We start from the raw sequence: 72,089 nt of genomic DNA on the forward strand, positions 1-72,089 counted from the left end.
TGTTTCCTGTGAAGTCAGCGTGCTCCGCTACTCAGTCCTTGGACAAAGACAAAGGCACTGAATACCATCTCAATGGTCCAGGAACTTCCATAACTTCGAAGGAAACCTTCCTCTCCTTTGGCAACATTCACTTTCAAACTACCTTCAAACTTCCTGCTGATCGGAGATCACTTGGAAAAACTGAGAGAGAGCGCTCCAGCTCACAGAACACTCTGAGAAGGACCCTTACGCATTCTTTTATACTCAACACAAAGCAACTCATGCAAATATAAATTCCATCGAAATTTAGATGCGTTTAAGACTAGTAACCCTGTTTAAGGTGATATTGTTCTTTGCTGGCTCTCTGTAGTAATGTTTGTGAAATGCCATTCTGAACCCTTCCTTTCTCTTCTTTCTCCTTTCCTATTTCGTTACCTGTCGTTATTCTGTATATACATGTTTTCTTTATCTAGTCGTATGTATTCGTAGTATCAATTATTAAAACCATTGTATCCATGTTTAATCGTCATTGTTACTGCTCACAAGACACAAGTCACTTTAATGTTCAGATCTAGCTACAGCTCTCATGAGTATCTTTGAATACTTTAACTAATATCCCAATAGCTCGGAAAGTTTATTCTTTGTGGCCAGAAGAGTAACCTTCCCAGAGATTTGGTAGAAAGAATAAAAGCTTTGAGAGTTGATAAGAGATTGTACTGATCGTTTATTAAAAGAACGGATCAGATGAGTTTTGAATTAATTCTTTAAAGGTTATTCTGTAATGATTTAATATATATTCGTTAATTGCAATCCATTGTGGTTAACCAAATTTATATTGCTTAAATACCTAGGTTAGGTATGTTTTTAAGATTTATTGTTTTATCATAACCAGTTATGATAAACATGAATATTTAAATATTAATCCCCATAATTCCCTATTGAGCTAATTTAATTTATTAATATATGTGGTCCAGTCACTACACACCTGTATTCGTTATTATTTTTATGGAATGTGTGCATATACATGTAAATACATGTAAACACACACACACACACACACACACACACACACACACACACACACACACACATTATAGGGCAGTCAATAAATTAAAGGGTTAGTTCACCCAAAAATGTTTTTTTTGGGTGAACTAAAACAATTTTTTGGGGTGAACTAACCCTTTAATTTATTGACTGCCCTAATATGTGTGTGTGTGATTTCATTAATTACTCACCCTCATGTCGTTGGACACCTGTAAGACCTTCGTTCATCTTCAGAACACAAATGAAGATATTTTTGTTGAAAGCTGACGGCTGAGAAAGGCTTCAGAAAGGCCTCCATTGGCATTCAGTAAATTCCCACTCACACGACCCATAAAGGCACTAAAGACGTCGTTACAAAGTCCATCTCACTACAGTGGCTGTACAATAACTTTAATATAGTTTTTGTGCACAAAAAAATCTAAATAATGACTTTATCCGCCAAGTTAATGTCTTCCGTGTAGGTCTGCGTCATATTCTCGCGCATGCGTAGAGTTCACGTCAATAACTTGGTGGATAAAGTTGTTATTTTTATTTTTGTGTGCACAATAACTATTTTCTACATTCTCTGTGCATTAACAGATCCTCACGCGCTTACTGTACAACACCACAATTGCGCTCTTCAGAAACAATCAGAGAATACGACAGAGCTCGTGTTTTAAAGCAAAGCAAACACTGAAATGAACAATTCACTAAAAACGCCCTGTGAATCTCTATTCTCTCTGGTGTATCAGCCTGGCCTCACATTAGCACTGTTTGGATTAATTAGATTACTGGATCTCTGAACACTTTCCCATAGTTTAATGGCTTAAACTCACAAACACAGAATAGCAGTTCAGGTTCAGAAATGCAGAATCAGGTTAAATATTTAGAATGGAAATTTCCTCCTACCTGGGTTACAGGTGCAGATGCTCTGTGATTGTGATACACTCCTGACTTCTATGATCGACTGCGTGATGCAAATCACGTTAATGTCGCAACTTCACATACTTCTGTAATTTGCGTTAATTGCATTAAAGGCCCCATCCACAGACCCGAAACTGCAAGCCCGTTGTACATGACACTCCAGCCGGTGGATGAGTCATCCGTGGAGACAACAGCATGCCTGGACACTTGTTCTAGAAGCACTCCTGCCCGTATAAATGAAAGGTCCGACCACGGCTGAAGGTTTGGCGGCATCTCGGCATCACTGAGACACGGAGGGACCCGCTGTGCCACGCCCAACTTGGGACTCTGTCGTGTAGCCAGCATTGAAGCGGTTTCATTTGGAGCAATCTGAGCGGCGTTACTGCAGCTGTGGATGCCATATGCCCTAGAAGCCTCTAAAAATGTTTCAGTGGGACCACTGTCTTGTATTTGAATGAATTCAAGCAGTTCAACACCGACTGGACGCGTTTCTCAGTGAGGTGCGCTGTTAGGCAGACCAAATCCAGCTCCATCCTGAGAAAAGAGATCCTCTGCGTGGGGCAGAGTTTGCTCTTTTCCCAATTGACCCAAAGCCCCAACTGGCTGAGGTGAATAAATACCATTTCCTTGTGTTTGCACAACTGCTCTGGCGACTAGGAAAGGATCAGCCAGTTGTCGAGATAGTTGAGGATGCGAACACCACACTCTCTTATGGGAGCAATGGCCACCTCCACGACTTTCGTGAAGACACAGTGTGACAGGGACAGCCCAAAGGGTAGGACTTTGTACTGATATGCTCGTCCGTCGAATGCAAAATGTAGGAATGGTCTGTGCCAAGGGAGAATCAAGACATGAAAGTATGCGTGCGTCCTTCAGGTCGATCGCTGCAAACCAACTTAGGGACGGATGCACCTGAAGATGTGTTTCTGCATTAGCATTCTGAATTGCAGCCTGTGAAGGGACCGGTTCAAGAATAGCAGATCCAAGATTGTCCGTAACCCGTCGCTTTTCTTGGGTACAATGAGGTACGGGCTGTAAAAGCTGATCTTCAAATCGGCTGAAGGGACCGTTTTGATTGCCTCCTTCGCCAGTAGGACTGCGATCTCTGCCTGGAGCACAGGGGCACCCTCCTTCAACACAGAGGTGAAGTGAACGCCCCTGAACTTGGGGGGCCTCTGGGCAAACAGAATCGCATAGCCGAGTTTGATGGTACGGATAAGCCAGCGTGACAGGCTGGGAAGCGCTAGCCAGTCCCCCAGCGACCAAACTAGCTAGACCAACGGCATCACAGACGTACCCGCAGCAGGGCAGCGAAGTGGCATGCAGGGACCTGGCTTGGGCGGCATGGAAGCGGGGGAGGAAATGGTGCTGCAGCCACTTCCTGTAGAGCAGTCTCCTCCATCTCTTGGCGGTCCGTCTCAGCGGCCTGAGTGGGCTGGACGTCCTTCCCACGGCTGGCTCCACGCCTACGTCCAGGTGGAGGCTGCTGCTGGGCTAAGGGTGGGAGCGGGAGTAGAGGCGGCAGTGGTGTACAGACATCCTTGGTGGTGGGCGGACATTTCGTCGCCCTGAGGGCGAGGTCCTTTGCTTTCCGGAGCTCCCGGAAGAGCTCTGGGCCAGAACTACCCTCGTGCATGTCCATGAGTGCCTGAGCCTGGTTCACCTTGAGCAATTTTGTTTCCAGTGTCCTTTGACAGCTCTTAGGTCTTGGCCATAGTGGAGTGGGGAGACTGACTGTTTGAGGTTGTGGACCAGTGTCTTTTATACTGATAAAGAGTTCAAACAGGTGCCATTAACACAGGTAATGAGTGGAGGACTGTTACAGGTATGCGAGAGCCAGAAATCTTGCTTTTTTGTAGGTGACCAGATACTTATTTTCCACCGTAATTTGCAAATAAATTCAGACAATTGATTTGCTGGATTTTTTCTCTCATTCTGTGTCTCATAGTTGAAGTGTAATTATGATGAAAATTACAGGCCTCTCTCATTTTTTAAAAGGGAGAACTTGCACAATTGGCGGCTGACTAAATACTTTTTTGCCCCACTGAATGTGACTTCTCAATATCAATGCAATATCAAAAAGAAGAGGGGAGAGTGGATATCATTCTGGGGTTGGAATTGTTTGTCAGAATGATCATTTTTACCCACTTGATAAAATGACTCCCGGTCCCAAAGTGCTCAAGGGCTTTTAGCATATGTCTACTCTATTTGATCAAAGGCCTTTTGGGCATCGACTGAAATGATTGCACCTGAGGCTTCCATACCATAATGAATTTAATTAATTATATTGTATATTAAAGAAATGGACAAGATATAAATGACCAGGTATAAGGTCTGGTTGTATTGTTGAGAGATGTTTTCCAAGCCTGTTTGTTAACACTTTTATTGTCATCTTCTGATCAAAGTTACAAAGTGATATTTAGGTCTATAATTGGCCGGGTTAGTCACATCTTTTCCCTTCTTTAATAGAACACACATATTGGCTTTATAATGAATTAGGCAGTCTGACCATTTTCATATCATCACACCATTTTAAGTCATTCTCACTAGTTTTAAAGAGAAGGCTTTATATAATTCACATCCAAAGCCATCTTGACCTGTTGCTTTGCCAAATGGAAAACACTTGATGGCCTCTAAAATGTCTTTTGCAAATTTATCTAAGCAGGAAAGATTCAAATAAAAATCCTCTTGACTGATAATGCATCTTGAGAAATAAAGATCAGGATAAAAATCCCTGAAAGATGCATTAATTTCTTCTGGATTGGTTACAGTCTCGTCTGTTTTAGACTTAATTTGGTAAATTGTTTGCTTTGCTTGCTCACCCCTTAACTGCCTCACTAATAACATTTATGGCTTATAACCTAATTCAGTGTTTTGGTTTTGGTTTTGGTTTAAGTAAGAGATTCTGAATTATTTTGCCTAAAATCTAATTATTTTCATATTTCAAATTCAGTATTTAATTGTAATCTTGTAATCTGGAATTTCTATATTCCTTTTCTAATGATGTGAGTAAATCTACAATTATAAAAAAAAAAAAAGCCTGCTGTTACTGTGTTTCTTCATAGCATATTCAAAATAATAACCTATGGTCTGATATCAACCCCTAAAAATTAGTAATGTCAGTTGGGTGTTGTACCTCCAAATATCTAACATGTTCCTATCCTCAATCTATTAAGAATCTGTACTGAGGTTATATTAGGAGGTAGCTTTGAGGATGATCTGTCTAAAAACGGGTCCAAATAACTTAATAATTTAACATTGTAATATGTATAGAAAACCAAGCCTTCCTGGAATCAGGATATATCTGCCATTAGAATCGGTATTCATTGAATCAGGCTGAAATGAAATCTGGCTTTACTGCTGAAAGGAGCTAGCCTAGAAAGGAGCCTGATATACCTGTGATATCCAATTCACCCTCAGTTTATGTTCTTGTCTCTATGTGTTTCCTGAAGAAATAAGATATCTGCTTTCGAGGACTTGAGATAGGTAAACACTTTGCCTCTTTTAATGGGGTGGCCAAACCCTTTAATGTCATTCCAAGATGCCAAAGTTCTAAGGTAGGGTTTCTCTATTAGTTTGGTCATTCCCTTTCATGTATCTCTTTTACCACAAGATAAAAACCACCATAACCAGTCCAGAAAAAAACACCCTTCAAACCACAAACTTTTTCCGCCCATCCCGTCCCAGTGTTTCAAATGACTTCCCAAACAAAGCATTATGGCTCCCCCTAGTGACTAGAGCACCAGATACTTGAAGCAGAGTCTTATATATCTATATCTTATATATTTATATCTTATATATTTATATCTTATATATATATATATATATATATATATATATATATATATATATATATATATATATATATATATATATATATATATATATATATATATATATATATATATATATATATATTAGTCTTTAACTCCATAGTCCCAGCGACTTTCCTCAGTTCTTTGTAGCCTATTTAACGTTGTGTCCATGGGAGATTTGCAAAGCTTAGAGGGGAAGCACAGAGCATTGTTCCATAACCTCAGCCGTGTAATCTGGAAAAAGCAGCACTTGAAACTTTAGGGTAAAGTGTAGTGCTGTGGCTGTCTAGCTAAACTTTAAGCCTATTTAAAAGTATTTTAGAGACTATTAGATGACAATTTAATCGACTTGGATGGATGTGGAGGAGTTGGCAAACACGTCTACCTCCTACATTGCTCTATATAGTGTACAGTAACTTTATATGATGACGAATATACATAACAAAATCAAAATGGAGCCATTATGGCATTGATGAAGACATGCGTTGCCTATATATTTTATTCTATCCCAGTTTTAAAAAAACGTAACCTCTCGCGCAAGACTGCATGGACCATCCCTCAGAACAATGCTTTAGTTTGCGTTGTGTCTCAAGACCACGCCCACAACAAGGGACATATCATGAATATTCATGTTTACTCCACCCACTGGAACAGTTTTCCACATGAACTGAACACGGGGTTGAGACTTTGGGGGTGTGGCGTGTGAAACCAATAAAATGTGTGTTTCCTCACGGACAGTGTGTGAGAGCTGTCAGATCTGCACTGTTCAGCTGTTGTGTGTTTGTGTCTCTCTGCGTGCAGTAAAATGGCAGAATCCAGAATTTCAGTGGATCAAGATGAGTTGAAGTGTCCACTGTGTTTGGATCTCCTGAAGGATCCAGTGACCATTACCTGTGGACACAGTTACTGTAAGACGTGTATTGCAAACTGCTGGGATCAGGAGGGCAAGAAGAGAGTCTACAGCTGTCCTCAGTGCAGACAGACCTTCAGTCCAAGACTGGCTTTAGGTAAGGACACCATTTTGGCTAAAATGGTGAAGAAAATTAAGAAGACTAAACTTCCAATTGATTGTTGCGCTGGAGCTGAAGCTGGAGCTGGAGATGTGGAGTGTGATGTCTGCACTGGAAGAAAATACAAAGCCATCAAGTCCTGTCTGGTGTGTCAAGAATCTTTCTGTCAAACTCATTTTGACCGTCATGAGAAATATCACTCTCGTAAACCACACAAAGTGATTGATGCCATTGGACGACTGCAGGACTTGATCTGCCATAAACATAATAAAGAGCTAGAGATGTACTGCATCACTGATCAACAGTGCATCTGTGTGATGTGTAAGGAGAGCGATCATAAAAACCACAAAACTGTATCAGCTGCAGCTCAGAGGAAAGAGACACAGGTATGAACTGAGAGCAATTGATCACAGAAATTAAAGTGTTGTCTTCATTTACTCACAGTAATGCTGATAAAAACCGGGTTGACTTAATTTCTTCTGTAAAATATATTTTAAAGAATGTCTGGTTTATTTTAGTTAGTAACGATTAGGAACCGGTTGAAAATCGATAATGTGAGACAATTTAAGTCGGTAATTGAGTTTTAAACAGACTCACTTTACAGGCACGATAGCAACGAGCAAGTTGTAGCTAGTGTTACGGACTGTGGAAGAACAGTGAAAGAAACTAATTATTTCAGTTCATTCATGGAGGTTATGGATCGAGCGCAGTCGGCACCCGTCAAACACATGGCGAGGGCAAGCGCGTTCACGTTACGGCATTTTGACTTTCCTTAGACTAATAATCACCACAGTGAGATGCTCCAGTCACATCCGTCTGCATGTAAAAGATAATAGGACAAACCACACTGACCGGCGGATTTGCAGCCCCACTCGCGGCGCCGAGGGCGATTGCCATGGAGATCTCAAGCGCAGTGTTTTCACAGAAAAAGACATTAAGATATTAAATTAATTCCAGGCCCTTCATCATCAAGCAAAAGAGCATCTCGAGGATGTGTTCCGGAGACTGAAGGAGAAATCTTCTGATATCTTCAGAGAAATCTGAGGTATTTATTTTACTCTCTTTCTCTAAATGTGTAGCCTACATGGATTCCCCCACCCCATAATAATTCGTAATTCGTTGATTAGGCTATGGCATAGGCCTATATATATATATATATATATATATATATATATATATATATATATATATATATATATATATATATATATATATATATATATATATATATAGTGTGTGTGTGTGTGTGTGTGTGTGTGTGTGTGTGTGTGTGTGTGTGTGTGTGTGTGTGTGTGTGTGTGTGTGTGTGTGTGTGTTTCTAACTCATGCAAGTTTAGCCTAATGATACAATGATTAAAATCTTGCCTTTATACCGATGTGAACCCCTCACTGTAGCCGGCGCGCTCTGCACTTCGCCGCCGATGGCGTTTGTGTTCTGGAGCATTGAGACAGGACTGACATTCCTCAGAGGAACTTTATTCTCTACAGTTTCAAAGAGAGCACAAGTTCAGGATTACATCTTCGATCAGAATCAGCATAACATAAACGGCCATAAAATGACTGAACTAAAAAATGAAGGGTTGGGCTAGCCTACAGAAAAATATTTGTCAGTCTTTAACCTGTTACACTATTTTACTTAAACTTGACCTAGTCTTTTTATTTCTGCTCTTCCTCTGCAGGACGAGGGTGAAGAAGCTGAAACAACACTTTAAGAAAACCACTGGAAGATCTCCTTGAAAAGCCCGATCTCACGAAAATGCGTATAGGCCTAAATATAGTACGAGTGTGCAATCTCGTGGAATGAATACAGCAAAATGAGTTTTGGCGTGCATATGATACGCACTTTATGGCATTATGCGCACGAACTGCGTCTCATGCACGCCAAAACTCATTTTGCTGTATAGGCTACATTCCATGAGATTGCACACTCGTACTATTGATACGCATTACCATATGATCGTGTAGCCTTGTGGGGACTTTTTAAAGGATTGTTGTAAAATTTCAATTGAATTTATTATGTGACAACAAATAGGCTAAATATTTAAATTTTACAAATATATGCATCATTTTGTCTGAGAAATAAAAGGACACTTGTTTTATAATTTGTCTTGAATCTCATTTAGTTAAAAAAAAAAATCGGTACAAATGTTTCAAGCTCCAAAAAGAAGACAAAAGCATAAACGCTAAACAACTCCAGTGCAAATAAGTACTAAGAACTTGATTATAATTAAAACTGCAGTGTGCTATTAAGTTCAATACAGGGGGATAGCCATCATTTCAGAAGTGAGGGGGACAGAATATCAGTTGTTGTTTTTTTCTGACCTTTGTCTAACTGACAGTTTTATTTAATTATATTTTCAAGCCTTTAATTGGCTTAATATGTTATTTTTGATCCCAAATGACATTTGCTGAAATGTAAATGGGTTCAACTATAAGCATTAATAAGCATATATATATATATATATATATATATATATATATATATATATATATATATATATATATATATATATATATATATATATATATATATAAGCAGCATTTATCTGAAATAGACAGCTTTTACAACATTGTACTGCCATAAAATCATTAAGAATTATTATTATTATTATTATTATTATTATTATTATTATTATTATTATTATTATTATTATTGGAAATAGCTTTAAGAAATCAATAGGCCTATTTATTCAGCAAGGATGCATTTATTTGATCAAGTGACAGTAAAGACATTTATAATGTTGCGAAAGCTTTATATTTCAGGTAAATACTGTTCTTTTGAACTTTCTATTAATTAAATAATCCTGGGGGAAAAATTGGACGCAACTATTTTCAACATTGATAATAATCATTACTGTTTTTTTAATCATCATATCAGAATGATTTCTGAAGGATCATGTGACAATGAAGACTGGCGTAATAGCAAACAAAAAAGGTATTTAAATTGTAAAAATATTTCACAATATTGCTGTTTTTATATTCCGTCAACAGAGGCAGAGCGAACACTTTGCATTTTATCAACAGTTGTAGAATCGATTCAGCAACAAACTATCTGTGAACTGAAATTATAGAAACACTTACGTGGATACGAACGAATTCTCAAATTCAGCAAGCTAAAATGCCATCTTTATTCTAATTTGAAGGGTTTTGATAATTAGTACATATAGGTTTTCTGAAAATAAAAGACTTTAAAAGGCAATGCAAGCAAAACAGCAAAACATTTATTGTGCAACACAATTCGCATACCATGGCACATGCCAACTCATTTACAAATATTATTAATATTACTGCACGTTTTAGATTTTTTTTTTTTTTTTTGCTGTCTACTCATCGCGGCCTCATGTGAAAATGACGTGAAAATGACCATGACCAGGGAGTGACTGATTGTGCCCTGCGTGCAACTTCATTAGGCCTATTAGAGTAGCCTATAATTTAGTTTATCATAAATGCTATAGTCAGTAAAATTGACCATTACGATATTATGAAATTACCTATGATAGCCTAAATAAAAAAAATAAACACTTTACAGTTAAATTGCAGTATTTATTATTGACTTTAGGATGGCTGCTCATCAAATTCAGATAGCTTCGATTACTGTAAAACACATCTTTATATTTTCCAGGAGAAATTTAAGTTTAAATTTAAATTTAAGTCATTTTAAGTCATAAAATAATCATAAGAATACATTTTGTGTGTTGAATAAACAGATCACTCAAGTAATTTAAACCATAATCCAAACATTTCTCTATTAAAATAATCTTGCCTCTAATTATAATCAATTCGTTAATCTAAATTTGATAGGTAAAAAATATATACAAAACACAGTTTCCCCAGATTGCTAGCCAATGAAATTGAGATAATTTTTTGGGTAGTAGGTGAAAAATTGCAGGTTAAAAGAAAATTAAGAGCACCCGCTTTCTTAAAGACATTATGAGGAATTAAAAAAAAAAATTAATCAGGGTAACCAATACACTTTTTTGATCCAATTAATCTTGAAAGTTTTAGACTATTTATATTTACATAATCCAATATTTCAAATCCTCCTTCAGATTTCTTGCCAGCTAATGTAGATTTTTTAAAATGGTGGTGTTTATTTTTCCAACCAAAATTTACCAGCAACCTTTTCATTTTTTTGCAGGTGGGATCATGAAAAAAACAAAGAAAGGCCAGGGAAACTGAACTGATGATAATAGCTCCACAATCAAAAACAAAAACACTGCCTCACTCCTAGTGATAGAAAACCTTCTAGAAGTATTTGTAATATAATTTAACTATGAATACCTTCATAACACATTTTAATAGTTTGAATGAATTTACTAGCTACCAAATAAATTTAAACCATAAAACCTGCCCCTTTAAAAATTAAAAGTCACTCACTCCTTTCACCAACGGCCACGCCTTCTTTCTGGTGACTCTCAGACAGATCTTTGATATGTAGCCCGTTATCTTTCAGATATTGGTTGTCTTTGGCATCTCTCAAACAGCCAAGACATTCTTCAAAGTATCTTCTGTTGAGTCTCACAATAAGTCATACAGGTTTGGAACGACATGAGGGTGAGTCTCATGACAGAATCAAAACTTTAGGGTGAAGTACTCATATAAAACTAGACACTGATGAAATACTGCTGAGATTTCAGTTTCATATTCATTCATAATCTCATTTAAGAAAACTATAAATCTGTGGTTTGAACCTAATTTAAGGCAAGATCTTTAACCCTTTGTGTGATAATAAAAAATAATAGTTTTACGTGTCATTTCCTGTCATTGGTTTGTCCTCCAGAAAGAGCTGAAGAAGATGCAGATGAAGATCCGTAAAATAATCCAGCAGAAACAAAAAAATCAAGGAGAGACTGTGGAGTCTATTAAGGTGAGTCTGAAGAAGAAGAGAAGTTTGAGACGTGTCAGTTTGTGTCTGTCAGTCCCGCTGAAGCCACTGTGTGATTGTGGTGTGTGTCCTAACAGCGCTCTGCACAGACAGCAGTGGAGGACACTGAGAGGAGCTTTACTGAGCTCATCCGCTCCATTGAGAGAAGCTGCTCTGAGTTCACACAGCTGATCAAAGATCAGGAAGAGGCTTTAGCGAGTCAAATTGAAGAACAAATAGAGACCCTGGAGCAGGAGATCAGTGATCTGAGGAGGAGAGATGCTGAGCTGGAGCAGCTTTTACACACACACCATCACATCCATTTCCTGCAGGTAACAGATCTAGAAGAACAGGATCATGGTGGACTTGAGCAAGATCTGCTATGACAGAAAAACATCTCATGAGAGCAGAATGAGCTGCTGAGTCAGATTCAGTCTAGTGTTATTATCATAATCATCAGTAAGACTCTAATCTTAATTTAAAGGGTTAGTTCACCCAAAAATGAAAATTCTGTCATTACTTACCCTAATGTTGTTCGACCCCCGTAAGACCTCCGTTCATCTTCAGAACACAAATGAAGATATTAGTGTTGAAATCCGATGGCTCAGAAAGGCCTTCGTTGACACCAATGTCATTTCTGCTCTAAAGACCCATAAAGGCACTAAAGGCGTCGCTACAAAGCCCATCTCACTACAGCGGCTCTACAATCATTTTATGAAGTGACAAGAATAGTTTCTGTGTGCAAAATAACGAAAAAATGACATATAGTGATGGGCCAATTTCAAAAAACAAAGTTTCAAACATTCATGAATCAGCGTATTGATTCATGATTCGGATCACGTGTCAAACTGCCAAACTGCTGAAATCACGTGACATTGGCGATCCGCATCATTAAATATGAAATATCTTCTGTGTTCCGAAGATGAACGGAGGTCTTACGGGTGTCGAGCGACATTAATTAATGGGAGAATTTTAATTTTGGGGTGAACTAACCTTTTAATGCTATCAATTTCCACCCAACAAATAGAATGCACTATTACTAGACTGTGTAAATCCAGCCTGATCTGCTGGCGATTTGATTTCGCCCAGCAACTCAGTCTGGAAACCTGTTTATATATTTCTACTGTGTCTGTTAGACTTTTTTTTTTTATCACGCCTCTTGTGGTCTGATTGGTTGAAGGACCATCCAATTGTGTACATAGTCATTTGAATAATGCTTGTTGATCACGCCTCTTGTGCAGTAGAAAATACAGAGCACACTCCCCAGACCAACGTTCAGTCTTAAATTGAGCTTGGTCTGGTGATAGCCAGACAACGCTATTACGCATCTTCTAAATATGTACGTAAACTGTGTCCCAATGTAAAGGCCGCATTTGAAGTGCGAGTGCGTTTTAGCGGCACGATGAAGGCTTTTCCAATGTGAAGGCAGCACCCTCTGAAGGCCGTATTTAAATAAGGTATGATACCTCCGTAATTCGAAAGCGACTTCAAAATGCTCCTTCCGTTTCTCAGGCCAACAGATGGGCCCTTTGCATCCTACCTATCCCAGAATTCATAGCACACCAGTGACAACAGGATTTGTATAGACTGGTCTGCATTAACATTACATGATTGCAGGATTAAATTTCCCAGTGAGACGACAATTTCCCAAGACGACAGCGGTCGGTAACTCTGGTGTACTTCAGACAGGAGTGAGCAGTCTGACAATATCCCGGCCACTCCCAACACAACAGCGCAACCGCGTTTGAACTTAAAACATCCTGTATTGGTGCCATTCATACAGTTCCCAGTTCCCTGCCCTGAGCAACCTGGCAAGATAAAAGTTTCTTAAAAACTGCCTAATGTTAATCAATGAATTATAGGCTACTCTATCTGCTGAGAGAACTTTCTTGTGGTGCCCCCCTCAGCACTTGGACCCCAACGCACAGCGTGTGATGGGAGCGGCGGCACTGCATGTTCAGATATTCACACAACAAAATATTCTATGGGTCATAACATTTTTGTGGAAATTATCTAAAACCCTGGCATTGGCTGGCAACTTATGATAACTCCGGTGAGAAATTAACCTAGGGGTAATTAACAGATGGTTACCGAGTAAATCTTTCTTTGGGATGCGTTTTCATGAAAATCGAACGTAAAGAGTTTTATCTCTAAAAACAGATTAGCTTATAACGCTTGTCTATGGGGCACAGGGTAGTAAAATTAAATCGCTAGTTAACACCACTAACAAGGCTCAAAATAGCCTCAAACTAACATGGTAGCATAATGAGGGTCCCTACATGCAAACCGAAGCATTGAGATTTTTGTAAGAGTACAAACAGTTTAATAAGAAGATACTTTATAAACATAGTGCCTTACGTGTTCACGGACAGCAGCCATTTTGGAAAACAGTGTCGACGAATCGATCCACGAGCGCTTTTCTAAGTGAGCTGGTTGATATGAATTAAGTTTGTGAAATGTAATAACATAGACATTTTTATTTTCATTTATTTATTTTCTCTGTTGCGTTCAGTGTTTTCTTCCGGAAACAACGAACCATATGAGATTCCAAGTCACAGTTCATCACTTAGAACAGTGCTTGTAGCTCGACGAGTCGTGACTGTATTCCAAGATGGCGCCTGTCTGTAAACGCGTAATGCGTAATTTATAAAGTATCTTCTTATTAAACTGTTTGTACACTTACAAAGTTCTCAATGCTTCGGTTAGCATGTAGGGACCCTCATTATGCTACCGTGTTAGTGTGAGGCTATTTTGAGCCTTGTTAGTGGTATTAACTAGTGATTTAATTTTCATACCCGGTGCCCCATAGACTAGTGTTATAAGCTAATCTGTTTTTAAAACTCTTTACATTCCTTTTCTAATGAAAACGCATCCCAGAGAACGATCTAGTCTGTACACCTAGGTTCATTTCTCACTGGAGTTGTCTTTTAAAAAAACACACAAAAACACACACAAAAAAATATTCTAGCTGTTTGCTGAGTCTATTTACATAAAATAGGCTGAAACAACACAAATCATTAGTGTTTTACTTAATTGCCATTTTACTCAATTTTATTATGTTAAATGAAATAAAATTTGTAAAATCCTAAGTTAACCTAACCGTTTGTGTTGGGACTACATTAATCATTTGTTGCACTGACTTAACTGGGCAAGTTACATTCTTGTCTTTACTCAATTTTTTTTTTTTTTTTTTTTTTTTTTGGTGAAACACTTTTACAGCAGAGAAATCAATTATATACATCAGTAAATTTAAGTAAATAAATTAATTAGATTGAGTAACTGAATTGGTACATTTACAAATAAAATTGAGTAGGAAAAACTTTTTAAAACCCTTATTTATGAGTAATATTAACTTTTATAGAATAACTTTAATATTAACTTTAATTTCCTCTTAACCTTTGTAAAATAGGCCTACTCCACACAACCACACTTATAGATGACATTGGCCTTTATTTTAGATGTGTAACATTACATCATATATTACTGTTTTGACATTATAGGCTATACAATACTGCCAACCTTTAAACTCACATAACAACCTTTTAGAAGTAAAAATTAAACATTTAAAAGTAATTAAAATGTAATCAAGCTGGTTCTTGAGCCTGGACTCACACTCTGCAGGTGTACTTTGAAGCATTGTTTTAATCGAGTAAATTTAGTCAATTTCTTCAGTGTGTGTTAAATATAAATGATCGTGGTTTGAATTAAGTAATATTTGTGGTTCTTGAAACAGATCGATTAAATTCTCCATTCTCAAATATTTTGTTAGAAATTTCATAAAAAATGTATTATATTTAAAATAAATAATTGGTTATTCGAATACTAAATTCTAGTGAAAGAAAATTAAATATAATTAAAATTTAAATATAACTACATTTTAGAAAAAATTAACTGTTAAATTGTTTGTCAATTATTTTGGTACGTTTAATTCAAAACATCAAGTAAATTATATTTATAGATTTTATTATGTTAATAAAGTTAATGTGTTTGTGTTATTTACTGAGCCAAAAAATCATTCAGTTGCTTAGTAAATAACACAATAAACATTAACTTTATTAACTTAATAAAACTTAATAAATAACTTAATAATATAGTTCCATGCAGTGACTTATTAAATAACACAATAAACATTAACTTTATTGACTTAATACAACTTAATAAATAACTTAATAATATAGTTCCATGCAGTGGCTTATTAAATAACACAATAAACATTAACTTTATTGACTTAATACAACTTAATAAATAACTTAATAATATAGTTCCATGCAGTGGCTTATTAAATAATACAATAAACATTAACTTTATTGACTTAATACAACTTAATAAATAACTTAATAATATAGTTCCATGCAGTGGCTTATTAAATAATACAATAAACATTAACTTTATTGACTTAATACAACTTAATCAATAACTTAATAATATAGTTCTTTGCTAAGAACTAGTTCGCATGCTTTGCATCAGGAGAGTAAATGTTTAAATTAAGTGCTGTTTAGTGTGTTTTCAGTAAAGGGAAAGACCTGTTAAAGCTTGATGTTATATTAAACATTTAAAGTGTTATGTTGTGTGTTATATTTGATGTGTTATATTTGTGTGTTATATCTGTGATGTTATATTTAACATTTAAAAGTTGTGTTATGTTGTGTTATATTTGATGTGTTATATAATATTTGTGTGTTATATCTGTGATGTTATATTTAACATTTAAAAGTTGTGTTATGTTGTGTCGATTCATGAGGTTACCGTTATTGTGGAGTGTAGACCTTGTGGTTATGTTGTGCTGCTCTCAATGAGCTGTAACTGTGCTGAGTGTCAGATGTATTATGTATTACATATTATGTATTACAGAAATGTATACGTGATCATTACTTGCTACAAATGTTAAACAAGTGTTGTGTTGACTATTGGTTTTTAATAAAATAAATTAGTTTGAGTTCCCACAGTCTAAATATGGTCATCAGTTCTACCCCTCTTTACTATATTTAGTTGGAATGACATGATTTTCTTTAGTAGTCTTGACTTAATTAATTTAAGTTCATACAATGAGATTACAACAAATAATTTATAAACCAGTTAGATTTTGTTGGAAAAACAATTGAATTTTGTGGAAAAGTTTTCAAGTTTTTCAAACTTACAAAATACCTGCATGTAATTACTTATGTAATTAATTTCTGTAGTTAGGGGCCAAGCCCCGAAGGGGCTGTAGATATCTTCATCAATAATCAATATACCAAGACCAACTCCATAGCGCCACCACCAGTCCAAAAATTCAACATTTTTCCTCTCTTCATTTTAATCACATTCAACCTCTTACATTAAGGCGCCGCCCATTACAGTAACTGCCATTTTAAAAAGTACAGTATTCAGTTTTTTTGCTACTCCTCCTTCAAATTTTGTCCAATTTTGTCCAAACTTGGCAGAGAGAATCTTTGGACTGAGCCGCACAGAAATGACTGAACAGATTTTTTTTCATTCTGGAAAAAAAAGTTATGGTGTCTCGAACTTAACGAGGTCGACCCAAATTTGGTTTAGAGGCTGTATCTCGGCCAAACTTTGATCAATCGGAACGAAAATACGCTTCATCAGACCCATGATTTGAAGGTCCATGCCAAAGTTGGGAACAGCGCCACCTAGGTATCATGAGATATGAAAAATGTATCAGCATGAAAAATGGCTGTTTTTGCTCATAACTTCTTTAGGGTTTGTCAGAATAATTTTGGTGTCTATGGATTTCTCGTGTCATGACGAATCCAGGGATACCGGATATGTTAGGATCGAATGAACCACGTGACCGCCATTTTGAATTCTGTCATAAAATGCAATATCTTTTATAATATTTGACATATTTGGTATGCATGACCAACAGCATGTCCTAAACGTACTTGAGAAGTTTCAAAACAGCACCACCTATTGTTCCAGAGATATAAGATTTTTTGCAAAAATCCTTATAACTTTTGAAAACGTTATCTAAATTCTATATAATTGATGTAATTTTGTTCTCTGGCTTATGCAGATTCCGACGATGTCTCGTCATTTTCCAAACACGTGACTGTCCGCCATATTGAAACAAATGAAAAATTTCGCTACTCCTCCTTCAAAATCTGTCCAATTTTGTCCAAAATTGGCTCAGATGATCTTTGGACTGAGCCGCCCAGAAATGACTGAACATATTTTTGATATTTGCTACCATTCTTGAGAAATCTGTCTCTGAAGTTCACCTTGCCTGTGTTTTTGTCTTTATGCTAATTATCTTAGCATGCTAATTGGTTAGCATTGGTTAATTGGTTAGCATGCTATTCAGTTGCCATTCTTTCTAATTTGGCTCTTCAGCTATCAGGATAACCATAAGCTACATTAACTTAGTATGCTAATCTAGTTAAAATGCTAACTTGTGATTTTGTCTCCTCACTCTCACACTGAAACTCTCCTCTGCAGCCTGTTGAATGTGCCTGAGCGATTAGCTCAATGTGTTATGCCAACGACCCCGATGCATCGCGTCGTGGGTTCTCTACTCAGTGTGACACATGCCCAGACCGCAAGAGGTATACTGTGGCAGGATGTGATGCCGAAGTTGCATCTGACTCGCGATTTATTGCAACTCGCGATTTATTGGTTTCAATAAACACCAAGGAGCACTCAGCTGTTGGTTATGTGACTGTCTGTAAAACAATACCATAATAAAGTTAGACTATCACTGCATTCATCTTTTTCAACCTATAGCCTTCTTAACAATTTATAAAATCAGACATATTGCTAGCTTGTTAATTTCTTTGACTATATAGTGTCACTGAGCCTATATTTTAATATCTTTTTAGATATTGAAATATTTTAAACTCTCAACAAGCATTTCGGTGTTCAAAATTTGAGTTGGTCCATATTTACACAGTAAATTCCTACTAATGTCAAATAATTCAAATATAACCTGTAGCTGAGGCTTGGTGTCACCCTCCTTAGAGAAAACAATTAAACATTACATTAAAAACATTATGAGCCTCGTAACTCTCCATAGCAAACGATGCTGAAGCTCATGGGTAATGCTGGAGTCCACTAATTAATTATGTTCAAACTTGTTTATTTTATTTTCATAATGCTTGAAAATAAGGGTCATGAGTAGCCTACTGTAATATTTAGGCTACTGTAAGATTTGACGCACCAATCCGATGAAAAAAACGGCATTTCTCAGAAAAATAAAACAGCAATATCAGCTTCCATATAACACAACTGCCGTCTCGTCAATTAACCGGGATAATATATTTACTAGGCCTATATTTTGACTGGAAGGAACCACTGTAGATGGTGTGCAATGGTGAGTAGCCTACAGAATATAAAGCAAAAAAACAAAGAAACAAACAAAAAATAGGATAGGCTACAATCTCCTGGATAAATGAGTAATGAAGCGCTTAAAGTTTAAAAAAATGAATAATAAATGAGAAAAACACCCTGAAAAAAACAACAACACATGCAGTGTATGTGCTATGCAGGATGAAAAACATGCTGTAGCCTTTGCACACATTTTACTTCCTATTGAAATACGTTAGATTAAAAATTGTGCGAAGTGACCTTTTTACAGTCTATGTTAGTGACACGGAAAAAAGGGAAATTCGTGTCCATGAACACGAATGAATTGTAATTCCATGAATTTCAATTCAATCCTGACTGAAAAAAATTCAGACATGAATGACACTGGGTTCCTGGGGAAACGTCCTGTGGTGGAAACAGGCTATGTTTTAAGGTTGTTCAGATTATGCTTACTATGGATGCCAATCTAAAACAAGCATTTCATAATAATTCCAAACTTATGAATAGTGCATGATACTTAAGCAAAAAAAAAAAAATAATAAAAAAATAATAATACATATTTAATAAAATACTAGTCGTGATAACAGACCCTAACAGACGTGAATCTGTGCGCCACTTTTTGAAAGAAAGAGGAAGTTGAAGCGCGTTGCATTGTGGGATGTGGAAAACCAATCGTATTACACTGTAAAGGTTGGACCTGCTTTAAACTGAGTGAATAGAGAACAATTAACCTCCGTTATGAAACACAGCATCTCATCTCATGTGACCTGATGTGAGCTCAGTGTTGCCAAGTCCGCGGTTTTCCCGCGGAATTGGGCTACTTTTAACCACTTGCCGCGGGTTGATTTTTTATTCCGCGGGTTAAAGGTTTAACATATTGCATCAGTTATATTTAGCTGAAATGGTTGTGTTGAAATAAATATTTTACTTTAGCCAATTCATATTCCACCAATGATAACAAGGATTCTAGGATGATGACATAAGCAATATCGTATCAGCATAACTGTGCTGATAAGCGCACACTTTGTGAGGTACAGTGGCACTGCTGGGCTTGTTCGCTAATGTGTGTGTGTGTGTGTGCTGCGGCGCGCTGCGCGCGCACCGGCTGTTTTCGTTTCCATGGTAACCGAATGCGTGCTCTCCAGGGTTGTTGCTGGTAAATAATAATTAAAAAAATAAATGTCATACACAGAAGAATTTTCTGTAAATTAACATTTAATGAGGAATATATGAGGAATAAAATAGACTGTTTATAATTACTTATACAATTATCTTTTAGTATAAATGGTGTGTAGTGCATAACACTACCATAAAATGTGTATTGGAGTGTTATATTTAGATTTTTTTGGTATTGGGCTAGTTGGATTGGCCATTGGGCTACTTTTGGGCTATTTTTGATTGGCCATTGGGCTGGTTTTGTTGCGAAAACCTGGCAACCCTGTGTGAGCTGTCGTCATCTCGCATGAATCTGTTCTGGACATTAGCACACGTTAGGAGCGGGTTTGGTTCGCCGAGTTTAGGAGCTTCTAAAGGTCTTGTTGGATTCTGACTGACACTGCCTTGTTCAATTGCGGTTATTCTGACGCAGCTCAATTCTGCTCTTGATTCCAGGAACTTGTCGTTGTATGTGTAAAATGCTGAACGCTACAGCAGCCGACAGAAATAAGGACCCGATCCTTGCTGTGTTAAAAACCAGAGTGAAATCAGACAGGCACCTGACCGCTTTGGAAATATCGTCTGGCACTGGACAGCATGTCATCCACTTTGCCGAAGCTTTTCCGAACATTACATGGCAGCCGTCTGAAGTTGAAGCACAGTCAATATCGAGGTGAATATGCGCAACATCTCTTTAACTCTCGGCTTTATAAGAACAGCTTTGCGTGTGGATATCTAAGACATTCTCGCTCATGCAGAAACGCATTGATTGATGGTATAATATTTCATCTCATTTACGGATTGATGAAGAGACACAAGGGTGATAAGTATGTCCATCATCTTTTAGGCATCTGTTTTCTGATCATGATAGAAAGTTCAGCTACGAAAGTTTGCTCGGGGTGCAGGTGCAGACACCTGTGGATAGATGGCGCTGTTCAGTCACTTTTAGAAAGTGCGTGGACCAAGCATAGACAGTAAAAGTAATGGACAGAGCTATCTCATTGACTTCTACGGCGTTAAGTTAAGTCAGTAAAGGAGCACTTACTTCCTGATGGCTGAGCGATCTGCGCAGGCTCAGACTGAGCTTGACGACGTAGATGTGACGTGAGCCTCCTGTCTGACAGCTGTAGGTCTTCTGTAGTTGTGGAAAGTGAAAGCTGAATCACGTTGTTTAAATATTTTCTCCCATTGCTTTTGGCTCACTATGGGCTTCTCCCCATTCTTCTCCCTTGACTTTATCAGACTTTATGTCTCCACGTCCCCCTGACTGTCTCATAGACAGTAAAAGATTGCCTGCGAGCATCTCCTCAGGTCTATACGGTAATTTCTCAACTGTGCGAAAGAGTCGCGTTGGTTATGACGCAATAGTTAGCCTATTTTTACAAAAACAGCTTCTGCGGGGCGATAGTGTAAGATACAAGGTAATGGAGCCTTTTATGCATTGTCGTGTTTCTTTATAAATACACAATGGACAAATGGAGTCTTTAAACGCCTCTGATGTAAAGTTATTCACTGTCAAAGTCACTCAAAAATGAATGGGAGTCAATGGGATGCTAACAGCAGGTGATGGCTTGGTTGATGGAATAGCCGCCCCTATGGGTGGAACGCTTTCCGAGCGCTAGATTACCCCCTTGGGACCAAGCCTGCAGTCTCCCTCTCAGATACTGAAGCTTTCGCGCCTCGATCGCCCCCCGATGACCGGTCCCAGTATAGCCGCCCCTCTGTGTTTTCTAATGGACGCGAGGCAAACTGAACAATAAAATTACACTTCAAATATTTTTTCCCCAAAGTTAATGTCATTGAAGGCAGTTATCATCACGATGATTTAATTTCAAGTGTTCGTTTTTAAAATAAGTTTAGTTTTAGTTAGTTATCTGATTTATAAAAACGGGGGGGTATTTATATAATATAACTAATTGTGTTCGTATAAAAGAAGAAAGTCATCTACACCTATGATGACTTGAGGGTGACTAAATTGTGGGATAATTTTCATTTTTTGGGTGAACTATCCCTTTAAATTAAAGCATCACGTAGGCTGTGCACACACATTTTGAGGGGCAGTTGCCCAAACCAAAAAAAGGGGGCACTATAAGGGGGTTAAGTATCATTATAATATAGAGAATGAATAGAAACCTTTTACAATCATACTGTAAATATAATTGTTAGGCTATAGTGTTAATTCAATTTATTTTGTTGTAATTATTATTCTCTCTCTCTCTCTCTCTCTCTCTCTCTCTCTCTCTCTCTCTCTCTCTCTCTCTCTCTCTCTCACTCTCACTCACTCACTCACTCACTCACTCACTCACTCACTCACTCACTCACTCACTCACTCACTCTCTCTCCTCTGAGATTTAAGTAGCAAATAAGAATGACTAAAATTATTAAATATATTTTGAGACAAAGGTCTTGTTTATGATTTTTGTTCAAAGTAAATAAAGCAACAGTTTTTTAATAACAGAGTATTTAAAAGTATGTTATTTGGGGTAAAATGCATATTTAACATGATAACAAACAGCTGACTGACATGATTAAGACATGATATGGTTAAGATTCAGATGGTAAATATCATATATTAAGTTGGATGTCAGCCTTAGAGATTTTATAATAATGTTTTTATAATAAAATATGATAATAATCATATAATTCAAATATATTTAGTTGTAATTACTGTAAAACCTTATTAAATTATAATGGGCTCTCATTCATTCAGGGTTTTCAGATTATTTACTTAAAATTAGTTTTTGTATTTTAAAAATAATAGTTTTATATTAACATTTTAATATTTTCTGAACAATAATGAATTATGTTATTCATCAAAATAAACAGAAAATACTGTAAACTTTGCTAAAGAGATTTTCTTTGCACAAGTATGAACTTGACATGATTAAAAGCACATATTTTCTTAGGGTGTGCCTTAAGCCCCATTGTACCCTGATACAACTCATTATAATAACCTTTATTACCTTATTTTAATTATGTATACAATCAATATGGTCTTAATAAAATATCATAAATATAACGTTTGATATCATATAGATACTAGTATTAAAATTGATTATAATCGGAAATATCTTTTACAGGAGTTAAAGAGTGACAAACTGTCAGCTAAATATTCAGTATACAGTACACTGTAAAAAAATATATGTTCAATAAGTTATGAAAACATATGTTTTTACATTGTTTTAACTCATCAATATAAGTTAAGCAATGTTAAACTTGTTTTTATTAGTTATACAAGATGTAAAAAAAACATTTTTTATGTCAGTTTAACATAATTTAAGTTGAAATAACTTAAACATCCAAGTCGATTGTACTGCAAAAGTTCAAAATTTGCATTTTTTTTTTACAGTGTAGGCTATATGACGATATACATACTTGAGCTTTGAATCCATCATTGCAATGTTGAAACAAACAAACTAATAATTCTGCGGATCAACCACTGTCTGTAATGTGGATTGTAGTTTGTAATATACCTGTTAATGGGACGACATTCTGGAACTGTCATCTCCACAGACACAGCCACAGACTTTGAGCGGGAAACATGGAATCGATTAGCAGAATTAGTGGATTCTTTTGCGGAACAAAACACTTATGAAAATCTTTTGAGGGTGAAGAAGGGAAGGGGGAAAGAGGGGCACCTTAGCCGATGAGGGCAGAGGGGCAGTGGCTCTAGCCACCGGGCCACCCCACTGTGCACGGCTCTGCGCACTTATCCACATAGCCATTTAAGTAGCAATTGATTAAATGCCAGTCTATGTAATAATAGTAAGTGTAATAATAGCAAAAAGATACATTTTTAAACCAAGTGTTACCATTGGGAAAGGGACGTGCATCTATTTCAGGATTGAGTAGACTGCCACTCAATTGTTTTTTTGAGGGAGGGTATTTTAGAGCTAGTTCACAGAAATGACACCTGTTGTCCTTTGAGTTAAACCGAGAGAAGACAAAAGAAAAAAGTAAAGTGCCGTGATGAACACTTGTGATAGAGCTGTATTAGTTCAAAGTTCACTGTAGATTATTCTTTAGATACCATAAAATCTTTCCTGCTACTCAATACCAAATGTCAATTGCCTAATGAAGGTGATTTGCAATGACTTATCTTAGAATAGATCAGTGCCATTGTTTTTTCTCAAGATGCACACGAAATGCACGTTTTTAAAAGCTACTTAAATGTCCTGATGGAACTAAGGCCTAATCCTGGCTTAATCTAAACCCTGTCTGTGAAACCGGGCTTTCATGTAATATATTGTGAATTGTGTTTTTGCAGTATTGAAGCCTATAGACAGTATCATAGGCTGCAGAATATAAAGCCACCCATCTACCTTGATGCGTCTCAGAGCTGGGAGAACTGGGGTGGATTTCAGGCTGAGTCATGTGACCTCGTCGTGAACATCAACATGATGCACATCTCACCTCTGGCCTGCACAATGGTATCATGCTTGCTTGGTTTTATATGCTGACATTCAACAAATACAGAGAAAGTGAATTAAAAGCATCTGTATTCTTTTGCTTTTTTAGGGTTTGTTTGGTGGTGTTGGAAAAATACTGAAGCCCCAAGGAATGCTTCTGACTTATGGGGTATTTGTGGCATAATAAACTCAAGCACCTTGAATTATTATGCACCTGGTTACATGTATTGGCTTCTGAAATCTTCCATCTGATATTTTTTTGCAGCCGTATGCTTTCAATGGATCGATAACTCCTCAGAGCAATGTTGACTTTGACCAGAGCTTGAGATACAGGTTAGTGATAAAGGAAATCAAATCACTGGCAAACAAGCAGCATCTGCATTGCTGCAAAGTTGTGTAGCTCTTTTATTACATTATTTCATAAGGAGGTTCAGGTCTAAGCATAGGGCACTTATAATACGTATTGGGGAACGTTACTTTACATGTTATTACATAATATTAAAATATTGCTTTAAAAAAGTAACTACGGCTAGCTACGTTCGTAGCACTCGATCCGAATCGGATTATTTGTGTGTCATAAAATTATTGACGTCCACATTGGGTATTATTGCAACTGTTCAGACCCAGTTTGTATGTTTATGCCACTCTTTTGTTTTTTTGGGATATCCTTTATATCTAATATATATTAGCTTCTATGGCAATGACGTTGCATTGGTAGGCATATGGCAAAAACAACAATAACTTTAACATGGATTTGAACATAATGAACATGGGGTTTGCAATAGAGATGTTGACTTATTTACAACATGACAATGTGTAATGCTGCACTGGACTACTGTGTAGTGTGTAAAGGTAGCTGCAGAAACATTGGAGGCAGTTATGAATGGCTTTATTTAGGGATGGGCGACAAAACGATAACGATATGTATCGCGATAGACACGTAATCGATATAAATAAAAAATGCGTTCGAGAATTTTTTTTTTCTCCGTCGGAAGAAACCATTGATTGCGATGTTTCTAAATGTATATTAGGAAACTTATAATAGAGATATACACATACTCAACACAGCTTTACACACTAAACATAATTATGTACATCCTGCTTTATGTTTGATGTGTTTTGTATTGATGGTATCATCTAACTCTTTTGTTTTATGTACTGCTTTAAAAGTTCCCTTTTATAGAGTTAAACCTAATAGTTTTGTCTTGTTTTACAATATAAGTATTTTGGCAAGGTTACTTAGGAAATTGAATAGATTACAGATTACAAGTTACCCTATTTAAAATTGAATAAGTAGTGTAAATATTAATTACTATTCAATTACTTTATTAAATTATTCAAAATATACTAGCTTTTTTTAGAAAATATTTAGAGTAACCACTTTGTAATCATTACCATTTTCATAAGTAACTGTAATTTAACTACACATTTTTTTCTCAGTAACTGTAACGGATTAGTTACATTTATTTTGTAATTAAATTACGTAATTCCGTTACATGTAACAGTTACTCTCCAACACTGAATATAAATATCTAAGGGTGCGTTCACACTTGTAGTTCGGTTAGTTTGGTTCGTTTGGTCCGGACCAAAAAACAAAAACAAAACATAATAGTCCTGGTCCGCTTAGCGTTCACACGGGCATTTTTAACAGCGAACCTAAAGTTACCGAACCAAAGGCACAGGGAGACGGTCACAACCTGATTGGTCGGTTTAAATGACGTAGGAGCTCGTTTACCGAACATTCAAAACAATGCTGTGTGCGGATTACACGCGGGCATTTTATGCGTGTAACACATATGGCATTATTTTTACCCGCTGAGAACTCATGAAGAGCTCATGAAATGTTCAAAACAACGCTGTGTGCTGGATTAAACACGATCATTTTATGCGTGTACAGCATTATTTTTACCCGCTGAGAACTCATGAAGAGCTCATAAAATGTTCAAAACATTCAAAACAGCAGCAGGATTTCCTCCGTTGTGCAGAAAAGAGACGGGCGTCTCTTATGCAAAAGAGACGGCCGTTCTGTCGTCTGTACCTGCTAATAATGGGCAACACAGGAACTTTGATGAGAAGAGCCAGGTATGCTTTTTGTGTTTCTTCTAGCATTTTCGAAACATGCTCGTCTGACCAAATATTGATGAGGCTCTTCCTCGTTGCTCCACGTTTGCCCTCTTACGTTAAACTTACTCATTTTGGATACACCGATCTTTCCGCGTCGTCAAATCAGCTGACTATGCGTCGCACCTTGTGACATTATACGTCCGGTTTTTGGTCCGTTTACATGTCTTTGGTCCGTGTTGCGTTCATATATCAATCGAACCGCACCAGAGTTCGTTTGGAAGCGGACCGAGACCCATCTTTTTAGCGGTCTTGGCCCGCTTGTTTGGTGCGCACCAGGGTTCGGATGGCAGCGTTCACATATGTTCAAATGAACCGCACTAACCGAGCAACCGCACCAGGGTTCTTTTTAATCGAACCAAACATGACAAGTGTGAACGCACCCTAAAAATCTAAATACATTTCCTTGAGAAAGAAAATTACTCAACCTTAAATTATCAAAAGTGAAGTTATTACCTGTTTAAAAAGTGTCACTGGAGTACAACATGTCTTTTCTTTTGAATCAAGTTTTTTTTCTTACCCCACTGGCAGTGTTATTAGGATAAGCTCATTTAATTTTGCAAAATATTTAGCAAACAACACTTATTATTCAATAGTAAACTAGTCAAGTCTAATAATGTTTTGATATTTGTACGTGACACAAGACGAGACAATATACAAGACAAATAATACAAGACAAAAATGCTGCAGTGTAAAAAGTTATTACACTGCAAAAGTCAATCATGTCATATTTTTTTTACCAATGTTGTTTTTCAGAAATCCAGAGTGGGGTCTAAGAGATGTATCATTACTAAAAACGCTAGGCCAAGAAAATGGACTGCGACTGGATGAAATTGTAAGAGTGCTATTACCAAAATGAATTTGCTTAATGCATCTGGTGTAGTGTAGTGTAGTGCAAGTGAATAATGCATGCTTGATGAATATTACAGTTTAATTCTCGCGTGCCAATTCTTGCTGTAAAGGTTTTTCTTAGAATCTACGCTCCATTACTTGACTGTGATCCACTGCTAATGAATCTCACATCATGCCTCATTCACCTCTTTCTTGCTTTTAAATAGGATTGGCTTGATTATGTGATGATTCACCACCTCAGTACATAGTTGGCTTGTAAATGCATCTGTTTTTGTTTTGATTTCTCTAGGTCGATATGCCAGCCAACAACAAGTGCTTATTGTTTCACAAGGACAGTGTGGTTTGATATAATATCAGTTTCATCACACTGTATTTGCATCTGTGTGGACTCTGAAACGTTTTAACGGTTCAAAAATACTGAATAATGCAAAGGCTTTGCTAAAATTTGTCATCTCTATCTTTATCTCTGTGTTTTGCAAGAATTTTTTTTTTTTTTTTTTTTTTTTTTTTTTTTTTTTTTTTTTTTTTTACTTTTTACACCGAAGGAATAATAATTATATGTTTAAAATGATGTGTACTCAGAATTGAACGTCTATGTTTTGGGTGGGGTTTTTTCCCCACCTGATAAAATCTTGAATGCAATGTTTGTTGCTTTGAATATCACTGATTCTTGAGATAAGAGTTTATAAATATTTACAAAGTTACACTCTCTATACTTAAAAACGCATGTAATTTAACCTGCCCTCAGCATGAGGTCACAATTTAAAATGGCCAAACAACGTGTTTAAAAATGCAAAACATTAAAAAATAAATTTATATTAAAAAGGGGAGATCTTTAAGATATCAAGCAACAAAATTGCTCCACTGTACAACACGTGGTTAAGGTGCTCTCAAAAATCTGTTTAATGTGATTTAATGTTTTTTTGCACATGAGGCATTCTTCTAATGCTGTTTCATGATTCTGTTTAAATATACTGCATATTTGGCCCCAGCTGGACCTTTGTCAAACCGTCAGGTGAAAGTTTTTGTTGATTTCGAAAGAAATATCTTAGTCTTTTTTCAATTTATTGTGTCAATTTTAAAATTTCAATTGAACAACGTGATATGTCCTAATATCCTAAGAACATTAGTGATATCTATGTTTAATATTAAAAGGAGGGATGAGAATTAAAGGAATTTAGGAAATGTATTGTTTATAATTGTGTAAGAAAAAAAACAGAATGTACTTTAGGACTTAGCTCCTTTACCGAACACCAATATCACAAGACTTTACACTATTTTTGGATAGATTCAATTAAAATAGAGTATTTTTAGTGTCTGTCGGAGTAGACACAAATTAAGAGAATGGTTATACATTTTAGTTAAAAAAAATGTTTAAGAAATAAGCCTGTTCCCTTTCATGATTCATTATCTGACACCTTTGTCTACAAAAATGCCAATTTGTAGTGTTAATGTAGTGTTTTATTTTTTTAAACATCTAAAACATTTTTGGTCCCTTATCTTGATCAAGAGTCAGTGATATGCATTTATGCCACATGCAAATGTAAATTGATTATTTTAATCAAATTGGTGGGTAATATCAATTTACTAGTTTAAATCAGTTGCAATAGATACTTTGTATGCCTGTAGTTAAATAAATTATGTAAACTGTCACATTTCAAGGCAGAATATTTAATTTTCATGAAACAATAAATACACTGGTTAATTGCTGCTCTTTCATTAAGCGACAGACGTTCCTTGATCAATAAAGAATATTAATCTGTTTGTCAACTATAGATTTAGTCTTTTTTTTAACTCTGGTCGGACTCGTCTTTGTTTTGTTTTTAGAATGGTTTACTGGCGGTAAGTCGGAACCAAAGATCACGATCTGAAGGTGTGTTACACTGAAAATTGCCCCCAACATGGGAGGTGCAGCGGATACGAGTGGATCGCAGTAGTCGGCGAAAGATTATTTAAACACGACCCGATTTATTATACGGTGTCGTTTTAATCTGTTTTCTTTCTAAAGACGTTAAACACACTCTATAACCGTCTCTATCGAAAATCATCCGAAACGGGCAACAGTTTTAAGCCACGGCGAGGCAAGTTGATTGTCTATTTTTGTCTCCTGCCTTAAAAGCACAGTGTGTCAGTTCGTATGAAGCTTATATTTCCATAAATACTTGAATAATGTCAACGACATCGCTGGATAAAGAGCTGCAGGAGCGTCTAAGAGAGGCCAGCGCCATCGGAGACATTGATGAGGTGAAGACTTTAGTGGAGAGCGGAGTCAACGTCAACTCTCAGAATGAGATCAACGGATGGTGCGTATAAACACTGATCCGACCGGACAAATCACTCATGGCATCTATTTACTTGTGCACGGTTATATATACCTTTATTCTAAACATTAGAGAGCTCCTGACAACAAACGATACCTGACAGTGAAGACGGTAGAGTAAAGGCGAGTGCACATAAATAAATAATAAAAATGATGATTTTACAGATTAAATAATTTATATACTGCTATATATATATATATATATATATATATATATATATATATATATATATATATATATATATATATATATATATATATATATATATATATATATATATAAACAAACAAACATTTAAGGATGGGGTGCCTCACATGAGGATGATAATATTTGGGAGTCCACTGTATCTAAAAGATTGATATAAGAAAAAAGTTTCAGATACGTATACAGGCTTTTCACACTTGAAATTGTTAAAAGTGCTGTATGTAATGTTAAAATACTTTCAGTTTATCACGTAGAGACAGCTTGTAAGACATCTGTAGGTTGATTTTATTTTAAAGTGCAAACACCATAGGGTTATTCCAGACAACGCAGGTTATGCGACATACCTGGGTCATTTTCTCAGAGTAAACGATAACAATACAACACAATACAATGTTTATTTATAAAGCACATTTAAAACAACCAAAGTCTATCAAAGTGCTGCATAGAATATACAGAAACAGAACAGTCAACAAGATTACAAACAACAAGACATGTTGTAATGTAATGGATGAAGTGCATTAAAATAAAAGATCATTGCATACCAAACCACGGAATATTAAATGTATGGGCGAAGTAATACGTTTTAAGAGTAGACTTAAAAATGGGCAAAATTGAGGCAGCTCGAATATGATTTGGGAGACTATTACACAGCTTAGGGCCAATAACAGAAAAAGCACAAATGCCTTTGTTTTTGAGACGTGCCCTTGGAACTCGCAATAACCAGAATCAGATGATCTAAGTGCTCTTGGTTGAGTATAAGGATGTAGCAAGTCAAATAGTCAAAACAGTTCTGGAGGAACTGATTATGAAGAGATTTATACACAAACAATACAATGTTAAAATTAATTCTATATAGGGCTGTGCAATATATCGAAATATTGCAAATGTATATCGCAATACGTACGGCACGCAATAACGCAACAACTTGCAGTCTCGCGCTGTCCACTGTCTGACACACACATACACACACGCTGAAACGTGCACAAGTTGCCTCTCTGAAAGCGCGTGATTCCTTCAGTTCAGTTTCGTGTCTGCATCACATTTGTAATTACATTTTTTTGTTTTGTTTACATTGATGTTAAAATTATATCGTCAGATTTGTGACATTAATTTTTGCTAAAACGCTGCTGATCACTTTCAGAAGTTGTAGAGATGCGTTCTTTTCCCAGAAAGAATGTGAAACATATAAATGGTATCATTCGCAATTTTTAAAAATCTAATTTAAATCGATTTTACACAATAATTGCAATATCATATCGAATATCGCATTATTATTTTTTTTTTTTTCAATATCGCACAGCCCTAATTATATATTTGACTGGCAGCCAGTGCAATGAAATCAAAACTGGTGTAATAGACTCGTGCTTACCTCAACTTTCATTTAAAAAAACATTGACAAGTAACTTTCATGGTATGTAAGTAGCCATAGCAACCAGCTCTCTGAAAGGCACAATATGATTACGATTTTTGGATTAAAATATCCTAAAGTCACTAGAGCAGTGTTATATATTTTGCTGACTTGTGTATCCCAAATTTAAATCCAGAGAAGAAAGCAATTTTAACCAGACACACACCGTGTCCGTGCATCGCCTGTCAATGACATCATACCCTCGTTGCCCATGATTTCCAGAAACCATGGAAACACCAAAGACGCTTTAATGTATTATGTGTTTTATTAGACAGGTGAGCAACTCTTTGGAGACATTCATCGACAGAAAACGAATCATAGCTCAACACAGTTAGTCTTGTTTAAATCTGGTTTTCTTGATTTACCGCGAGTACCATGTTTTACCATGGCTAATATTGAGTATAATCTCATAGTAGCTGTTGAGCGAATGCACAGAGCAGCATTATTACATAACTTTGATCGCACTTAATGTATCTAAACAGCTCTGCGTTCCCTAACATACGCATGAGCAGAAGATCCGCATCTTCGTTCATCAGCGGCATAATAAAAGCTCTGCGAAGTCCCAAGGTGGACATAACAGGGTTTAAAATGCATTAACCCAGGGTCATGATGCAATGCGAAAAGCTCCGTTTGACATGTAGAGAGCAGGACTGAGGAAAATGTAATGGTTTCTGATTGCTGTATAGATACAGTCCTTACCTTTTCAGGTCATCTAGATTGGCAGCATTCCTGAAATGCTTAATTAGACAGCTTGTCTTTAGGAGCATGTGAAGCTCTCACTGCTGATATTTGTTGATCATCTGACTTGAGGTGTGTCAGATTTGTTCTGACGTTCATGCCAAGCCTGTTTAAGATGGTGTTCTGATGTCCCCTGTTGATCCAGGACATGCTTGCATTGGGCCTGTAAAAGAAACCACAAACAGATAGTGGCCTATCTGTTGAACGCCGGAGCCGATAAAGACATTCTAACAGCGAAAGAGGAGTTAGCTGTTCAACTCACTTCTAAACCCGAAATCAGAAGACTACTTGGAGGTACGCTTTCAGAAAACCTACCTTCCATTCCCAGGATTTGATGTACTGTGTTACATAATCAGATACTTTCTAAGCCCTCATACAAATGTCCAGTTATCTAAGTGTTTTGCTGACTAGAATATGTGCACTAGAATGTAAAGGCATGTGGATGGCGTAGCAGCGTGTATAAATACAAATCATTTTACTACATGTACATATGGAAATGCAAGTCATTTTAATCTGTGAATGCATATGAGCATTTATAATTCATATATATTTGTGTTAAAGTTAATTATATAAATTAAATACTTTAATTAAAAATACATTTATCTAATAATTAAGTATTTAAAAAAAGGATTAAAAAATAAGTTGAATTAAATTAAAAGGTTTTATTATATTTATGTTCAGGATGCATAACATTTCAGTACCACATTGGTTGTTGACTAATATTAGACTTTTTGTTGTTATTATTAAATATTAATTTTATTATTATTATGTATCTGTCAATATTTGATCATCGGTTTTGGTAATTATCCCTATTTCTACATTTGGATTATCTTTGCCATCATCTAACACTGACTTAAAGGAACACTCCACTTTTTTTGAAAATAGGTTCATTTTCCGAAATCCCCTTGAGTTAAACAGTGGAGTTTTACCGTTTTTTAATCCATTCAGCAGATCTCTGTATTTGGCGGTAGCACTTTTAGCATAGCTTAGCATACATCATTGAATCAGATTAGACCATTAGCATCACTCTCAAAAATGACCAAAGACTTAATTTTTTCAAAGATAATATTTTTCCAATGTAAAACATTACTATTCTGTAGTTACATCGTGTACTAAGACCAACGGAAAATTAAAAGTTTAGATTTTTAGACCGATTATTGACTATTCTCTCATTTCTGTGTAATAATCAGGGAACTTTGCTGCCATGCCATGGGTGCAGCAGCGCAGTGATATTACACAGAAAAATAGTACCTAGCTATATTGGTCTAAAAAAATAATGTTTTTCATTTTCTGTTGGTCTTAATACACGATGTAACTACAGAAGAGTCAAGTTTTAAATAGGAAAATATAGTGAAAGTCTTTGTTAATTTTTAAGTGCGATGCTAATGGTCTGATCCGATTTAATGATGTATGCTAAGCTATGCTAAAAGTGCTACCGCCAGATACAGAGATCAGCTGAATGGATTCGAAAACCGGTAAAATTCAACTATTTAACTCTAAGGGACTAGGAAAATGAGCCTATTTTCAAAAAAAAGTGGAGTGTTCCTTTAAAGTTAATCTTTTAAAACATTAATAATTTAATTACAATATTTTTATTTCACTCAATTATTATATTACATATAATATTGTGATGCCTAAATTCACTTTTAGCACATAAAACTGTGAATGAAGTTTTTTTTTTATTGTTCATTATTATTTCCGTATTTTCTTGAGATGTCTAAATAGTTTTATTAAGTTAAAAAAAATGTAGTTTTTAGATTAAGTTTTTAGTTTTTTTATTTAGATTTATTTAGAGCTATTTAGATAAAATAGTTTTTCTAGATAACATTTTTCTAAAGCTTGCTTAAATTAATCTTTAAAAACACTAAGAATTTAATAACATCATTAAATTAACCAAATCTCAAAATAAATATACATTTTTCACACAGTGCATTCACCTTTACAACTAGTTTTGAGTGTTTTATTTTTTGGAGTTAGACAAAATATTAATATCTAAAAATGTGTCAGTCAGCGGTCATATTCACTTTAATGTTTTTTACAGCGTCATATTCATGCTTATCGTTCCTTCTCCAGTGGAAGAGGAAGACATGCCTGAGGTGAAGGAACCAGAGCTGCCAATCATTCCAAATTATCTTTCCAACCCGCCCTTCCTGTACAGCAAGATGGATAAAGATAACCTGAGCATAGCACAGCAAAACGGCACCAACAGTCATCCAGAGCACCTGGAGTCAGAACCAGCGACCTTGTGTCCAACGCAAGAGCAGCAGCTACCACCTCAGCATCAGCAGACCAAGAGCCTTTACACGGACAGCCCGAGCCAGCAGGAGTTCCCCTTCGTCCCTGTGGTGGAGCAGAACGGGGCGGTGCCGAGCCCTGTGGTCAACGGCGGCCTGCCGATGGAGCTCTCCTCAGAGACTCATCACACCAACCACTGCGAGTTTACGCACGCTCATCCCATCGCACAGAACGGCCCAGTGTGTCCCGCGCTTCCTTCTCCGTCTCCCGGCGGCCAGCCGCAGGTTCCCAACGCCACCATCACCCGGCAGCCGTCCATCCCGCAGCAGATCAACTGCTCCCAGCTCGGAGGCTCCATGCCGGCCTTCCAGCCCTTCTTTTTCACCAGCACTTTCCCAGTTAACGTACAAGGTACAGTGTGGGTTTGTTACAAAGCGTGTTGGACAGTGAACTGTGCCCTGTCATACACACCTCCGCTTTCACCTCCACATAAATAAACCAGATATAATTTTTTAGAGGTTGCTTGGTAGCAAGAAAGCAGATTTACACTGTAGGATACATGGAAAATAATGAAAGAAATAGATATAATATATATGAAAGAAATAGATATGCGCTCTCTAGATATATGTTAGAGAGCGCATATATTTCGATAGATAGATAGATAGATAGATAGATAGATAGATAGATAGATAGATAGATAGATAGATAGATAGATAGATAGATAGATAGATAGATAGATAGATAGATAGATAGATAGATAGATAGATAGATAGATAGATAGATAGATAGATAGATAGATAGATAGATAGATAGATAGATAGATTAAAAAAATCATATTGACCCCAAACTTTTGAACAGGGTCTGTATATGAATATATCTGAATTGATTTTTTTTGCATCTATTTTACTGTAAATCTTGGCTGCTCAGTCATACACTTACATTTAAGGGATTTAGAAATATGTTCTTATGCATATTGACTTGATGTTCTCATTCCAACATGACGGAAGGCAGCAGATCAACACATACACGCTTTCTTTATATGCACATGCACCTAACAGACTGGTTTGAGGAATTGTCAATCTCGCGGTCTCTTCCCAGAGCTCGTCCTGAAGGTCCGCATCCAGAACATCAATGTCAGAGAGAACGACTTCATCGAGGTGGAGCTGGACAGGCAGGAGCTGACGTACCGCGCCCTCCTCCGCGTGTGCTGCCGCGAGTTAGACATCAGCGCGGAGCATGTGGAGAAGATCCGCAAGCTGCCCAACACTATGCTCAGAAAGGTGAGGCCTAAGCCCTTTTAACAGCTTAATCGGCTCGCCCAGATGTGATGGATGTGGTCTGCTCCTCACAGCCCATTGCCCTCTAAGGGATGGAAACTCAGAAATGAATGATTTGAAACACTCTCTATAAGCAGTAGATTACCAGTTTGGCATTAGCATGTTTCTGCCAGGCACATAACACAGAAAAAATATAACATTAGCCCTTTTCAGACGGTAATTGTTTCTCATGTGGACATCCGTAAAAATACATTTGCATGCCACCTCAGTGATAAAACTTGTGCATTCGCATGGAGATTTATTCACGGTGGAGGAGTGAGTTTTGTTATCAGGTCAGTCGAATGATCGTCTGCTGTAAAAATGTCATATGCTTGGAATAATCAGAAAAAAATCATATTTAGTTGCATAATAGGAAATTATCAATTATTGTCTCCTGTTTAAAAAAAAAAGTAATTTTAAAAATGTGGAAATGAGCAGAAATAAGTTAATACAATGCTGCAAATTAAACCTATAACGTTAATTATTGCCGTAATAACGGCTCGTTTCAAATGTTTACGTGTTTTTCTTCTTTCTCTTTTGAGCGGTGATGAAAGATTATTCTTGTAAATACTTTCCAGCATTTCAGTAATAAAAGTGTAGGCTTTAGATCTTTAAAATGCATCTGAATACAGCGAAGTGCAACGATACGGTGCTCCAGGGGTCAAAAATGATATAAACAGTTTATTTTGAATCAATCTCTTCTTGCTTCGGACGGCAAATAAATCACCACACGACCTTGGTGTTTGTCTAAAAACTATAGGTAATTCGGCTGCAGTTTTACAGTCATCAGTCTATAGTGTCAACGCCCACTTGCTATTTCTCGAGAGTTAAGTGTTTTGAGAACATTATCAATATATAAAATCGTCATTTACAGACAAAGCATTATGAAAACATTGACTTGCGAACTCTCCATTATGAGCCTCTATTACAAAACAAAATGCTACTAACAAACATAATCATACGCGATCCTATTAAAATAAACCATCCGCTTGTTCCTGACTCTGGGATCCTCCTGACGTCTGTACAGAGACGGAAAACAAGCTGATTAAACTGGAACGTTCTTTCACTCTTCCTTCTGGAGGGAGTCATATGCAAATGTATTTGCCTGTGTGGCATCACAGATCGCACAATACCAAAACGAGCCATCTTTCAGCTTGATTATATAAATGATTTGTTTATAATGAGGAGGAAGATACAAACTTACAGGATGTTACTGTTAATGGTACAAAGACTGTTCCTTTTGGTTTAGTTCCCTTGAAGGGTCATCCTGATGCTTCGTAAAAGTGACATTCTGTTCGGTTGAGCAAAATCCTCTCCTGTTTAAGCTCGTCTGCATCTACAGACAACGTTGGCTACGATGGTAAATCCAAACAGTGCTTTTTAACGGAGTACAGGCAGTTCTAGCTTCAAAAATTATATTGACGGTTGAAATCGGACAAGCAAATGCCCTCTTGGCCATGTTGTGCATTTTATTATATCAAACTGCAGACACCGGTGGAGTTTACTTCCTAGTGTTTATAAAAGACAATGATGGGTACAAAAGCCTGAGGCAAGAGTTTTCTTCAGTGCATTAAGCTGGATAACCCTACTGCATCATGGGAATATCTCTGCTGCCATATATAGTGGCTTCATGTCTCATTTGTGATCTCAAAAAAACGACAGAACAATGGACACTACTTCCAGATCATTCAACACTACAGACCCTATTTTAACAATCTGAACGCATGGTCTAAAACACACGGAAGTGTGCGCAAGTGCACTTAGGACGTGTCTGAATCCACTTTTGCTAGTTTAACAACGGGGAAAATGGTTGGCACATGGTCTAAAGGGTTGTCCCTGGTCTCTTAGGGTGCGTTCACACTTGTAGTTCGGTTAGTTTGGTTAGTTTGGTCCAGACCAAAAAACAAAAACAAAACATATAGTACTGGTCCGCTTAGCGTTCACACGGGCATTTTTAACAGCGAACCAAAAGTTACCGAACCAAAGGCATAGGGAGACACTCACAACCTGATTGGTCGGCTTCTATTACGCAGGAGCTTGTTTACCGAACATTCAAAACAATGCTGTGTGCTGGATTACACGCGCGGGCATTTTATGCGTGTACATGTGGCATTATTTTTACCGGCTTAGAACTCATGAAGAGCTCATAAAATGTTCAAAACATTCAAAACAGCAGCAGGATTTCCTACGTTGTGCAGAAAAGAGACGGGCGACTCTTATGCAAAAGAGTCGGCCGTTCTGTAGTCTGTATGGGCAACATTTGATGAGAAAAACCAGGTATGCTTTTTGTGTGTTTTTTCTAGCATTTTCGAAACATGCTCGTCTGACCAAATATTGATTAGGCACTTCCTCGTTGCTCAACGTTTGCCCTCTAACGTTAACATTACTCATTTTGGATACACCGATCTTTCCGCGTTGTCAAATCAGCTGACTATGCGTTGCACCTTGTGACATTATACGTCCGGTTTTTGGTCCGTTTACATGTCTTTGGTCCGTGTTGCGTTCATATATCAATCGAACCGCACCAGAGTTCGCTTGTTTGGTGCGCACCAGGGTTCGGATGGCAGCGTTCACATATGTTCAAATGAACCGCACTAACCGAGCAACCGCACCAGGGTTCGTTTTAATCGAACCAAACATGACAAGTGTGAACGCACCCTTAATGAGTAATAGGTGTGTTTTGGACGTAACTTGCAATAAACCAATCAGAGTCTCATCTCCCGTTCCCTTTAAAAGCCAGTTGCGCTTGCACCATGGCGGATTCACTATTTACAAGGAATTAGCGAGCGGAATGTACTCTCGTTGTGCACCCTTCTAAAGGTGCATATTATTAATGCAGCTTTTAAAAAACACGAAATATACTGTGCTATTGAATGTAGAGCAGTTTTTTTTTTTTTTTTGGTCAGAGATGCAGTCATTTTTAGTTGTTTCAAAATGGCAACATGCCAACAATGCGCCTAAACACACCTCTTTTTCAGACCAGCACACCTAGGGGCGCACAAATATGCATTTGCTATTTAAACAGAGTGTTGCAGGATGTAAAAATGATAACTGCTTCTTGCTGAAAGTAGCAAAAAAAAACATAGCGCCGAGTGTATGATAGGACCCTACATCCAGGGCCTGTCCGTCGCATAGGCGGAATAGGCAAATGCTAGGGGCGCCACTCGTCCATAGGGCCGCCAAAATGAGTGATTTTTCCGGTTTTATTACTGCTACTTTTTATTCATATTAATTCGAAATATTACCAAAAAACCCTTAAACAAATCCCCAGACTCTTCCCTGACCACCGCATCAATCTCCTCCTGCCCAGCGAGTGCTTTAGTGTGTCCGATATTGAACGGGTGATCAGTTTAACGTTGGAAATTTGTTATCGTGTCGCCTCTCGCGCATCTAACAGACAGGAATGTGCTTGTTCACTCGCGCCAGTGAAAGTTAGAAAGTTCTAACTTTTAAGTTCTAACTAACACAGTGAATGTGTCAAAAAGACTGATACAGCCCTCTGATACAGGAAAGATAAGGAATAAGGGGATAAAGACAGAGGTAAAGTGATGAAATGAATGAACAGTTTATCCAAATGCATTATCTAAATATGAATGTTTGCTAATTAATTCCAGTTATTTTTATCTTAAACTTTATGTAAGCAGCTGTTCTGGGTGATCAGAATCTGTAAAAAATCATGTCAATTGTTTATAAACATATATAATTTTTTTAATAGCCTAATGTTTTACTCAGTTCTGCAATTGTAAGGGGATATATGGCGTTTGTCAAATTTATTTTCTGAAATTAGTAATGACATTTATATACAGGTTTATCTAAAATAGCTAAAAAATAAAATAAAATGCACACTAAATATAAACATTTCTTAAAAAGTTTAATTCATGGTGAAAACATGAGCAGGCATAGTTTAGTGGAGAATATACATATACACACATTTTTGTATATATGTGTGTGTGTGTGTGTGTGTCCTTGTTTATATAACATTGTAGGGACCAAATGTCCCCATAAGGATAGTAATAGCTGATAGTAGTCACTTTTCAACCGGCTCATTGAAAAGTGAGCCGGTCCCCACTTTTCAAAATGCTTATAAATCATACAGGATACGTTTTTTTGAGAAAGTAAAAATGCAGAATGTTTCCTGTGATGGGTAGGTTTAGGGGCAGTGTATTACGTCTATGGAGAGTCCCCACAAAGATAGTGAACCAGACGTTTGTGTGTGTGTTTGTTTATTTTTATTTTAAAAATTATAAAAACACAACCAACATATAAAAACCTTGATACAAGGGGCACCAAGTAAAATCTTGCCTAGGGCAGCAAGTTGGTCAGGGCCGGCCCTACATCTGTCTAAATGTGTGGATGTTCCTTTGGCAGGATAAAGATGTGGCACGGCTACAGGATTTCCAGGAGCTGGAGGTGGTGCTGGAGAAAACCGAAGGCTTGTCGCTATTCTCTGGAGGTCAGGGAGGTCTTACCGACAGGCCCTGCTACAACATGAAGGCCTCCAGGCTCACCTACTAACTTCACATTAGAGACTATCACGGTTTATCTCGGACCTGCTTCCTGAAATCCCAGTCACATTTTGGATCCCAAAATATGCTCGTGCTTTGGGTTGGTAAACAGATATGACATGTTAGCCTTACTCCTCCTCTCCCTCATTAACAGATGTATCCTTAGTGCCTCCTCTTCCATTGTAACCATAGATAGCTTGTTATACGGCCTTTGACTTGCTCTGGGGTGGATGGGGTTTTTGCATCGCTCCAATTTAAATATTCAAATCCATTCAGGCCACGATTGGACTTCGGGAAATATTAAAATGCACCACTTTTGCATACTGTCAGTCCTTGGAGTGTGTTCGGATCTGTCTTTACTGCCTTGCCTTCATATCGGGTCACTGTGTGAGAGTAGGCACTTTTCATCGCACATCCAACAAATATTCAGTGTCCTATCTCAAGTTCAGGTGAATCAGTTTAAAAAAACTCTTGTTTAGGGGGTTTTCAAGCTTGCATTGATTGAAGGAAGTCATGCTAATTTCATATAAATGCTTCTAATTCAAGAAATATTTTGTTTGCCAGACAACTCTGTGCGCTTTACCAAAATCATGCCATTACTGGGGAAGCATCCTTTTTATTTAACCTGGAGATCTTCAGTGCTATATTTTGAATGCCGTTCTGTTCTGTCACTGTAAGCCACATTACTCATTCCATAAACTAGACTGTTTGGAGGAGATCGGCCTCATGGTCTTGTATGACGGCAAAACAAAATGTAGCAAATCCCAAGTTTTCCCCTAGGATGAGCTTTATTGGAGATGAATATAACACAGAGAGCTTCCGGCGAGCATCATTTTGACTTCCCTCAAGTTTTTACGATGCTTCGGTCTGACATATTTGAGAAGCAGGATCTGTATTTAAGAAATAGTGGTTATAGTAGTGCCATTTTACTCAACACTGCTGCATTGTTGAATATGAGCATAGAAATATTTTTTGTTTGCCGTTTGCATTACCGGTTTGCGGGGAATGCTTTGGGTTAGGTTTAGGAGCGGTGCATAAACACTACATCGTTGTAAATTAGCTTTTTGACTTAATAGAGATTGTGTTACTGTGCGAAGAATTTCTAAAGATTTGTCTTACGAATTGTTTAAAGTTTTCTCTGAGAGTTTGACTGTCTAACCAAGCATATGATCATTAAACATTTGTTAACGATATGCTACTATTGTTCAGACGTAAAGACATGGCTAAATTATGGAAATTAAAGTTTTTTTTTTTTTTTTAAATGTGCAATTGTTTTAGTATTATATATAATACTAGAATCTGACAATTAAAAGAAGTATTATACACTTCAGTTGAAATAAAACAAATTTGTTTTCATATGTTCTCAATTAACCTAAATATAGAAATTCCAGAAAATCCTTTTATTTTATTTTTTATTTTTTATGTGTGGTTTAACATGAATGTCAATTTACAGAATCTACCAGTCTAGAATAATGCTATTTTATTGTTAATTCATAATACATTTGTATTACAAAATGGAATTTGAGCTCCAGTATCTCGTCTGTTTGATCGGACCACACGGCCAGCCTTCGCTCCCCATGTGCATCAATGAGCCTTGGCCACACATGACCCTGTGGCCGGATCTCCACTGTTCCTTCCTTGAAGCACTTTTGATAGATACTGACCACTGCAGACCGGGAACACCCCACAAGAGCTGCAGTTGATCAGAGAGATGATCTGACCCAGTCCTCTAGCCATCACAATTTACATCTAGCCTTGCAAACTTGCTCAAATCCTTACTCTCTCCCATTTTTCCTGCTACTATAAGGACAAAATGTTCACTTGCTGCCTAATATATCCCACTTGCTAACATTGTCAGTGTTATTCACTTGGTCATAATGTTATGCCTGATCAAACATGGAGAAAAAGGTGATTAGATTCAGTTTCCTTAAAGAGATGCACTTGGAACAGATCTTTCTTTGGGTATTACAAAAATGTAGTGCCACATGCCATTGCTAAACATCACCAACAGAGGACAGGCTTAGTCTTGAAGAAATGAGACTCCAGACAGCAGTAATGCTCTCCGTAGGAGGAAGGAAGTGTTTCCACGCCATTAAACTCAGTGGCGCTCTGCGGATGCTTCTGTACGGTCCATACAGCACATCAGAGTCACTGCACCACACCACAGAATGCAACATTCAGCTTTGGGTCAGTTTCAAAAACATATGTTTAACATCCGAGCCTGAGAGAAATATTTATTTTTCACTAAAGGTTTGAAATTATGAGGTCTGTGTTGTGGAGAAAATGGGGGGATTGCAATAAATAAATAAAATTTACATTAGTTTTTAATAAAAGTCATTTAAATTGCGAATATAACACTGATGACAGTGATATTGGTTATCTTTGATCAAATGTACTACACAGAAACCCTGATGGAAGTTTTATTCAAACTTGTGAATTTCTTTCACATCGACCTGTTTAAGAAGTCAGGCACTAACTCGGCTCACCAACTGCCCTTTGACCTCTTTCGCTCAATTGCACATTTTAAGGGAAACCGAGCCCCGCCCGGTTCAGCACTATAGATCACATGAGCATGCGGGCCTCTTACTCAAGACAGCCGAAATTACACTAGAATCCTTGCATTTGTGCAAGACCTAATGTGCAAGACCTAATGATCCGATGCAAGATATACATTGTAACTATGAAAAGCATTTAAAGAGCATTCATATTAAAATGCGTGCTGTAGAAAGTTCCTGAAGAGACAGTGTCCTCAGCTTTGAACTTTAATACAGTTGCGCTGTCTTTTCATGTTCTCATAGCAGATCACATGGCTTACCCCTCATGGTGAAACTAGCATGAGATCTCTGTCCGTTTTCAGTAAACACCAGCCTTCTCAGTGTGTCTGTCTCGAGACCAGACATCCAGCTGCACCACTGATCTGCTGACCAGGGAACAGGTGTCCCATATTAACCTCAACTACTAACTATTACATATATAATAGAAATATTTGACCTTGACCTCAAATGTAGGTTTTTTTCCTGTACAAATATGGCCTAGATAGGTCCTATATATACATTTATACAAAAGTTTGTTCTGGTATTAGAATCTGATTGGCTGAGAGCCTTTTCCAGCCGTGCGATATTCCCCCAGTATCAGCATCGGAAGCACCATTTTACCATTTGTATTGCTCCGCTTGCAAAGTTGCCTTTGAGCACCCCAGTACCCGCAGAGAACAGCTTCATCTCAGCCAGTTCTTCAGGAATACTCAGACCAGCCCAACAACCATGTACAAAGTCCCCTTAATTCCCCTTTCTTGCCCATTGTGTTGTCTTGAACATTGCGGCATCTGAAATGTAAAAAATGCTGCCTTCAGAGGACACATTCCAAGATAAGAAGACATCAAGACATATCCAAACCCAATGTTAACTTCACTTCCTGTCTCCTGAGAGACCTTCATCTGATGCTGCAGCACAGAAGTATCCTTCGATACCTTTGATATCCCACAATCCTGCGCGGTCAGTTTAAATGTACACTTTTGATTACTTTGTAGTAATTAAATATTTGTTAAGTTCTCACCAAAGCTCGCTCTAATTTGCTGTAGAACATTAAACCGAAATCTGTCTGAAAGGTGCCTGTTGTGAAGACCCTTCATGCCCAAACGCTGCCTACAAAGTCATTGGCGGATAAGTCAGCTGTCTAAGGCTGGCCACACACTTGAAAATTGTAAGCCCGATTTTGATGCCTGACCCCCCAATCCTAAATTGTGTGGTGTCATTACGATTATTTTACTGCTCCTGATCTCGTCTGAGCTATCCGACATGTTTGATATTTACAACTCTTGATCTCTGACGTGATACCCACGATAGCCAATGAGAGTGAGCAAGCTTCACCAACCAGATGTTGTATGCATAGCTGAAACTTGGTAGCCACAAACATGCCCCGAAAGTGAAGTATTGTGAAAGATGAAGTATTGAGAAAGATCATCCATATTCTTTTTTTCCTCAGTGCTTTTCTTCCTGTACACAAAACTCACACAAGGAGAGCGGATGATGTCGATCGTCCTCCATTTGTTTTGGTTCTCACATGATCTTGCGAGTCTCTGTGAGATCTTGTCTCGCTGTGAAAATGTTACTCCAATCGACAGGTGTGTGGTCTCGCGGCCTGGACGAACCTTCTAGTGTGTCCATTCAGAAGATTATAATGCTAAAAATCAGTTGAAACTGCCCTTTGCTGTGGTGTCCCTAAGTTTTAAAATCGGTTAAAGGGGTACTTCAGCGCTGGGAAGATGAATCTGTATTTAAACTGGGTCATCAATGTAGTATAAATGTGAAATTGTTTTCGAATTTGGTGCCTTCTAGACTGAGAAAAGACAGAAAATGTATTTTTGTCTCATGGGGATGAAAGACTACAATTCCCAGAATGCTTCACTGCCCTGTGAGGCCATTCCCAAAGCCTTCTACTGGATTATTGTGACTGAGTTGGAGAAGACACTACAATTAAAAACTGAACGTGTCTGTTCAATATAATGAGTGAGTCACCGCGCGAGTATCACAGCACTGAGCACTAACTGCAGGAGTCAGATAAATGAGCTGATGAGCTCTCGTGATGAGAGCTGAGGTAATCGCGACTACACTCGCGGCATACATTAACAACGTGAGTTCAGTCTGGCGCGTTTCAGTTCATGCCTTTGCAAGCTTAACTTTAATAGAAATTAATTTGAGAAGTTAAAAGACTTCCATTGCTCACCATAGCTCCGTTTAAATGAGTGCCTGTAGCTGAGCTGAGCTCTGAGTGTGATCTCCATCCCCCATACGCGGGTTCAAAACATGCGGTAATGGCTCCCTCTGCTGGCTGTAGTCTTTAGCCTTTGGCCAAACATTCCTCCTATGATGCAAAAATCTTCAATTTGCATCATAGGAGGAATTTGTCCAGAAATAAAATGCATAAATCTCTTGTCTCAGGGGGATATGAGGGGGAAAGCACATTTATTTGAATATACAGGGTTTCTACTAATACAAAGCCATATGTTAATCGGTGAAGTAAACCTTTAAGATTTGAAAATCCTAGAAAATAAGTTTTCGGATACAGCCCATGTCTACAAGCCTAAATGCATTGAGTTGCTGCCATGTGATTGCATGATTAGGTATTTGCGTTAATGAGCAGTTGAACAGGCGTACCTAATACCCCTGAAGGTGTGCTGTGGTATCTGGCACCAATATATTAGCAGCAGATCCTTTAAGTCCTTTAAGTTGCAAGGTGAAGCCTCCTTGAATTGGACTTGTTTGTTCAGCACATCCCACAGATGCTCGATTGGATTGAGATCTGGGGAATTTGGAGGCCAAGTCAACACCTCAAACTCGTGTTCCTTAAACCATTCCTGAACCATTTGTGCTTTGTGGCAGGAGCATTATCCTGCTTGAAGATCCACAGCCACCAGGGAATACCGTTTCCATGAAAGGGTGTACATGGTCTGTAGCAATGCTTAGGTAGGGGGTGTGTGTCAAAGTAACATCCACATGGATGGCAGGACCCAAGGTTTCCCAGCAGAACATTGCCCAAAGCATCACACTGCCTCCGCCGGCTTGCCTTCTTCCCATAGTGCATCCTGGGGCCATGTGTTCCCCAGTTAAGCGACGCACACGCACCCGGCCATCAATGTGATGTAAAAGAAAACATGACTCGTCAGACCAGGCCACCTTCTTCCATTGCTCAGTGGTCCAGTCCTGATGCTTACGTGCCACTGTTGGTGCTTTCGGCGGGGTCAGAGGTCGGCATGGGCACCCTGACTGGTCTGTGGTTATGCAGCCCCATACACAACAAACTGTGATGCACTGTGTATTCTGATACCGTTCTATCAGGTGGCCACATGGTCTTCCGGCCACAGGGTCTTCCATGACCCTGTGGCCGGCTCTCCACTGTTCCTTCCTTGGAGCACTTTTGATAGATATTGACCACTGCAGACCGGGAAAACCCCACAAGAGCTGCAGTTTTGGAGATGCTCTGACCCAGTCATCTAGCATCACAATTTGGCCCTTGTCAAACTCGCTCAAATCCTTACGTGTGCCCATTTTTCCTGCTTCTAACACATCAACTTTGAGAAATAAATTTCAGTTGCTTCTTAATATATCCCACCCACTAACAGGCGCCGTGATGTAGAGATAATCGGTGTTATTCACTGTTATGCCTGATCTGTGTATATTAGGTAACATATATAAAAGACAAATAAATATTTTATATATGAGAAATAAAAAAATATTTGATTTCATTCTGACTAAAGAATTTTTTTTTTAAATGTACTTGTAATATAAAAAAATAGTTTGTGGCTGCTTTTTATGTAGTACATATTTTGCCCTAAACACAGTAAGTCTGAGGGAAAACTATGTACGGAGCACATTTAAAAAAATGAAAACACATCTCATGTGTCCTCCAGATGTTGCAACACACGTCCTGCACCTCTTGCATAAGAACAACCTGCTGTGTTCAGAATAGTGACATTGAATCCCTGGTCACCCTGCCGTGCGTGTGTGTGGAGGCGGCTCGTGTCAGAACATTTAAAACAAAGCTTAAGCTGAGAGAGTCTGTGGCTCTTTTGTGTGCTAGTCAGATGATATAATGAGCTTATGAGAGGTAATAACATGTTCATTGTTTTTATGACCCTTCCTGCGGGTGGGGAGCCAAGGCATAGAGTTGATACCATTCAGAAAGCTCATAAGTTCACACAATAGATTCATCTGAAGAAAAAGGCCTGTTAAATTTACTGCAGGTGGTGCATGTTTCCGTGAATTAAAATGGAGACAGCCAGTCATTTCTGACATAGTGGGCTGTGGTGTGCTGTTCTCAAAATCTTTTGAAATCAGTCACATAATATACTTTTTACAAACATATATGTGCAAGTTAATTCATAAGTTCCTGTCAACATCGTGTTTGCTCTTTTAGAAAGAAAGAAAAATCCATAGAAGATGGAACTGAAATGTCTCAAGTTATTCAAAGTCTAGGTCAGGTTAAAAAAGCTAACATAAGCCATGTGATATTTTTAAATTATTCATAGGAAGATTGTTTCATTTCCTGAGTTTCTATTAAATGTAAGGGTTAAAAATCTCCCATTATGCTCTTCCTGTGTGAGATGGACATTTTTAGTCAGAGCTCGATATATAATTTTAACACTGTCATATAATTTTAATCATTTAATTTCTTTAATCATTTGAAACTCTTGATGAGACTATTGAAAGACTAAAAATACGGGGAGAAAAAAAAGCATTGTATGGCCGTTTCATATGAAGTCTGGTATTTATTGCTGACAGCATTGGTTGCATGTTGACCTCCAGCCTGTACCCTCACAGCTGGAGGTAACTTTCCCATGTCTGTGAGAGTCAGATGGGACACACATTAACTTTTGGGTGAATATGTTCCTGGCGGCAGTGTTTTTATTAGTATTATTTTATTGTTACGCAACGCTCACATATTAGGGCCTGTTTACAAAACTCAAAAGTTTTTATTAGGTAATAAAAACGTTTTATTTTTTAGGTTTTTATTTTTGCCATTCATTTACTCGGCAACAGGGTTTTGGGGGACTGAAAATGCAGACTTTTAAAAACAGGATTCAAATACAAGGTTTTGAAAATGATACCGTTATTATCTGTGTGTAAACTACAAAAATGTGCATTTGTGAAAACTAAAAATAAAGTAACTATGTACTTACTATAGGGATATGATTAGGGTTTAGCTTATGGTTAGTTGCATTGGGCATAATTTATAGTTATTATACTATATATGTATACTATACATGTAACATGTAAGAATTTACTATACATGTAACATGTAAGAATTTACTATACATGTAACATGTAAGAATGACACTAAAATAAAATGTTACCAAAAAACTCAAAGTTTTCCTTTTTTCCATTTCCTTTTTTAGAACTTATTTTAGTACATTTAGTAAATAATGTGTGTATGAATACATTGTGAGACTGAATTTGTATCTATGTTTGAAGTATACTACCAAACTATATAGTAAATAAACTGCCTTTCAGAAGTTTGCAGTCAGTAAGATACATATTTTTTAAATGTGATACATTTTATTCAGCATTAAATTGATCAGAAATGACAGTAAAGGTGTGGTGTTACAAAATATTCATATTTCAACTGCATTTTAATTCAATTAAATAAATTAAGTTCTTTCTAAATCCTGAATCATGAAAAAGGTTTCCGAAAATGTGTATACAACATTGATAATAAAAGTTTCTTAAACATTATATCATCATATTAGAATGACTTCTGAAGGATCATGTGACACAGAAGACTGGAGTAATGATGCAGAAAATACAGCTTTGACATACATTACCATATTTATAAATTTCCATATTTTCGATCAAATAAATGCAGCTTTGCTACCAAAACAGAAAAAAAAAAAAAAAAAAAAAAAAACATTTAAAAAAAAAAATCTTACAAACCCCAGACATTTGCATGCCAGCAGGAAATTAGTAGCCTAGCTGGTTTCGCGCTACACCAGTTGGGCTGGCCATTCCCAAAGATAGCCAGTGACTTCTTGCTGGGTAGTGAATAGTTAAAAGGTGTTCTAGTGCGTCACGCAGGTGCCTTTCTGCGTCTTAAATTTCAAAGACATTCGAGAAGTTAGTGCACTCTTAACTGTGCTACATTGGATATAGGCTTCGTTTTCAAGTATATAAAATGTTTAGTAATAGGCTTGAACCGGCAACCTATAATCTCCGAGCCCTGATGAACGTCGCGCGCGACTCGACCTCTCTTCATCTCCACAGACCTCTCGAACGGATCACACGTCCTCCACTTTAGGATTCAGGGTCCCCACTTGTGCCCTATTTTACGCATTGTTTCGGCGGTGACTGCGTAGCTTTTCGACCACTGGAACGTGTCCTTTTTCGAAAGGAGTTTTTTTTATCGTGTGGATATGTGGTGGATGCTGTTTCCCAGATGGATTTGGTTTTTGTTTGGACACTTCTGCGTCTTGCGTTTGGATTTGCGCGCGAGAGCGATGCCAATGACTCTGTCCAAAGTGGTTTATTCTCATGCGGGAATGTGTCCGAACGAGATGAACCCGAACCTGTGGGTGGATGCCATGAGCACCTGCACGCGAGAGTGCGAGTCCGACCAGGTGAGCTCAGCTGCTCCATTACAACATGTCCCCTGTTCTCTATCACATAGCTATGTTTAAAAAAAAAAAAAAAAAAAAAAAAAAAAAAAAAACAGTGAACGTAGATAACCATGGTAATGTCATGATAATCCTAGTTTTGATACTTTAATGAAACTGCTGTAACGTGGCATTAGTAAGTTTCTAAATATAGGTAATTTAATTTATTAATTTGCAGTGTATTCATTTAGATTTGTAACCATCTCGAATAACAATAATCATTTGCCATAAACTTTTGTTAGCATGATGCCAAATTTGCTATAAATATTTTTTGTCACTACAGTAAAACTTTTAATGTTGCATTATTAGCAACAACGGGCATCAAATAAGAAATAAAACAATGATGAAATAATGAAATATGATATAATGATAATGAAAATATTAAAAAAATATAGCCTATTTGATCAATTTATTACGAACTGTAACTAGTAATTCATGGTTAACATGCCAACTTTGGCTAATCGAATGTATAATTGTACTATATTAAAAGTAACCATGGTTGTAGTTACTGCTGCTGCAGCAAAATGTTAATGTGGTATTAGCAAATAATTTCATTAAAAAATATATTGAGAAAAAAATTACCAACGCTATGAAATGAAAAACAAAAACGCTGGAGAAATTGTTGAATATTACTGTTTGGCTATTACCATGGTAATTTTTGTAAAGTTGGATTTACAAGATAAATCATTTTTATATTTGTTGTTTTTTAAACATAGTAACTGTTATATTGTAAAGAAATATTACTTAATGTTCACAAAGTATTACATAGTTGTTGTTGTTGTTGTTTTTTATGAAAACTAACTTAAAAAAAATCTATATAAAAAAAAATCTAAACAAAATATGTCTTTCTAAGTCCAGAAGTCATTAAATGTAGCAAACCAACCCATTTGAGTTGCTGTGACACCAGAAAATCTCTTATTCAATACGTTTTAAATCATTTATAAATGATTTATAAGGAAAATGCACGAATTCCTAATCATCTGCACACATTTTATGAATTTGTTTTGTTCTAATTGTTTAAAATGAATGAAAAACATGATTACAATTTTTTAACCTATACTAACAATGAAAAAAAAAAATATTTCTAACTTTCAAACAGCATCAGTCGTGCTAATAACTTCTACAAACTTTTACAATGACGATTGTTTCAAAGCAGCTTCACAGTGTTAAACTTTACTTTACTTTACTTTATTTATAAAAGGACAATGTACAAATTTTAACATAAATGTTTCCATTTCATGTATTGTACCGGATTTAGCTCAAAGCTAATTTTCACCCGCAGTCCTTCAGTAAACAGGATAATATTGCAACAAAAATTGATTTGGCTGTAGAGTCGTTCTGGAGAAAACAGTGATGTTATCAGCTCATTTTAATGTATCATATAGTGACAATGTGGGCAGATCAGAACAATGTTGGCAGATCAGATATCACATTCCTAGTGAGATCCCTTTTTTTGTTCTTCCAGGACTGTGAGCCGTTTGAGAAATGCTGTTCAAATGTTTGTGGACACAAGAGCTGCGTGGCTGCCCGCTACATGGACCTTCAGGGCAAGAAAGGTCCAGTGGGGATGCCCAAAGGGGTCACCTGTGACAAATTCATGTGCACCCAACAGGGTTCAGAGTGTGAAATCTGGGACGGACAGCCAGTGTGCAAGTGCCGGGACCGTTGCGGACGAGAGCCCTATTTTACTTGTGCCTCGGATGGCATGACATATTACAACAAGTGCTACATGGATGCTGAGGCTTGCACCAGAGGTGTCACCCTCACAGAAGTCACCTGCAGGTACCATTTTAGTTTGTCCAACACCAGCCCTCTCCCAGCCGAGACCACAGCCCGGCCCACCACCGCTGTCCATCTTGTGACCACTCCCATGGACGTCCAACGTCCCATTGTGGTCAGCAACCCAGCACAACACTTTGTGTTTGTGGGCGAAACGGCCAGCTTCCTCTGCGAGGTGACAGGAAAACCAAAGCCGGTGATTACATGGGAAAAGCAGATCGAAGGTAAGGAGAACACTGTGATGCAAGCCAACCACGTGCAAGGAAATATAGTAGTTACCAACATCGCCCAGCTGGTCATATACAACGCCCAGGTCCAGGATGCTGGCATCTATACCTGCACTGCCACAAACCAGGGTGGGTCCGTGCAAGCCCATTTTCCACTTTCCGTGGTCCCCAGGGAGCCGACGAAACTGGATACGGTGATTAATTCCACACGCCTACCTGCTGAGGAGTGCCTGAAAACACCTGATATGGACGACTGCGGCGAGGAGAGCATGAATTGGTACTATGAAGCCAAGCGCAACAACTGCTTTACCTTCACGTACAGCCAATGCAACAAAAACCGAAACCATTTTGATACATACGAACTGTGCATGCTGTCCTGTGGAGCGGAGCTCGCAGCACCTTGCTCCCTGCCCAGTGTACAAGGTCCCTGCAAGGCTTACAAGCCACGCTGGGCTTACAGCCATGCACTCAAGAAATGCCAGTCGTTTGTTTACGGAGGCTGCGGTGGCAATGAGAACAACTTCGAGAGCAAGGAAGCCTGTGAGGAGATGTGCCCTTTCCCCAAGACCAACAACTGCAAGCCTTGCAAACCGCGGCAGAAGATGGTCCCCAGCTTCTGCAAGAGTGACTTTGTGGTCTTGGGTCGTATTTCGGAGCTGACCGAGGACCACGATTCTGGCCACGCACTCATCACGGTGGAGGAGATCTTGAAGGACGAGAAGATGGGGCTACGGTTCTTCGGGCAAGAGCCTCTGGAGATAACGCTGCTCAACATGGACTGGAACTGTCCCTGTCCAAACATAACGAGAGCCGAGGGACAGATGATCATCATGGGGGATGCTCACAACGGCATGGCCGTGCTGCAGCCCGACAGCTTCGTGGCCACTTCCAGCGTCCGACGTGTTCGCAAACTCCGTGAGGTTATCAACAAAAAGACTTGTGATGTTTTAAAGGAGTTCAGCAGCACAAAGTACTAAGGTATTACTATACCTAAAACTCTGGCCGTCATAAATGAGGGGTGTAAAATCCTGCTCCTGGAGGACCACTTACCTGCAGAGTTTAGCTATGTTTCCACCGCAGGAACTTTGGGGTGGTACTCTGTGTGTTTTTTGACAGGAGCGACCAGGGTCTAAATGAAGTTCCAGGGGGAGGAAAAAAAATATAAATTTTCCTAGAAAGTCCCTCCTTGCGGGCTAGCACTTGTTCAAAGTTTAGGAACTTTTGGGGGTAGGACTTGGGCACTAAACATGCTGATTAGTTGAATTCACGCAGCATTTTATTTGAGCAAACATTTTTAAAAATCTGTTGTGGTGCGAACGTTAAGACTTGTTTGCTGTGCGAATCAACAATGGAGTTAAAAAAAATATGACCGATGTACTGACGACGAGGTTCAGGCTTTATTAAGCTTCTATGCGGAGGACGAAATCCAGTGGGAACTAGAAAGTCGTGCACAGTCCAACGTCACCGGACTAATTTGCCTAATATTCATGGTACTTTAGGCTGCAATGGAAAAGCAGACAGCAACAGGTCTAGGGGAGAAAAGGTTCCTGTGACAAATTGTGAGTCATTTTGGTGGAAACGTGGCTTAAAACACAACAGATTGTAGTGATTCTTGATTAGCTGGTTTATTAGCTGATGTGTTTAATTAAGGCTAGAGCTAAACTCTGCTGGAAAATGGCCCTTCAGGAGTAGGATCGGGCACCCGTCCTAAACCAACGTGCCTGCCTCTCACCTGCTTTTCTTCATGAAGCAGACTCACTCACAAACTTGACTTGTAGTTTCTACAGTCATAAATTGTGCTTCTGCCGCAGCATAAAGCTGCTTGAATTATCCATAGAGAGATGAAATATGTAGATTACACTGTATGAATGACACATAAACATGCATATAATCTAGATCAGGGGTGCCCAATCCTGTTCCAGGTGTGTTGGATCTGAACTCTGCAGGTAGGTAGATCTTCAGGAACAGGATTGGGTACCCCTGATCTAGGTTATTTTACACGAAAGTATTACCTTATTTACATCTACATGTTGTAGTGCGAGTCCAGTTATTTTAGTTTGACTAAAAATCCTCAGATGTTTTTTATTAAACTGTCTACCTGTCTCAGAACAAATGCCTTGCAGGCGGTTACTGAACATGAATCTTCAGTGGAAGCAGGTGGTTAAACATTACTAACCTAAAACTTTATTTATACTTCATGAAGATTTCATTAAAGCTGAAGTGTGTAATTTTTTCGAAGATGGAATAAACCTTATCTTAACATGCAGAGGCAATTCTAAGCTATTTTTAAGTTGAATTTGCTGGAGCAGCCCGGCTGATCCCGTACCGTAAGTTTGTGGTTGGATTCTGTTTGTCAGACCAATGGGAGAGTGATTAGGAAACCTACGTGGAAACAGTCACTTTGTCACAATTTCATTTGCTGCAAAAATTACACACTTCATCTTTAATTATGAAGCCATGTCATTCTTAAATTAAAAAAGAAAAAAAATGACATGTTAAATACTCTTGCACCTTATTTTAATTCATAGTCATAGTCATATCTGTAATCGTTGTACTTTGTTCCGTCTATTTATGCTTTTAAGTCACTACCATTAATTGAAACAAAGGTAGTCCTATGTATGTGCTTTACAAAGTATGTTACGTGTTTTTTTTGTCAAACCATACAATGGCAAACGTATAATGAGATTATAACTATTATTTTATGAGCATTTGAAAATGTATTAAACGTTTATGGAACTATACCAGAGAGGCGATTAAAGACATTTTCCAATCAAATCCTGGATCTTTCTTGTTGCGAAACTTTCTGCAAGTTGCAAGCTTGCAGAGCTTTGGTTGGGGGGCTTCATGAGAAGATTTTGAATGAGCTTTGATAAGGGGGGGTGGGGAGGGCAATTTTTGATAGAACAGCCCCCCACCCCACCCCCCAAATCCCGATGGTTTCTATTGTTGGTCAGTCCTGGCCTTGGTTTTGGAACGGGTCACATTCCAGCTGTTCTTTGGTGGGAAGTGTTGCGGCTAAGGGGGATGGGGGGCCAGTCTGATCCCTTGTGTTGTGTCTGGGTCTGGGACTCTCTCCTCAACTGCAGACCTTTCATGTGAAAACCTCCGCCTCCCCCCAACCGCCAGGCCCTCTCATCTCCCCAGCTCCAACTCCAGCCAAGCTGTGACCCTGCATGGGAGGGGAGACAACACACACACCGCTCTCTGTTTTAAAGGCACGGCTTTGAACTTTTGACTGGAGCTGGATGGGAGGGAGAGGGATAACACATGCTTTTTCCCTAGGGTGGGCCTCCAATGGCTGCTACCTCAGGCTGGCTGACAGGGCCTCATCCATGACCCCGTAAGAGGCTAATGAAAAGAATGAAAAGAGCGAGGGAGAGAATCAGAGATAGGATTGGCTTGGGGGTGGATGCTGGGAATGTAGAGTAGGGAAGTTTCATTAAAACTGTTGACAAGTGTCAAGTGAAGCACTCGGGCTCAAGGTCAGTGGGCAAAAAAAGAAAGTTTGTTGTTTTCTAGTTTGCTAACAGTTAGTTATGAATACTGTTCACCGAGGAACACCGTAAGTGCGTATATTTGAGATTTGGGTGAACAAAATGTGTGTTTAAGAATTGAAAAGACCATCATTTGGGCGCTAATCTGAATATTTGAAGGGACATGTCCCATCTTAAAGCTGCCTATGGAAGTTTGAACTCAATATACGTTTAATATGACCTTTACATCACCAAACCAAACTCAAAGGCCAACAACAGTACAAGAGATGATGGCATTGTATTTATGCTCTTGTGTTGCTTTTATAATTTTTAGATATATGCTGCAATAGTATAATCAACCCAATATGTCTGTAGCTCAACAGGAAGAGCAAGGTGATATTTATTCCCAGATAATCAGTGTAGATCCTGAATGCACTGTAAGTTGTAAACATATACATGTACTGTAAGTGTAGCACTGTAAGTGTAAACATATACGTTTAAACAACTATTCTATGTGTTTTGACAGTAAGAAAGATTCATAACCACATTAACCATAGTTTCCGACAAAATACCTTTGCTTCTACAGGCAAGGTTGCTATTACTCTGTTAGCTAAATGCTGATAGAATCTCCAGACAGTGTAAGAAGTCAACTGAATATGTATTTTTGTTTCTTGTCATTTATGCTGATTTTGTTTTATTTGTGTGGTATTTAATGCCACATTTTATGGTAGTGCTAGTAAACATGGTTGCCAAAGTAAATTTTGATTATTTGGCAGAATCGCTGACATCTACTGGTCAGGATTAGAAGTGATTATTTAAAAAAAAAAATACACTACAGTTCAAAAGTACTTATTTTTTTTGTTTGAATAAATTAATAATTTTATTCTGTGAGGACAAACGGAATTGATCAAATGTGTCAGTAAATACATTTATACTAAAAAAAAAAAGATTTCTATTACACTGTTAAAAAGTGTTGGTTTAACTTAAAAAAGTAAGTAACCTGGTTGCCTAAAAATTTCGAGTTTATTGAAATTAAAAATTTGAGTTGATACAATGAAGGAAATTTTTTTAATAACTAGACACTCAAAATATTTTTGTATCTGAACCACATAAAAATTGATATATCCTGAAAATAGCACTATTTGGCATGTTTCACTGCATCATCAGAAATAAAACACACATAACTACCCAATATGCCTACAAAATCTTTTAATAATATTTTAATAAAGTTTGTCAAATCTCAAAAAATGTTCATTGTACTAACTCAAATTTTTAATTTTAATGAACTCAAAATTTTAAGGCAACCAGGTAAATTTTTTCTAAATAATTTTTTTACAGTGTACAAATAAATGTTTTTTTTTTTTTACTTTCTATTTATCCTGAAAAATGTCTCACTTTCCATAACACTATTAAGCAGCATATCTGTTTCCAACATTGATAATGTTATAGTGCTGCAGGGAAAACATGTTTTAGTCTTAAATATGGTGAACACATGTTTTCACCTTTTATTCTATGGCATTTAAACACACCTGTAATACCACACTCATGATTGTGTTAAAAGCCTTTAAATGTCTTGTAAAAGTTGGTTGCTAACCAGTTGCTAAATGGGACTACAGAGGTTACTCAGGTTTATAATCGCACACGTTTCTAAACTCGAACATTCAGGGATTTTTATAAAGGGTTAGTTCACCCAAAAAAGAAAAAATAGCTAATCATAGGCTATAAACGAACTACACCACGGTCGCTCGCCTTCAATCTTCTGACAACTCTTTCAGTCTTTATTAAAGAGTAAGTTCACCCAAAAATGAAAATGTTGTCATTAATTCCTCACCCTCATGTCGTAGGACACCCGTCAGACCTCCGTTCATCTTCAGAACACAGATGAAGATATTAGTGTTGAAATCCGATGGCTCAGAAAGGCCTTCATTGACACCAATTTCATTTCCTCTCTCAAGACCCATAAAGGCACTAAAGACGTCGATACAAAGCCCATCTCACTACAGCGGCTCTACAATCATTTTATGAAGCCACGAGAATAGTTTTTGGGCGCAAAAAAACCCAACAACTAAATAACGACTTATATAGTGACGGGCCAATTTCAAAACACTTCTTCCGTAAACTTCGGAGCTTAATGAATCAGTGAATTGAATCAGCAGTTCAGATCGCGTGTCAAACTGCTGAAATCACGTGACTTTGGCGATCCGAATCATGAATCGACACTGATTCATAACGCTCCAAAGCTTTACGAAGCAGTGTTTTAAAATCGCCCATCACTATATAAGTCATTATTTAGTTGTTTTGCGCACAAAAAATATTCTCGTGGCTTCATAAATTGATTGTAGAGCCGCTGTAGTGAGATGGGCTTTGTATCGACGTCTTTAGTGCCTTTATGGGTCTTGAAATGACATTGGTGTCAATGAAGGCTTTTCTGAGCCATCAGATTTCAACACAAATTCTTCACAAATTTACAAGTTCTGAAGATGAACGGAGGTGTTACGGGTGTCGAACGATATGGGGTTGAGTAATTAATGACAGAATTTTAATTTTTGGGTGAACTAACCCTTTAATAAAGACTGAAAGAGAGTCCTCAGAAGATGGCTGAAGGCGAGTGGCCATGGTGTAGTTCGTTTATAGCCTGTGATTAGCTTTTTTTTCCCTGGCATATATTAGAATAATTTATAAAGGATCATGTGACACTGAAGACAGGTCGGGTTTAATGATGCTGAAAATTCAGTTTAAGCTGTCCCCCTCAACATCTGTGGTGGGTTGGTCTTATTATGGACTATCAGGTAATATTTAAAGTCAAAAGCAATTCGAGTTTTAATTTCTCTGATGTTGGGACTTTTTGGCATTAGGAGGAGACTTGAACACTGCCTATTTGAAAAATGTTGACCCTTGCAGTCTCACCCCGAAGGGCCTTACGCACTTGACAGTGTTCAAGTAGGAGACTTCTGCTTCAGATTTATCCTGCCTACTTATTCCTGGTGCCTCAGAAGTCGCTCTCAGGCACTTTTCTTTGGTGACCATTGATTTGCGTGCTCTGACAGGGGCATTCGTTTCTTCACGAAGTAAATTATGCAAATGAAATGTCTTATTCCGTATGCAGAAGTGGGCGTGCATATGGCCCATTCATACCGAGAAGAGTTCCCACAGCGATCAGAAGTCTAGTGACGTCCGGTGGGTGGCAGTCCCCACGAATAGACAAATGAGGTATAGCATCAAAAACCAAGCCAAGTTCAGCTTTCAACTTCTGTTAACATTTACATTATCCCCCTTAAAAATAAAGGTGCCAGGAAAAACCAAAAATGGGTGTTCACAGTGATGCCATTGTTGAACTATTTTTGGTTCTCCAAAGAACTGGTTTCTTCTTTAAAGAACCATTTTTTTCTAACCATTTTATAGTCTAAAGAAAGATTTCTAAAGGTTCTTTGGATATTAAAGGTTCTTCATAGAGCCATACAAACTGCCAAAGAACCATCTAAGAACCTTTATTTTTAAGAGTGTATTTGATTAATGTATTTAATTGAGGACTGTTTTACAAGCAATCTTAAAAAACTTTAAACTCAGTTACTCTGAAACTTATTTGCTGGGAAACTAACCTGCCTGGGGCAGGATAACTAAACTGAGCTCCTCTAACACGGACGGACCAATAGGAACGCATGATGTGATGTGACTTTACTGACCAATGTCAGTCCAAAAATAAATATACAGTATACAGAAAATCAACTTAAATGATAAAATGATAAACAATACATGTATCCAAGATAGTTATTAGAATAACATTAGAAAATAACAATAAAAAAAATCACAAGTTTAAATCAATAAATTAAAAATATTAACAAATTAAATAAATAAAAACAAAATCACAGACTAAATTTTAGCTAGTAAGAGAAATCGGCCTACAGTATATTAGCCTACATTTGATTTAGCCCATTACAATAGTCCCTTTATTACAGTTAAAATACACTTGCTTTAACATTCTAAATAAGGCACATCAATGTCCAAAAACTTATATTTTATATATAAAAACAAAATGTACACATAGGCCTACACACACACACACACACACACACACACACACACACACACACACACACACACAAACACACAGGCCTATACATTTCCCTGAATATTTTGTAATTATTTTAAACGTTTAAAATATATGAGTATAATGAGCTATACGTTTACTGCAACTTATCCAAAGTCCTAATGGCAAATAATTATACTTTCACTATATTTATGGTGTTATAAAATAACACATACAATTTTTCCAAACAAAATGTATTTTAGTCAGCGCTCCTATTTGTCGCGCATGCGCGCAGTAGCGCTCGTTCAATGTGAAGTTTAGCAGCAAGATGGAAATATTGAGTTTCTAACATGGAGAATATACCTGTGAAATGTAAGTTTTGCTCTGAGGAAAACACCCTATCTCAAAAGCATAAAACAGCACAAAATGTAGGCCTATGCTTGTGCAATGGTGGGTCGATTGATCCATGATCGACCTTTAGGGCTGCTTAAAGCATGTAGCCTACATTCATTGAGCCTAAACCTGGATCAAATTAGTGGGATTGCGTTAACTTACCTTTTATGAAACTGCTTTAGCCCCCAACTTATTTGTTAGGTTCATAAAAGTCGTGTTTTGGAGTTTAATCCCCGCTTTTTTTCTTTCTTTTTTTGTTGTTTTTTATGAAACAAAAAGACGTTTGGGCGGTTGTTATAAATGAAGAATGTGACTTCCCTGGTTAAATAAAAGTTAAATCAATTATAGCTACCTACTATTTAAAAGAAGGGGAAAAAGAGTTCCATATGGCTACTAGAGCGGCCATGTGACCTCTTAACAGTTTAATAATTCAGTGAAGGGCATCCAGTTAGGCTATCACTTTGGAAAAACAACATGATTATGCAGCTGTCTTAATTCTTGACCTATCTAATAAGTCCAAAAAAAAATATATTTTATTTTATTTATTTTAATGCTTAGGCTACTTTAGACCATTAGACCGGTAATGGAAAAATATATGGGATGTGAGAAAAAAAAAACTTATATTTCAATGGGTTTCCTTGCAAATGTTTCCTCAGAGAGAGAATGCATAACATTTGCGATAAAATGTAAGCAAGAATGGGGTTCTTTAGGGGTTCCTTTAGGGACCCCGTACATTTGACAGTATTGGAATGGAAGTCAAAATGCATGGATTCAAGCCATGATCATTTTCAATCCGGTTGTGATGATGTGAGATCAGTTTTACAGTTTGTCCAGTGTAAAATTATGCTTTCAATAGCTAATAAATCAGTTTTTCAGGGCCACTGAATCCACCACTGAGGGGCGCAATTGCACCAGTGCTAGTGTAATTTATATAAACAGACATGTGTCTGTAGGATCAAATCCAGCAGGGGATATTACAGTCATAAGCTCTGACATAAATTATGCAATGCATATTATCATATTGAGTTGAAAGTGACACTATACATGCAATCTTCATTTTTAATAAAAAAAAAAACCCCTGAATGATTAAGTTGACAAATGAACAAATTAATATATGAATGAATGATTCACACTGCCATAATCAATGTCTTACGAGTTTTTCAAACCAATCTCGTGGGTGAGTGAGCAGAATAATGGGATATTACGATGCTGCAGTCGTCTTGTTTTTTCCAGAAGAATCCTCTGCTTCAGTGCCTAATTCATCAATAAGGAATAATTTATGTGCAAGCTTAATGGGTCAGTAGCTTCATTTAGAAAGCTGAGAAATCTAGAGCATGATACACCTAATCTGATTCCTGAAATGAATGGAGCGTCTTGTAGAGTCACATGCCTTAAACATAGGCTATCTAATGTCGTGTCGAGTCACGTGACTGTGAATATTACCAAACCCAATTACATTTCCAGATCATATTTCAGATCATATAGATTTGTTATCATGATAGCTTCTTTGGCATGTCTGTTTTTGTACGACATAAGCTTCTGATCCAAGCTTGTTATCCATGAGAGTTGCTAAACAAATAGCACAGATGGCAGACAGGCAAACCTCTCATAGTAAACGGATGATCTTCTCAGGCCATCATCGCATCCCTACTCTAATTACTTTTAGCCAGTAGCAAGTGGGAAGAAAGATGTGTACACTGTACTATCCAAAGTGAGGGAGTAATATAGCGCATAACCAACTGCATAAATCAGCTGCCTCATTGATTCGGATGCCATGTGGATGTGTGTCTGCTCAGCCTGGCATTGTTGGGCCGAAGTGAAGCCTGGCTTTACCGTTTAACACATAACTCTGACTTTCTTCCCGACCCCAGCAGCCGTGGCTATCATAAATAATGCTGCTCTCCACACACACACATTCAATATTATTTGCATTTGTCACAGCATGACACCGAGTCCATTCCCCTAAAAGTCATGGTTGGCTGTGCAAAATGAACTGACTGTCAGGTCTCGCAGAGAAACGTTATTTATTGTGCGTGTAAAGGTGTGTTTTCCTTCCAGGGTAAATCTCCAGGGAAGAGAAGAGAGGGCTCCCTTTGGGTATGGAGCCGAAAAAGGTGTGAGAATGTTCCCAGAAGGAAATGACATCATAATGACTATTCTTGGTTGTTGTGCTGCATTTTTAGGTGCGACGTGCCGTACTCTAAGAGACCTTCACACCAGTGTCACCCACACACGCGTATTTATGATTGATATTGCTAGTAGCGGGTGACTAATAGGCATTTTGCATGTCAGTGCATTGCAACGGAGCCATTTCATGTTGCCACAGAATCATTACACGACTCATGGGGATTTTCAAGGCCGTTCACAAAAAGGATGATAACTATAACTTAATCTATTAGTATTACTGTATTGACTAAGTCCTAAACTAAGTCTAATACTGGTTGCTAATATAAAGGATTAAGTTCAGACGTGTGCCAATGTGGTCTCATACAAATCAAGAGTTCAGTCTTTTTACTATATTATCTAGCAAGTTTATTCTCCTCCAATACATTTTTTAGAGGCAATATCTTAACTCATAATACATAACCAAAACAACAAACCCTATTGTTCACCATAAAGGTAAGACACAATATGACACAGTCGAAAACTGTTTGCTTCCCAATCAGCAACACCTGTTTCTGAATTTCCTCCAAGTTAAATGACATAACCGGGCTGACCTGAGATCAGCTGAGCCAAAGCACATACCTAGTGCCCCCTAGTGGCATATGACAGAATTACATATAATAAAAACTGAATATGGCTCTTACACTCCAGCCCCTTATTCGTCTACCAGAGCAATTACACCAAATTCAAAAGAGCCATAAATACAGAGTATTTACAGACAGACCATATGCAATGGGAACCATTTAGTCTTTAGCTTCATTAAGCAAGCATATTTTAGTTATGGGTCGTTCAATGATATTTGTCTTGGTCTTCAAACGAACTACACCTACCAAACCTCTTTTATCAGGGAAGGTCTCAAGGACTTTTCCTAGTATCCATGTCCCACGTGGAGCTGTGGAATCCACAACCATGACCAGGTCTCCAGGAATAAAACTCCTCTTCTCTTGGTTCCATTTTTGACGCTCCTTTAAAAGCGGGAAGTACTCACGGATCCACCTCTTCCAAAAGAGATCCGAAATGTACTGGGATTGTTTCCACTTCTCCTTGCGTATACATCCCCTTTATCAAACAATCCTGGTGGAAGAACTGGTTTTCCTTTGAGGAGTAACAGATGGTTTGGCGTCAACGCCTCAAGATCGTTGGGATCTTCTGACAGTCTTGTGATAGGGCGATCGTTAAGCATAGCTTCAGCCTCACAGAGCACAGAATGGAACCCTTCATCATCCAAGGTTTGCTGACGGAGCACAGAGCACAAGATCTTCCTGATCATCCGTATCATGCACTCCCATGCGCCACCATGATGTGACCCAGCTGGAGGGTTAAAACTCCACTTAATACCCTTTTTGGACAAGGCTCTTTCAATGCGGTCATGATTCAAAGTAGCTAATGCTTCTCGAAGCTCCCTTTCTGCACCCACAAAATTGGTGCCATTATCAGATCTTAAGTGTGAGACTTGTCCTCTCCGACAGATGAACCTTCGCAATGTGTTGATGCATGAGTCGGTGTCAAGAGAATAGGCCACTTCCAGATGCACGGCCCTGCTTGTCATACAAGTAAATACCACTCCATATCTTTTCACGATGCTACGCCCTCGTTTTACATCAACTGGCCCAAAGTAATCTACGCCAACGTTAGTGAATGGCGGTAGATCAGGAACCACTCTCTCTTCTGGCAGGTCTGCCATTTTTTGCTCACCAGGTTTTCCACGATGTATCTTGCAAATGAGACATCTTGATATGATCTTCCTCACTGCAGTAGGTCCATTTGTGATCCAGTATTTTCTCCTTGTAGCAGAAAGAACATGATTTCTACCCCCATGTCCAAGCTGTAAATGGAGATGACGGAGGATAAGATCGGAAATATGTTGGTCCTTTGACAAGATGAGAGGAAGTTTAATGTCCTCAGGGATAGCTGCTCTTTTTAGCCGTCCCCCAACTCGTAGAAGTCCTCCTTCTAGAACCGGATCCAATTTGAAGAGGCTGCTATTTCTCGGCACTTGTGACTTGCCAGAGGTTAGTGCAGCAAATTCAGTGGGGAATCTCTCTTGCTGACAAAAAGCGATTATGGAGATTTCAGCCTCCAAGAGATCTTCCAGCGTCACCTTCTGATTCCCAAGCGATGTTGAGAAAGTGTGCATCTCCTTTTGCACATCCAACCTTGCTGCTCCAATAACACTGGTGTTTGCACACTCCAACTCTTTTCTTTTTTCTTTCAGTTTGAGCAAAGTTCCTTTCAACTTAATGAGCCATGCAACTGCAACTTTCAATCTTTGCCAATCAGAGAAATGGGTCATCAGTTGTGATGTAGCATCAACAAGTATCGCATTGACCGTCAGACTTCTCTTTACTTCTGGGTCGTCGGCAGTGACACTTGTATCCACAGGAAATGTTGGCCACGTCTCTTCAGGTTCCCATAAGAACTTTGCCCTTCTATCCATCTTTGTTTCATAAGATCTTCTGCCTTCAATACACGGGAAGCATCGTCCGCAGGGTTCATGGATGTGGGAACGTATCTCCACTGTGCAATGTCAGAGTTAACCCTGATGGATGTTACCCTGTTAGCTACAAAAGTTTGAAATCTTCGGTCCTCATTCTTTATGTACTTAAGAACTGATGTGCTGTCAGTCCAAAAGCAAGTCTTCTTTAGTGGAAGCTGGAGCTCCGATTGAAGCATCTTATCCACTCGTACTGCAACAACGGCAGTGAGCTCTAAACGGGGAATGGTGACAGTCTTCAGGGGGGCCACTCGGGCTTTGCCAAATAAGAACGTAACATGAACCCTCTCATCCATGTTCTGCATTCTCAGATAAGTAGCCGTACCATAGCCGTTCTCGCTCGCATCAGCGAAGTGATGCAATTGGGCGCTGACAGTCCTCCCAAATCCTGCAGGTTTCACACATCTGTGGATCTTGAAATATACCACCTTCTCAAGATCTGTCAGCCATTTGTTCCACTTTTGCTGGAAAGCTGGAGGTATTGGATCATCCCAATCACACTTTTTCCTACATAACTCCTGCAACAGCCGCTTGGCCGGGAGTACTAGAGGTGTCAGAAACCCCAATGGATCGTAGACAGAACTGATGATGGACAGCATGCCTCGCTTGGTTGCCGGCTTCTCTTTGACTTTCAGCTTGAATTTGAAAGTGTCCATCTCGATACACCACTGCAACCCCAAAGCTCTGTCCAACGGCAGCTTATCCCTATCCAGGTCAAGCTCATACAGATTCTTGGACTTGAGATAACTCTGGGAGGCTTTGTAGCACTTCACGACTATTACTAATCCATTGAGTGAGGGTAAACCCTCCTCTGCCGCAAATGGTTATAAGGTTCTTAACCATGGTGACTGCATCCTCTTCAGAGGGAAGACTCTTTAGTAGGTCATCCATATAGAAGTTTCGGTTGACTGTTTCAATCACTTCTGTTGGAATGTTGGCCTGATTGTCTTCAGCAGTTTTTCTAAGAGCAAGGCAGGCAACACTAGGTGAGGAAACCGCACCAAATAAATGGACAGTCATGCGATGCTCTACAAGACCTTGCTCCAGGTTACCTTGAGGCCACCATAAGAATCTTAAGTAGTCCCGGTGTTTCTCTGCTACCTTAACCTGGTGGAACATAGCCTTTATGTCTGCCATTACAGCCACTTGTTCCTGTCTAAATAGCATAAGAACTCCAACTAACGAGCTGGTGAGGTTCGGTCCTTGCAAGAGCTGACTGTTGAGCGAGATCCCCTTATACTCTGCTCCACAGTCAAACACCACTCGTAGCTTTCTTTTCCGTGGATGGTCGCGCCGTGGTGTGGGATATACCATACCTATCCTGTTGGCATTTCCAGCTGATTCTGCGGCACTTCTTCTGCATAACCATTGCTAATGACATCAGCAAGAAAGTTGTTGTACTCTTTTTGAAAGTCTGCATCTTTCTGAAGTCTCCTTTTTAGACCACAAACACGCTGCATGGCAACACAGAAGTTGTTTGGCATTAAAACATCTTTCTCTTTGAAAGGCAGTTGAAACGTGTAATGTCCAGTTTTAAACAGAGCAGAGATTTCCATTACCTCCATAAACTTCTTTTCTTCCCTTGACATTTCTTCCTGTTCTGCAGAAGCTTGCTCATTGAAGTCATAGTTGTACTGGCTGGTTAACAGCTCTTCAATTCTGTCAATGGCAATTCTGTTGGCATAAACTAAAGGGTGGTCACTTCCACAGTCGCTACTTCCCCGTAACGGACCATTTATTACCCACCCCAGTAGGGTTCTGATCGCATAAGGTCCTTCACCTTCACGACTGTTAATAACCTCCCAAGGCTCCATCAACTTGGAGGCATTTGTGCCAATTAATAGGTCAATCTGTAGGGAATCTTTACATCCTCTAAATAAGGCCAATTTCTCAGCTCCCTTTCGCTGATTATATTGGCTGTAGAGACAGGCATCTCTTTCTGGGTACACACTTTGGAAAGGGGATAAAAGCACTCACCAGAAACTCCTGAAATTTCCAGGCCATCAACAACGAAGCTTTCTACTGCATTATTATGGCCCAAGGTGCGGATATGAATCTTGCATTTGCGTCCTTCCAAGTTCAACTTGTCAATGAGCTTCCTGGTGCAGAAAGTTCCTGTACTCCCTGGGTCCAGAAAAGCATATGTTTCAATGACTTTGTTTCCCTTTAAGCACTTCACCTTAACAGGCAAAATGGGAAGAATTCCATTGCAGTGGCCAGCCCCTGTAAAACAACAAGCGGAGGATGTTGTGCAGCTATCAGAAGTATTTGACTGCTCAGTAATTTTCCGTTCGCCATCCTTCTGATCCTTTTGAGTAACCCTTTCTTTCTCTCCTATGTGCAAAATACTCGGGTGCATTCGGTTACACTTGTTGCAAATGATGCGCCTGTCGCAATTCTTACTCAAGTGTCTTGTGCACAAACAACTGAAACACAGACATTTCTCTTTTAAGTAGTCTAGTTTCTCCCTGTGTGTCTTTTTTCCCAACTTGAAACATTGTTCCAAAACATGATTCCCAGCAGCACAATACAGACAAAAAAATAGAATCAATCTTGGTAAAGGATGTGACTTTATTCAGAGCCTTTTCCTTCTTGTTACCTTCTGGTGTACTATATCCATCCTCAATGACCACCTGTGTTGCAAAGGTGTTTCTTCCCAACGGAGGTTTTACATGTGACTTGCTTACTTTTGTAGCTCCTTTGATGACAGGTGAAGTGTCCTGTATGTCACCAAAGACTGGATCTGAAGTAATTCTGACCTGCCGCTCGATGTACTCCACAATGTCTGAGAATTGTGCTCTTTGACCAGTTTTTTCCAGTATCTCACATGCCCTTGCTCTCCACTTGTCTCTGAGTTTGTAAGGTAGCTTCTGACTCAGAATCTTTAGGTTTGCTGGCATGTTAAGTTCTTCCAAGTATTTAAGATCATCCATAGCGTTGGAGCATTCACGGAGGAAAAGTCCATAAGCTTTGAGCGCTTTGGGGTCCTCAGCTTTAATACTTGGCCACCCTGTAACCGTCTCCATGTAGGCCTCTGTCATCTTAAAATCATTTCCAAAGTGCTCCTTGAGCAATTTTTTGGCAACAGCGAATCCTTTATCTGCAGTCATATGAAGGCAGCTGTGCACAATATCCCTTGGCTGCCTCCTAGTAAATTGCTCAAGATAGTACAAACAGTCTCCTTTACAGCTGGTCTTTGCTTCCACAGAGTGTTCAAACGCCTTCATAAAGGTGTTGAACTTTAGAGGATCTCCATCATAAATTGAAATTTCTCTGCGAGGCAGCAGTTGTAAAGTTTGCATTTTGACAAGGAGAGCTGTTAAATCATTCTGTTGTTTCAGCAAATTGTAGAGATCTGCTGTCGGAGGTTGGCCTTGCATGGGTTGAAATACTTGTGGGCCTATAGTGGGCTGAAAACTTTGACTGAAGATTGTGTTTGATTGTAACTGAGGGGGTTGAAAGCCTTGAATGACAGTTGGCTTTGGCAAGATAGTTGGCGTGGCTAATGGTGAAGCATTGCTTTGTAGTGGTAAAGATGCATGTTGCTGTGAGGGCAGAGGCACAAATATTGAGGCCTGTGGATTGAGAGAAGTGGGCTTGAGCTTAGATCTAGCTCCTTTCCTGATATAGGAACTCATTCCATCAGATTGCCTTGAATGGACACTGCTACTAACCTGTAGCACCTCTAGCTTAGCAGACGTGGCAGCTATCTCAGTGTCCAGCTCAAGCTGCTCCTTCTTTCTCCTCACCATGAGCTCCTGGTCCTCTAATGCATGCTTGTCCTTTAACGCAGCAGCTCGAGCCAAGAGCGCGGCCTGTACCGCCCTTGCCCTGCGTCTGGCTGAAGAAGTGGATGATCTGCTACTAGAGGATCCGTTACTAGAGCCACGGTGCCTTGACTGCACATTTGAAATGCTGTCTTGAGGTTGAATCTGATCCTCCTCTTCCTCATCCATTCCACCAAGGTTCTTCTTCCATTGCTAACATCAACCTCATTTCCATTTGCAGCATTTACATCAACACATTGAGTTTCAATTTGAACCGGCAAATAATCATGATCATCATCCATTTTGGTAACTGTGGCTTTAGTGTCATGCAGCCATTGATGTGTACCCTCAAAAAACTCATTGAAACTCAGCATTTTAGCTTTGTACCATATTTCATGTTTGTTTGCTTCATTAGCAGGCAAAAAACCCATTAAAGATGTACATGTTGTATTTCTTCACCCAACTTATTAAACAAGTTAAATTCATTTTCAACCTCACTTACATGTTTTTTATCACTCATCAATTTAGCAATAGGCTTTTTTGCATTCAACAGTTTACTGAATTTAAACTTTCTTTCCTTTTCTAAAGTGCTTAATTTTTCCAACAAAGCTTTGGGTGTTAATTTAACCACACGTTTTTCAGTTACAGACCCAGATAGCAGACAAACAGTGAATCAGCGTTGAATCAATGTTAATGCATCAACTAAAATATCATTGAATCAATGTTGAGAATGTTGATTTTTCATCAGGTTTGCACCCTGAAATAATGTTATTTCAACGATGAAAAATAGATCAAGATGGGCTTAAAATCAATAGTTTAACAACTAAAATTAAACCACTTATTTAAGTGAATCAATGTTGAATCAATGTTAATGCATCAATCAAAATATCATTGAATCAATATTGAAATATAACATTGATTTTTCATCAGGTTTGCACCGTGAAATAATGTTATTTCAACAATGAAAAATAGATCAATCTTGCTTTATGTACAGCAGGATTCTATGCCAGTTCATTTGTCTCTTTATTTTATTCATTTTAATCAGAGACCATGTGTGGCTGCAGTCGATATGATTTTGCATCAAAAAGTCACTCAAAGTAAACACCATCCTTCAGTTTACATGCAAATGTATTTATTTATGCCCCCACAGTTCCAAAAGGAAATCTCACATTGACTTAAAACTATTACATCTGAATTTATAACACAAATGAGAAGAGCCAGGAAAAACATGACAACGTGCATCTGCAAAATGGAAGTAAATACAAATGTAAACTTGCCAATAAATACAGAAATGACACAGTACTACTGAAAGAAAGAAGGTAGAAGAAAGAATAAAATACTCCAAACTCAGGGGGTTCCACCATGAGCAATGCCCCGAAGCCTTTCAGGTTGTAATGGAGCCAGTTTTGCACCGTCCCAGCAATGATAAACTCTGATGCCTCTTATTATCAGCATTCACGGCATCTAAAACAACAAGAAGTTAGTAAATATTTGGAAATGTGATTAATTATACATTACAAATATAGCCACTACAAAATGAAGTGAAACATGAAATTTTATCAAAATCTTGATATCCCAGTTAAAACACGGTAACATTAAATTCAGGACTATTTAATGCATTTTAGTATAGACTTTAAAGGACCTGCAGACACACAATGAATGAAAAAGCAAAGTGAATATATCCGGAGTTTTATCTAATAATATTATTGTATTTAATAGTAAATAAATAAAGTGTGAAAATGAAACAAGTAAATGAATGACCAAATAGTTAAATTAAGAAAATAAAAGAGGAGCTGTATAGGCTACATGGTGGTTTGGAAGAGATATTTTTTTCCATTTACAACACGAATTGGAGGCACAACTGTTTACTAAATTTCTGTAGTTTGACATAGCTGCCTACAGAACTTAAAAATCTCACTCTTTTCTTTTTTCTTGCTGCATTAAAGATTAAACTGTTATGATGTAATTGTGATCTGCTCTCGTGATGATATCGTACAGCTGAAGCAGATCTACTAGCTGATTGTATTTCCCCTCACCGCGCTAACAGGTCAATCAGTTCTAGCTCTGCTTCAGCTGTGAGGTACTCTCACGAGTGGTGAACACAATTACTGACAAGCCAGAAATTCATCTAACCTTCCGATCGCCTCTCGTTTATACACTGGACGAATATGGGATGATTCAAAATGATTCATCTGTGCGTGCACCGAGTAAGATACGTTTGTGGATCCGCGCCGCACATTAATTTTACTCGTTGCACGCACAGATGAATCATCTTAATACAAAAATCATCTCATAAAATAGATGAACACCTCACAACAAACGACGCACGACCAAAAAAAAAAAAAAAAAAAAAAAAAAAAAGTTGCACGAGTCAGAATTCGGACGCAATTCACAGTGTATATGCCAATCTTAAGAAAAAAAAATGAATACAAATATGATATGGTTTGGTGAAAAACAAACTGAAACTCAATGTATTAAGATTATCCTGGCCGTTGGTTGTGTAACTTACGAGGGCGCTCATGTGACTATTATTAACATTGCAGTTCACTAAAACTCTCAGAAGCACACAAGTTGTAAAACATAAAGATGAATAAAAATACTAAATAATAAAATAATATAAATAAAATAAAATTGAGATGAATTGTATAAATATATTTTTGTAGGCCTACTTACCTCTAAAAAGCATGGTCGTCCTGTGTCTCTTTTTCGCGATTGAAGTCTGTTCAGCTGCGCTTGCTTTGATCTGATTGGTGGATGTCTTGAAGGTGCATTACCGCCACCTGCTGGATTGGATTGTGGCGCATTCGATAGGTAGGGACACATATTCTAAATTCTTTATTAACTCTGTATTCTTTAGATAAATAATGAAATACATGTACATTCTACATGATTTAAATAATAATAATAGGCTACATTTTTATTTATTTAAAACTGATAGACTAAATTTATGGTAGAAGTTCTTTGTTTTTATTTGTTTTTTGCATTTTTTATTATAATAACATGAAACACAGAATGACAACATGCCAGTAAGCAGGAAAATAATATACCTTTTAAAAAGATTCAGTTTTTACAGCTTTCTTATTGGAAGAGTCAGACATCAAACACACGTACAATTTTAACTCTTCCAGAAAAATTTAAAGAAAGGCTTACAATTACAAAATTTACATTTATGTATTCTTTGTTAATCCACATACTCGGTGTACTCATCGTATCCTTTGAGGATAATAAATGTGCTCACATTCACACAAATGTAGCCAATTGATTTGGACTTGCCTTAACATGTTGAATAATGTGACAGATAGATTGACCGCAAGCCTCACCAGAGGAGAATTAAGCTGACCAAACATCAGCATTGATTCAATGTTTGTCTTTTCAACACTGAAAAGCATGGAATTATCAACATTGATCCAATATTATTTAGCAGTGAATTTTCAACATTGGTCCAGTATGGTGTTAGCATTGAATTTTCAACATTGATCCAATATTACTTAGCATTGAAATTTCAACCTCAACCAAAATGATGATTCTGATGGAATTTCAACATTGAATCAATGTCACCATGCTATCTGGGGATTTTACCCCTATATCCACACAAAGTTCAGTCTCAAGGCAAATTTGTCCCTTTTCCTTTTCGGCCATAATGACCACACAAAGTGAATCGGCTTATTTATTAATAAGCCCGCAAATAGTTTTGTGTTGCGCAACAACTCATTTTAACGTGCAAAGTTATTTTTAGACGGTTACCAATACGTTGGTTTTACGCAAATGTGTGCACACAAATTACCATGGCCATTCCTAATATCAACGCTGATTACCACATACCCCAATAGAGCGTTGGCCAGCTTGATGAATGGTGTCCCGATGATGATGCTGATATTATGGTGACCCTTTAACTCGCTCTGGTGCAGATCCTTTCAGCAATCGGCAACTCCAAACATTTGCCCACCTCACATCCGTGGTTTACAAACGAACACCGTCAACAATAACAGGTCAGCGTCCTCACAATGAACTACTATCCAATTTGAAGCAGTTTTCGACCTAATTGTATTGACTAAGTCCTAAACTAAGTCTAATACTGGTTGCTAATATAAAGGATTAAGTTCAGACGTGTGCCAATGTGGTCTCATACAAATCAAGAGTTCAGTCTTTTTACTATATTATCTAGCAAGTTTATTCTCCTCCAATACATTTTTTAGAGGCAATATCTTAACTCATAATACATAACCAAAACAACCCTTGTGAAAAAGAAGTGTGCTTAATTGTATTGAAAGTGTATTTTTTGTGCACTTAATATATTTAAAGTATATTTTTTAAAAACTGCACTTGTAGATAATATGATATAATTAAAATTAAGTGCCACTTAAGTGTACTTAAAGAGAATACACTTTAATGACAATATTTCTAAACACACTTAAGTACACTTTTTTAAAATTCACTTTG

The 72,089-nt window shown here is 37.9% G+C and overlaps 5 protein-coding genes across 5 annotated transcripts; 4 read left to right on the forward strand and 1 right to left on the reverse strand.

Moving 5' to 3' along the window:
- Positions 1–6,507: 6,507 nt before the first annotated feature.
- On the forward strand, positions 6,508–13,792 carry LOC137051328 (E3 ubiquitin/ISG15 ligase TRIM25-like). The gene is made up of 3 exons (XM_067428810.1): positions 6,508–7,137; positions 11,532–11,618; positions 11,714–13,792. The coding sequence occupies exons 1-3, from the start codon at positions 6,547–6,549 to the stop codon at positions 11,999–12,001; spliced, it is 966 nt and encodes a 321-aa protein (XP_067284911.1). The 5' UTR covers positions 6,508–6,546; the 3' UTR covers positions 12,002–13,792.
- A 5,845-nt stretch (positions 13,793–19,637) lies between these two features.
- On the forward strand, positions 19,638–27,964 carry mettl26 (methyltransferase like 26). The gene is made up of 8 exons (XM_067458207.1): positions 19,638–19,688; positions 20,359–20,449; positions 20,529–20,745; positions 24,340–24,502; positions 24,591–24,650; positions 24,747–24,814; positions 27,359–27,437; positions 27,744–27,964. Exons 2-8 carry the CDS (start codon positions 20,380–20,382, stop codon positions 27,798–27,800), a joined length of 714 nt encoding a protein of 237 aa, XP_067314308.1. The 5' UTR covers positions 19,638–19,688; positions 20,359–20,379; the 3' UTR covers positions 27,801–27,964.
- A 1,358-nt stretch (positions 27,965–29,322) lies between these two features.
- Positions 29,323–41,374, forward strand: ankrd40 (ankyrin repeat domain 40). The gene is made up of 5 exons (XM_067458198.1): positions 29,323–29,757; positions 32,271–32,419; positions 34,199–34,771; positions 35,459–35,640; positions 40,045–41,374. Exons 1-5 carry the CDS (start codon positions 29,624–29,626, stop codon positions 40,189–40,191), a joined length of 1,185 nt encoding a protein of 394 aa, XP_067314299.1. The 5' UTR covers positions 29,323–29,623; the 3' UTR covers positions 40,192–41,374.
- A 7,386-nt stretch (positions 41,375–48,760) lies between these two features.
- Positions 48,761–54,091, forward strand: wfikkn2a (info WAP, follistatin/kazal, immunoglobulin, kunitz and netrin domain containing 2a). The gene is made up of 2 exons (XM_067428811.1): positions 48,761–49,290; positions 50,792–54,091. The coding sequence occupies exons 1-2, from the start codon at positions 49,087–49,089 to the stop codon at positions 52,307–52,309; spliced, it is 1,722 nt and encodes a 573-aa protein (XP_067284912.1). The 5' UTR covers positions 48,761–49,086; the 3' UTR covers positions 52,310–54,091.
- Positions 54,092–63,731: 9,640 nt separating this feature from the next.
- Positions 63,732–64,538, reverse strand: LOC137048790 (uncharacterized). Its single transcript, XM_067427071.1, has one exon. The coding sequence runs from the start codon at positions 64,536–64,538 to the stop codon at positions 63,732–63,734; it is 807 nt and encodes a 268-aa protein (XP_067283172.1).
- Positions 64,539–72,089: the final 7,551 nt, after the last annotated feature.

This window comes from Pseudorasbora parva, chromosome 2 (genome assembly GCF_024679245.1).
Source record: "Pseudorasbora parva isolate DD20220531a chromosome 2, ASM2467924v1, whole genome shotgun sequence".
In the NCBI taxonomy this organism is placed as follows: domain Eukaryota; kingdom Metazoa; phylum Chordata; class Actinopteri; order Cypriniformes; family Gobionidae; genus Pseudorasbora; species Pseudorasbora parva.

Excerpts from the sequence above, each read along its gene's own strand:
- LOC137051328 (XM_067428810.1), top strand. The coding sequence starts at position 6,547 with ATGGCAGAATCCAGAATTTCAGTGGATCAAGATGAGTTGAAGTGTCCA. Across the intron at positions 7,138-11,531 it reads CTCAGAGGAAAGAGACACAG|AAAGAGCTGAAGAAGATGCA; the intron begins GTATGAACTGAG and ends TTTGTCCTCCAG. Across the intron at positions 11,619-11,713 it reads AGACTGTGGAGTCTATTAAG|CGCTCTGCACAGACAGCAGT; the intron begins GTGAGTCTGAAG and ends GTGTCCTAACAG.
- mettl26 (XM_067458207.1), top strand. The coding sequence starts at position 20,380 with ATGAATCTGTTCTGGACATTAGCACACGTTAGGAGCGGGTTTGGTTCG. Across the intron at positions 20,746-24,339 it reads GAAGCACAGTCAATATCGAG|TATTGAAGCCTATAGACAGT; the intron begins GTGAATATGCGC and ends GTGTTTTTGCAG. Across the intron at positions 24,651-24,746 it reads GAATGCTTCTGACTTATGGG|CCGTATGCTTTCAATGGATC; the intron begins GTATTTGTGGCA and ends ATTTTTTTGCAG.
- ankrd40 (XM_067458198.1), top strand. The coding sequence starts at position 29,624 with ATGTCAACGACATCGCTGGATAAAGAGCTGCAGGAGCGTCTAAGAGAG. Across the intron at positions 29,758-32,270 it reads CAGAATGAGATCAACGGATG|GACATGCTTGCATTGGGCCT; the intron begins GTGCGTATAAAC and ends CTGTTGATCCAG. Across the intron at positions 34,772-35,458 it reads TTTCCCAGTTAACGTACAAG|AGCTCGTCCTGAAGGTCCGC; the intron begins GTACAGTGTGGG and ends GTCTCTTCCCAG.
- wfikkn2a (XM_067428811.1), top strand. The coding sequence starts at position 49,087 with ATGTGGTGGATGCTGTTTCCCAGATGGATTTGGTTTTTGTTTGGACAC. Across the intron at positions 49,291-50,791 it reads GAGAGTGCGAGTCCGACCAG|GACTGTGAGCCGTTTGAGAA; the intron begins GTGAGCTCAGCT and ends TTGTTCTTCCAG.
- LOC137048790 (XM_067427071.1), bottom strand. The coding sequence starts at position 64,538 with ATGGACACTTTCAAATTCAAGCTGAAAGTCAAAGAGAAGCCGGCAACC.